The sequence below is a fragment of the Lissotriton vulgaris genome, chromosome 11 (genome assembly GCF_964263255.1).
Source record: "Lissotriton vulgaris chromosome 11, aLisVul1.2, whole genome shotgun sequence".
NCBI lineage: Eukaryota > Metazoa > Chordata > Amphibia > Caudata > Salamandridae > Lissotriton > Lissotriton vulgaris.
The window spans coordinates 385,249,203-385,321,291 of NC_141699.1; positions in this window are offsets into that span (position 1 = coordinate 385,249,203).

Below are 72,089 nucleotides of genomic sequence, written 5' to 3' on the forward strand. Positions count from 1 at the left end.
TATCGAGGTGTACAAAGCCTCTACATCGAACGAGACCAAAAGGTCAGATGTAATGTCAAAGTCCAAGTCGGGTAGTAGACGTAAGACGTCGGTGGTATCTTTAAGGTAGGTAGGCATTTTTAGGACCATTGGGCGTAAAAAGTGGTCAACAAAAGTCGACAGGGGTTCTAGGAGCGACCCAATGCCCGAGATGATCGGTCTACCCGGTGGAGGACGTTTCTCTTTGTGCACCTTGGGTAAGATGTAAAAGTATGGGATTACTGGATGTTCGGTGTTTAGGAATCTGGCCTCTGACTCAGTAACCCATCCTTCATTAAGTGCCTCTTCCGTCATACTACGAATAGTTCTTTGTAGGTCCGCTGTTGGATCCTGATCTAGTAGGCGATAGGATCTTACATCGCTGAGTTGCCTGAGGCATTCGGCTCTATACGTCTCAGTATCCAGGATGACAATGGCCCCGCCTTTATCGGCGGGTTTGATGGTTATGGACTTGTCAGCTGATAAAGATTTGAGAGCCTGGTGCTCTGCTTTCGGGAGATTGTAAAATGGCTTCACATCATGTTTAAACAACTCATCGATGTCCCTTTCAATTGCCTGTTCAAAAGCCAACACATTAGCTGGCATGAGGTGAGTTGGCGGATTAAAGGTCGTTTTTGGTCTGAGTCCCGTGTTAGTCATAGCTTCCTCTTGGTCTGATTTCTCCTTATCAATGAAGAAGAAGTGCAGTCGCACCTTCCTGATGAACTTAGCCAGTTCTAATCGGGTTTCAAAATGTTCATTCCGATAAGTGGGAACAAAACCCAAGCCTCTATTGAGGGCCGTTTGTTCAATCTGAGTGAGAGTACGACTACTCAGATTGATCACGATGCTGTCTCCGTGGGGGTTTGTTCCTTGTTCTTGGCCGTGGTGCTCCGTAGGTTCCGAGTCGAGCTCGTCGTTGGTGGTGAATTGAACTGTACTTGGGGTTGTGCTGGTGTTAGAGCTGGAGTCTGGCCTCTCCTCCTGCCACGTGACCTGCCGTGGCCATGCCCTAAAAAAGGCTGTCCATTGAATTGTGCGGGGAAAGCAGGCGGGAAGTTGGGTAAAAAGGTGCCCATGGGAGGTTGGAACGGATTCTGTTGATTAGGAGGAAAACCGGGACCCCCATATTGCCAGGGGTTGGGTGGCCACCACTGTTGTGGTCCCTGATTATGTTGGTTCCCCCGCCAATACTGATTAAAGTTTCTCCTGCCTCGGCCCCTGTATGGTCTGGACTGATTTTCACTGCTAGAGTCACTACCCGAGGTGTTCCCGTCTGAATCAGAAGTACCATAGTTGGAACTGGTTTTGCGATTATTAGAATTGAAAACGGGCGGAGCATAGGACTCACTGGTGTAGGGATACACCCGTTCAAGTTTGAATTTCTCAAGATCCTTCTTGAATTTCTCCATTTTGGTGAAAAGAATGTGATCTTTATAGTCGCTATTACTTTTGTCAGACTCCTCTTTCTTCTTACGGAAGATCTTGTCAGATAGGGTAGCCTTAATCTTAGATTCAGTGATCTGGATTTCAACCAAAATGGCATCAGCTGCCAATTTGGAAGTCTTAATAATCAGAATTAGCCAATCCCTTGTGCAACGCCAAGTGATCATTGCCCAACTTTTCAGAAACTCTTTGTCTTTTAAAAATAGCCTGGGGGCGTTGGTAACTATAAGCCCAGTAGGGGCGCAGTCATTACGTAGATATTGGGCCATAATGGTCCCATGTAAGGCTGTTCTAGTCATGGATTTTTTAAGGCCCAGGAGCTTGCCCCATTCCTCTTCACTGGTCACAACGGTTACAGGTGTGACATATAATAAGTCTGGGAAGTCGGCTAATGCCAACTGTAAGTCTGCATCATCAAATGATAGGCCATGATTCTCTGCCATTGCTGCTAGAAGAAAAACAGATGTACTCAGAAAAAGACCGTGTGTAAGCACTCTACAAAGCAAAAAGAACCACCCAAATGTGGGTGGATATGGTGTAGTCTATTCAAGATCAGAACACCTAAAAGGGGGTCCGCAGTCCAGCGACTGCTCATATACAACTAAACTACATACAATACGGGGCACCCAAGGGCAATTTTAACGACCAGCTCTGAATACACGCCCAACAGACATATATCACAGAAAAGTATCAGAGGGTCAAGAGTTCAACAGGCAACTATTCAGGACAGAGAGGGTGAGAGTGAAATGCTACCTCTAGCCATATGACTGAAAAGATAGTGAAAGGGCCAGGTCAAGTTACTGTCTGGTCTCTGGCACCCATCAGTCACCACTCGGAACCGCCCTTCATCATTTGGGGCTCCGAGGACCAACACTGTACATGATCTAGTTCTCTAACAGAAAGAGATTGGCCTTCCTGTTAGTCAATGTATGTTGGTTTAAGAGTGTAGATGATGTGGCCAATGGGGTAAAAAACCATGCAGTGCAAGGGAATACCAAGGAAAAGAGTTAATAAAATTGGTTTAGGGAGCAGAAAAATATTTTAATAGGGTTAAACTCCCAGCACCAATGTTAAAAATAGCCAAGACAGGGAAACTTTATACACTGTCTAGTGGTGGAACGTGGTCGACATGTTTCAGCAAATAGGGCCAATAGCCTTGCTTTCTTCAGGACCTATGTATTTCGCTACTGCAAACAGAAAAAACCCCCAAAAAAGTGATAGAAGTGTCATAAATAAGGAGAAAAAGAGTAATGGAACTACATCACTATGTAAATGTCACCTGGATATCCTAGGTGTGCTTGTTCCAAGTCTTCTCACACAGTCTGCAGTGGACTGAAAAATAAAAGCATGGCGTAAGCATATCACTCACCATCCGTCCGTAGAATGCCTTCTGTTACACCTGTTGTAGTTACCAACTTAGGCGAGATCCATATCTAAAGACTATGGATAACCACACTGTTTATACTAGCGTAATAACGTTTTTAGAAATTAAAACCTTACAAGTTTCTTACACTACTTCTTACCTGGTTTTTGAGAAGTAGAAACCTCACCCCACCTGGCTGCGGCTCAGGATATTGGTGAAGCACCGCTCTGTAAGGGTGAATAAATCCAGGTAACTGAATTAATCGCCGCAAAAGTGCTGAGCACAGGTCTATTTTGACTGGATGAGTATAATGTAAAATTAAATGTAACATGGCAAGAGGGGCTGTTTTCAGAATGTTCTAACTACCCCAAATCAGGAGTTCATAACCATAAACCTGCTGTCAAAATGGACCAGCTGTTATCATTCCAATGGTAAGATTAGTATCACAGCACCTATGTAATGCCCCCGTAGTCTCACAAAACCTAGACAAACGCTCTAGAGTCTTTCAGATGCAATCATATTTATAAATGATAGCGGTAAACTAGCAATGTAGTTAAGAGTGTTCAAACCCCTCCATATCAATGGTTCATAGTCATACTTTAGCTGTTTTCAGAGTAGACCAGCTGGCTCTGATGTAAAGAGCGCATATAGGTATCTAGGCACCTAAGTAAAACTAACGTACTCTTACTATGCCTGGATAAACACTGTCAAATGCTCTCGTATTTCAATTTAACTGATGGCGGTAAACTATCAGTGCAGGAGCGCATATTTACATCTCAACATCTAAGCATTGCTCCCATGGTTCTACAAAGCCTGGTTTTACAAAGCCTCGATGAGCGCTCGAGAATATAACAAATGCACTCGTGTTGAAACTCAAATAGTCGCGGTAAACTGCCACTACAGGAGAGACTAACCAAAGCGCTCTACAAAGCCTGGTTTTGCAAAGCCTCGATGAGCGCTCGAGAATATATCAAATGCAATCGTGTTGAAACTCAAATAGTCGCGGTGAAATGACACTGCAGGAGAGACTAACCAACGCGCTCTACGAGAAAGTGGGTATTGAAAACGGGGGGCCTCAGGCGATAAGGACACTCACCTAACCGTCGGTACTCCAGCGCGGTGTCTGTGCCGTCTGGGGAGGTACCGGCGGGTTGTTGTCCCTCTGTTTTATTAACATCCTACCCATTGGGCACAGAAGTCACGTGACGCGCTGAACGTGCGCCACACCCATAGAGTGTGTAAGCGTGGTTTTAATTGGTTAAGCCAACAGCGGGATTAACCAATGGCGCGCTACCTTGATGTTATTGGTGTTGTTAATAAATAAACATTGGCAAAAAGTGCCGATTTCGGCATTTGGCAAAGAGGGAATGTTGTAAATATTACAATGCTCTAAGGTTTCATTTTGCAAGTAGATCTCCAATGGTAAAAGGAAATGAGCTGAATCTGTCTGTTGAGCATGGTTTTTTGTGAAGGAGTTCATAATCACAAATATCTAGGTCAGACAAATATTATAATGATTTCAGAAGGATGACCAGGGTATGTCATCATTTAACCCTGTACGGTCGGTGCCCAGCTTTAAAACCCATTTCTGTTCTTTCTTGTGAAGGAATTCACTCACATTAGTGACATGAGAGGGAATAAATGGTTTTTCTAAAACTGTCCATGTGAATGATGTAGGTGAGTGATTTAGAGTGATGAAGTGGGTGGTGAGTTTGGTGGCCTGCCTTCTACAGTTGATGGTACTTCTGTGTTCAGACAGCCTCACCTTGATCTTACGGGTGGTCATCCCCACATATCCAAGCCCACAGGGACAGGTGATTAGATAAATGAGTTTGTCACTGTTACAGTTAGTGAACTTCACCTGTTTCCAAGGCTTAGACGTCCCGATGTCAATTTCTGTAGTTTTAGTTGTTTGAGCGCATGATTGACATGTGCCACATGGATGGTGGCCGGACACTGGTGGTAAATCCCAAAGAGTACCTATTGCTCTGGGGGTCTCATCGCGCGGTCTGGTGTGTACCATTCTGTCTCGCAGATTGGGTCCTCTCTTGAAGGAGAACAGTGGCTGTTGGATGGAGTGGGATCCTGAATTTAAAATGGGCCACCGTTTCTTCACCGCTTTCTTAATGTTGTGAGACAAAGTACCGAAAGTATGTACAAAAGTCAACCTCTCTAGAGGTGCTTTCGGGATTCTAGGCTCCAGTATTGCTGTTCGGTTATTGTTACTCGCTCGCTTCATGGCTCGATGCACCAAACGAGGAGGATATTTTCTTTTGACCAGCTGGTTTTTGAGTGCAGTGGAATGTGTTTTAAAAGCCATGTCTGTGGAACAATTCCTTTGTACACGTAGAAATTGCCCAAAAGGCAAATTGTCCCGTAGGGACTTCGGATGATAGCTGTCGTATAACAACAGAGAGTTTCTGGACATGGGTTTTCTGTAAAGTTCGGACTGCAATCCCGTAGTGGTTGCTTTAATCATCAAATCAAGAAAAGCCAAACTATTTTCGCCAATCTCTATGGTGAAACGTAGAAAAGGATTCCGGCTGTTCAACCATCCCAGGAAGTCCTGGCAACTTTCTCTGGAGCCCCCCCATACCACCAATATATCATCGATATATCGTTTCCAAGTTCTTATCTGCTCAAAGTATGGATTTGACTCATCCAAGACAAACCGTTGTTCGAAGTAGTGTACATAAAGGTTAGCCAAGCTGGGGGCATAAGCGCTCCCCATGCTGGTTCCAGACACTTGTAGGTATATGTTCTCTTCGAACTTGAAAAAGTTTTTCTTCATGGCCAGAGTGGCACAGGCAATGATGAAATGTACCGGGGTGATGGTATCCCTCTCGGTAGTGTCAAGCAGAGAGTGAATGACTTCCAGGGTCTCGTCCTGGGGTATCGAGGTGTACAAAGCCTCTACATCGAATGAGACCAAAAGGTCAGATGTAATGTCAAAGTCCAAGTCGGGTAGTAGACGTAAGACGTCGGTGGTATCTTTAAGGTAGGTAGGCATTTTTAGGACCATTGGGCGTAAAAAGTGGTCAACAAAAGTCGACAGGGGTTCTAGGAGCGACCCAATGTCCGAGATGATCGGTCTACCCGGTGGAGGACGTTTCTCTTTGTGCACCTTGGGTAAGATGTAAAAGTATGGGATTACTGGATGTTCGGTGTTTAGGAATCTGGCCTCTGACTCAGTAACCCATCCTTCATTAAGTGCCTCTTCCGTCATGCTACGAATAGTTCTTTGTAGGTCCGCTGTTGGATCCTGATCTAGTAGGCGATAGGATCTTACATCGCTGAGTTGCCTGAGGCATTCGGCTCTATACGTCTCAGTATCCAGGATGACAATGGCCCCGCCTTTATCGGCGGGTTTGATGGTTATGGACTTGTCAGCTGATAAAGATTTGAGAGCCTGGTGCTCTGCTTTCGGGAGATTGTAAAATGGCTTCACATCATGTTTAAACAACTCATCGATGTCCCTTTCAATTGCCTGTTCAAAAGCCAACACATTAGCTGGCATGAGGTGAGTTGGCGGATTAAAGGTCGATTTTGGTCTGAGTCCCGTGTTAGTCATAGCTTCCTCTTGGTCTGATTTCTCCTTATCAATGAAGAAGAAGTGCAGTCGCACCTTCCTGATGAACTTAGCCAGTTCTAATCGGGTTTCAAAATGTTCATTCCGATAAGTGGGAACAAAACCCAAGCCTCTATTGAGGGCCGTTTGTTCAATCTGAGTGAGAGTACGACTACTCAGATTGATCACGATGCTGTCTCCGTGGGGGTTTGTTCCTTGTTCTTGGCCGTGGTGCTCCGTAGGTTCCGAGTCGAGCTCGTCATTGGTGGTGAATTGAACTGTACTTGGGGGTGTGCTGGTGTTAGAGCTGAAGTCTGGCCTCTCCTCCTGCCCCGTGACCTGCCGTGGCCATGCCCTAAAAAAGGCTGTCCATTGAATTGTGCGGGGAAAGCAGGCGGGAAGTTGGGTAAAAAGGGGCCCATGGGAGGTTGGAACGGATTCTGTTGATTAGGAGGGAAACCGGGACCCCCATATTGCCAGGGGTTGGGTGGCCACCACTGTTGTGGTACCTGATTATGTTGGTTCCCCCGCCAATACTGATTAAAGTTTCTCCTGCCTCGGCCCCTGTATGGTCTGGACTGATTTTCACTGCTAGAGTCACTACCCGAGGTGTTCCCGTCTGAATCAGAAGTACCATAGTTGGAACTGGTTTTGCGATTATTAGAATTGAAAACTGGCGGAGCATAGGACTCACTGGTGTAGGGATACACCCGTTCAAGTTTGAATTTCTCAAGAGCCTTCTTGAATTTCTCCATTTTGGTGAAAAGAATGTGATCTTTATAGTCGCTATTACTTTTGTCAGACTCCTCTTTCTTCTTACGGAAGATCTTGTCAGATAGGGTAGCCTTAATCTTAGATTCAGTGATCTGGATTTCAACCAAAATGGCATCAGCTGCCAATTTGGAAGTCTTAATAATCAGAATTAGCCAATCCCTTGTGCAACGCCAAGCGATCATTGCCCAACTTTTCAGAAACTCTTTGTCTTTTAAAAATAGCCTGGGGGCGTTGGTAACTATAAGCCCAGTAGGGGCGCTGTCATTGCGTAGATATTGGGCCATAATGGTCCCATGTAAGGCTGTTCTAGTCATGGATTTTTTAAGGCCCAGGAGCTTGCCCCATTCCTCTTCACTGGTCACAACGGTTACAGGTGTGACATCTAATAAGTCTGGGAAGTCGGCTAATGCCAACTGTAAGTCTGCATCATCAAATGATAGGCCATGATTCTCTGCCATTGCTGCTAGAAGAAAAACAGATATACTCAGAAAAAGACCGTGTGTAAGCACTCTACAAAGCAAAAAGAACCACCCAAATGTGGATGGATATGGTGTAGTCTATCCAAGATCAGAACACCTAAAAGGGGGTCCGCAGTCCAGCGACTGCTCATATACAACTAAACTACATACAATACGGGGGACCCAAAGGCAATTTTAACGACCAGCTCTGAATACACGCCCAACAGACATATATCACAGAAAAGTATCAGAGGGTCAAGAGTTCAACAGGCAACTATTCAGGACAGAGAGGGTGAGAGTGAAATGCTACCTCTAGCCATATGACTGAAAAGATAGTGAAAGGGCCAGGTCAAGTTAGTGTCTGGTCTCTGGCACCCATCAGTCACCACTCGGAACCGCCCTTCATCATTTGGGGCTCCGAGGACCAACACTGTACATGATCTAGTTCTCTAACAGAAAGAGATTGGCCTTCCTGTTAGTCAATGTATGTTGGTTTAAGAGTGTAGGTGATGTGACCAATGGGGTAAAAAACCGTGCAGTGCAAGGGAAAACCAAGGAAAAGAGTGAATAAAATTGGTTTAGGGAGCAGAAAAATATTTTAATAGGGTTAAACTCCCAGCACCAATGTTAAAAATAGCCAAGACAGGGAAACTTTATACACTGTCTAGTGGTGGAACGTGGTCGACATGTTGATTGGCGAAAAATGCCTACCTACCTTAAAGATACCACCGACGTCTTACGTCTACTACCCGACTTGGACTTTGACATTACATCTGACCTTTTGGTCTCGTTCGATGTAGAGGCTTTGTACACCTCGATACCCCAGGACGAGACCCTGGAAGTCATCCACTCTCTGCTTGACACTACCGAGAGGGATACCATCACCTCGGTACATTTCATCATGGCCTGTGCCACTCTGGCCATGAAGAAAAACTTTTTCAAGTTCGAAGAGAACATATACCTACAAGTGTCTGGAACCAGCATGGGGAGCGTTTATGCCCCCAGCTTGGCTAACCTTTACGTACACTACTTCGAACAACGGTTTGTCTTGGATGAGTCAAATCCATACTTTGAGCAGATAAGAACTTGGAAACGATATATCGACGATATATTGGTGGTATGGCGGGGCTCCAGAGAAAGTTGCCAGGACTTCCTGGGATGGTTGAACAGCCGGAATCCTTTTCTACGTTTCACCATAGAGATTGGCGAAAATAGTTTGGCTTTTCTTTTTTTTTTTTTCTTTTTTTTTGGAAAACCTTTATTTATAGTAAAAAGTACACCGCTATTCAGCCATACATCCCGGAGGCCAGGCAGCATCGATGCAATCCTCAAAATCGTGCACAAAACCGTTCACAGGACCGGTCAGGTTTAATTTTCAAAAGAAGCTTGAAACAATAAATAAACCAAGTTCCAGAAAAGGTCAAGGAGAGAAAAAGAAGAAGAGAAAACAAAAGAAATGGAGAAAGAACCTAGGCTGAGGACAGGTAAAGTACCCTGGGCTGACATCATGGGGAGAGATCCGGGGTAGCACCCTGTTATACTAGCAATGCAATAAATAGCAGCGTTACAAATGGGGGGTTGTAGTACAGGATAGGAAGCATGGAGCTATGGGAAGGGGGGCACTATGGGGACAGACATGCGTCCGGCGTCACTGCCTCGGGGGGTACACAAATATCACCTCGGTACGAATTCCACGCTCCCCACACAGACCTCCACATTCTAGGCTTGCCTCTGGCCATATACACAGTTTTTTCGCGGAGCATGCACCAGTCCATGTTAGTTTCCCACAAACCAATCGTGGGGGGTGCAGGCGCGCCCCACCTCTGTGCTATGTCCCTCTTAGCGATCATGTTGCCCAGAGTGACCCAGCTGGTCTGAGCGACATTGTAATCATTCGGGCCCCAAATATTGAGAAGGCAGCGCCGGGCTTCCGCAGGCAAGGTAACCCCAGTCACATCTCTCATCACCTCATGCACCCGGTTCCAGAATCGAGCCACCTCAGGACATTCCCAAAGGATGTGCATGAAGGTAGCAAGCACTCCACACCCTCTCCCACACATACCATCCTGCGAAAACCCCATGTGTACAAGCCTGGAGCCCGTGACATAAACCCTGTGCAGAATCTTCAGCTGAACAAGACGAAGCCGTGCCGATATGGCCACCTCCCTGGGGGAGGAGACCGTTGACTGCCACTCCTCGTCATCCACCTCAATTCCATCATTCACCCAAAGTTCTCTCAGTTCCACCAGCAAGTCAGACCTCACATTAACAAGCTTCTTATAAGTCAGGGAGATGGCACTATCTGGCATGTGACTGTCCAAAACTCTATCTTCCAGCGGGGACGATTCAGGCACTACCTCCCCCACCGGTATACAGGACGAGAGAGCGTGACGAAGCTGCGCGTATCGGAAGTATTCCGTCGCGCCCAGTTGAAACTCGGCCTGTAATACATCAAAGGATTTGATCGCCCCACCAGCCATCACGTCTCCCACCTTGGATATCCCAATGACATCCCATCTGTCGAACCCTTTAGTATGCCACAATTTCCCCAACAAGTCGGAGTCGTACAGTGGAGTGGCCATAGAGATCCTGCCCTGCCATCCCAAAGTCTTGGTAACCGCCCTCCACAGCCGTACCACCATCTTAGTGGGACCCGTCAGCTTCCGATCCAGAGACCTCGAATACAACGCCCTGTAGTAGTTTCCATCATTCATAAGCCATCGGTCCATTGCATAGCCGGGGCTAACTGCTGGGCCGTAGAGGCCATGGTTAACGGCAGCCAGTTGGGACGCCCAATAATATCGACGCACATCCGGTAGGGCAATGCCGCCATCATAGCAGGGTATGGTCAATTTCACCAAGGATATCCTTGGCCTACCGTCCCACAGCAAGGTGCGCTGCAAATTCTCAATCTCCCCAAAATACTTGGCGGGCACCGGATCCTGAGTGTTCTGCAACACATAAAGGAACCGCGGCAAGGACATCATTTTAAACAATGCCGCCCTGCCCAGTAAGGAAATCGGCAACTTTTTCCAACCCTCCACATCTCGACGCAGCCTCGCCAAAGGAGGAAGCAAGTTGTGTGTGTATCGTGCCCGGGGATCCTTTGATACATAGATGCCCAGATATTTAAAGCCCTGTTGGGCAATCTGTATTGCACAGCCGCGGGGAAGGCGCGGAGTGTCACCACACAACGTGTAGAGAGAGGACTTGGACCAGTTAATGACCAGGCCAGAGTAGCTACCAAAGGTGCCAAGCAATTCAAACACCACTATAAGGGAGTGGCAAGGGGAGGTGAGGTACAGGAGGATGTCGTCTGCGTAGAGCGATACCCGGTCCTCAAAGCCCGGAGACCACGTTATCCCCGCGACATCGGGATGAACCCGGATCCACGCCGCCAATGGTTCAAGTGCCAATGCGAACAGGAGAGGCGATAACGGGCATCCCTGTCTGGTGTCCCTGCGTAACGCAAAAGAGGCAGACACTCGGCCGTTAACAGTAACATTAGCCAATGGGGCAGAGTACAGGAGCCGGACCCAGCCAATGTAAGCGGGTCCAAACCCCAGTTTGGCAAGCACGGCCCACAAGTAGTTCCACTCCAGCGAATCAAATGCCATGGTGGCGTCGAGCGAAGCGAGAACCGTGGGTTCAGTAAGCAGGTGAGCCCGCGCCATGACCGCGTGGAGCCTGCGAAGGTTGAGGTCCGTGTTGCGATGCGGTATAAATCCAGATTGATCTGGATGAACCAGGTCCGAAATCACCCCAACCAAGCGGTTAGCCAGCAGCTTGGCCAGGATCTTGGGCTCGGCATTTAACAAGGAGATGGGCCTATAAGAGCGACACTGGTCACGTGGCTTCCCCTCCTTGTGTATCACCACTATGGTGGCAAGTCTTTGGTCACGCGGGAGCTCACCAGCCTCGCGGGCCTCAAGGAACATATCCAGTAGAGGCGCAGCCACAGTATCGGCCTTGAGCTTGTACAGTTCAACGGGAATGCCATTGGGCCCCGGCGCTTTGCCGGATCGCAGCGACCGGATCGCCAACGCCACCTCGTCGACCGCTAAGTCACGGTCCATGTCCTCCCGCTCAACGTCCGAGAGGCATGGGAGCTCGATGTCCTCCAGAAAGGAGGCCGAGGACGATTCCGGTAGGGAAGCCGCGGAGGCATAGACCGCCTCAAAATATTCCGCGAACGACCCGACAATGGCGGCCGGGTCCGTCAAGACCAGACCATCCTCGCCCAGTAATTCTGGGACAACACGAGATGCAAGGTCCCTCCTATCCAGCCACGCCAAAAGCTTGCCGGCCTTGTCCCCTGAATCATAAATCCTGCCCTGCTGTTCCCTGCTCAGTGCCTTCGCAGCGTCGGTGGCAGTGTTCCTAAGTTCCGTTTGCTTCAGGGATAGGGCATGGAGCAGGTCCGGAGTCGGCCCCAAGGCCAGCTGGGAATTCAAGTCAGAGATCTCAGACTCCAGCCGTGCCATGTCCTCGTCCCGCCGCCTACGCACCTCCGCAATCAAGGAGTATGCCTCACCGCGGAGCACAGTTTTAAAGGCCTCCCATAGGGAGACAGCCGAGTCAACAGAACCGGAGTTTTCGGAAAAGTACCTCACTATGGATTTAGCCAGGAGGTCACGAGTCCTTGGATTTCGAAAATACCAAGGATTAATGGGGGCCACCCTCGACGTCGCGATAACTTGGAAGTCAAAGGACACCCAAACCGGGGAATGATCCGAGATGCCCCTGGCCATCAGGCGGGCGGTGGACACCGACTGCGCCTGGGCCGCAGGAGTAAGAACATAATCAATACGAGACAAACTACCATGGGCACCCGACAGGAACGTATACTGTCGCAAGGCGGGATGTAGTAGGCGCCAGCAATCCACCAACCCCATGGAACCTAGGAAGTCCGGAAGCCAGGACTGTGATGCGCGTAGGTCTCTGGATGGGAAGCGATCCAAGTCTCCCGATACCACAGAATTAAAGTCCCCCCCCAGAATCAACAGGCCCTCAGGAAGATTCAAAATGGCGCTACCCAGATCTTGAAAGGTGGTCGCTTGCAGCCCCGGGGGGACGTAGACCGAAACCAAAACCAGGGTACGTCCCTCCCATTTACCCACCACCGCCACATATCGGCCCCTCTCGTCAACAAGTGTGGACTCCACCTCCAGTGGAAGAGACATGCGCACCATGATGCCCACGCCCCTGGAGCCCGTAGAGAACCCCGAGTGGGCCACCATCTTGAAACCCTTCCTGTTCAAAGCCCTACACATATTTCCCACAAGATGGGTTTCTTGTAGGAGAACAACATCTGGCGAGCAGCGTTTAAGCAGCTGCAGTACAACACTTCGTTTTATCCGATCCCCCAACCCATTCACGTTCCAATTCAACAAATTCAGAGATTTACACCCCATCGTCTAGGACGCTGCACCCCATCAACCCCACCCGCAATAGTGACCGCAGAACAAATATAACAGACCAATGAGACCCCAGCCTAAACAAAGAAAGGAACAAAAAGGAATACAGAAAAAACACACCCCAACAACCCCCCACCCTGCACCCCTGCATTTGACTAATAGCCACCCCAACTAGCAGTGTGCCTGTCGCCCCTTAACTAAGCTACAAAAAGCCCCTTCAGAGGAGAAAGGAGGCATCCTATCCCCCCGTCACCCTCCATGTGAATATCAGAAGCAATCAAAACTGAAGCAACAATGTCTGCAGTCAATGTCACTCGCAGCTACCCCCCCCAGAAAGTCAGAAATCTCGTCGCTCATTCCTGGGAACCTGCTCCTCCGGTGGCCTGCTCCGCCTGGTCCACCGGGTCAGTCCGCTGTTGGGATAAAGTGTCCAGCCAGTCCCCTGCCGCATCCGGGAAGTCGAAAAACAAAGTTCGATGGTTGTGTTCAATGCGAAGCTTGGCAGGATAGAGCATGGAGTAGCGCAGCCCTAACTCCCTAAGTCTCCTCTTCACCCCAGCAAAGCTCTGGCGGCGTTTCTGTACTGCTTGGGTGAAGTCGGGGAAGAAGTTAACATCTGAGTTCTGGAAACGCAACGGGCCGGCAGTCCTCAATGCCTGTAGAATGGCGTCCCGGTCCCTGTAGTTAAACAGCCTCGCAATGATGGGGCGAGGGGAAGCGCCCGACTTCGGTGTGCCTCCCGGTATCCTGTGCGCCCTCTCCACCGAGAAAAACTTGCTCAGACCCCCGGGGGCCAGATTCTTGACCACAAGGTCCTCAGCGAAAAGTTCAGCTGAGTCCTCCTCGGCTTTCTCCGGTACTCCAGTGATGCGAACGTTCTGGCGTCGCGCCCGGCCTTCGAACTCATCCAGCCGGCGAGCCATCAGTCCGTTAGCCATCTTCAAGTCGCGGACCTCGGTCTGCATATCAGACATGTCGTTGACTAGGCTTGATGTTTTAAGGTCCAGCGATTTCACCCGATCATTAGTTTTCCCAAGATCGGTCCTGATGAGATTGAGGTCGATCTTGAGGGTGTCCACCTTGCCGGACAGCGCCTCATGAAGGGTGTGCATCTCCGTCTTCACCCCAGCAATCGCTCCCATCACGTCCCTGAGTGTGATTTCAGAGTCATCCGGGGACTCGTCCCGTATAGGATCTTTAGTTCGACCCGCCAGTCCCGGCGACCCCTTAGATTGCGAGAACCGCTCCGGAATGGTAGATTGGGACTGGTTTGGTTTTCTACTGACTCTCGGAGGCTTGCCTCTGTCCGGGTCCCCTTTACCCGCCATGTTGGCACACCAGGGTAGGATAGTCCCAGGGGGCGAAGAAGGCGTGAAGCCCACCCACAGTCAGCCCGACAGGGTCTCGATGTCCACAAAAGGAAGTACTCAGCGCAGGGCTTAGAATCCTGGCACCCCAGCCGGGTCAAGGAGGCTGAAACGAGGTGTTCCGTGAAGAGGCGCCGCTCGTACCCCTTGACGTCCGCCAGTGACGCAGGCGGGGCCACCAAAGTATCGACGAGCCAGCTAAGTCCAGGAAAGTCGGATTTTCATTCTGAAAATGGGCGCCGCTTCAGCACCGACTCAGCAATAGTTTCGTGGGACAGGATAGGTGGCAGGATATTTGCGGAGGATCGGGAGGTCTTCGGAGCTCCGAGCTCACGCGGCCATCTTGGTTGCCCGCGAAGCTCCTCCCCAAGTTTGGCTTTTCTTGATTTGATGATTAAAGCAACCACTACGGGATTGCAGTCCGAACTTTACAGAAAACCCATGTCCAGAAACTCTCTGTTGTTATACGACAGCTATCATCCGAAGTCCCTACGTTACAATTTGCCTTTTGGGCAATTTCTACGTGTACAAAGGAATTGTTCCACAGACATGGCTTTTAAAACACATTCCACTGCACTCAAAAACCTGCTGGTCAAAAGAAAATATCCTCCTCGTTTGGTGCATCGAGCCATGAAGCGAGTGAGTAACAATAACCGAACAGCACTACTGGAGCCTAGAATCCCGAAAGCACCTCTAGAGAGGTTGACTTTTGTACATACTTTCGGTACTTTGTCTCACAACATTAAGAAAGCTGTGAAGAAACGGTGGCACATTTTAAATTCAGGATCCCACTCCATCCAACAGCCACTGTTCTCCTTCAAGAGAGGACCCAATCTGCGAGACAGAATGGTACACACCAGACCGCGCGATGAGACCCCCAGAGCAATAGGTACTCTTTGGGATTTACCACCAGTGTCCGGCCACCATCCATGTGGCACATGTCAATCATGCGCTCAAACAACTAAAACTACAGAAATTGACATCGGGACGTCTAAGCCTTGGAAACAGGTGAAGTTCACTAACTGTAACAGTGACAAACTCATTTATCTAATCACCTGTCCCTGTGGGCTTAGATATGTGGGGATGACCACCCGTAAGATCAAGGTGAGGCTGTCTGAACACAGAAGTACCATCAACTGTAGAAGGCAGGCCACCAAACTCACCACCCACTTCATCACTCTAAATCACTCACCTACATCATTCACATGGACAGTTTTAGAAAAACCATTTATTCCCTCTCATGTCACTAATGTGAGTGAATTCCTTCACAAGAAAGAACAGAAATGGGTTTTAAAGCTGGGCACCGACCGTACAGGGTTAAATGATGACATACCCTGGTCATCCTTCTGAAATCATTATAATATTTGTCTGACCTAGATATTTGTGATTATGAACTCCTTCACAAAAAACCATGCTCAACAGACAGATTCAGCTCATTTCCTTTTACCATTGGAGATCTACTTGCAAAATGAAACCTTAGAGCATTGTAATATTTACAACATTCCCTCTTTGCCAAATGCCGAAATCGGCACTTTTTGCCAATATTTATTTATTAACAACACCAATAACATCAAGGTAGCGCGCCATTGGTTAATCCCGCTGTTGGCTTAACCAATTAAAACCACGCTTACACACTCTATGGGTGTGGCGCACGTTCAGCGCGTCACTTGACTTCTGTGCCCAATGGATAGGATGTTAATAAAACAGAGGGACAACAACCCGCCGGTACCTCCCCAGACGGCACAGACGCCGCGCTGGAGTACCGACGGTTAGGTGAGTGTCCTTATCGCCTGAGGCCCCCCGTTTTCAATACCCGCTTTCTCGTAGAGCGCGTTGGTTAGTCTCTCCTGCAGTGTCATTTCACCGCGACTATTTGAGTTTCAACACGATTGCATTTGATATATTCTCTTTCAACACGAGTGCATTTGTTATATTCTCGAGCGCTCATCGAGGCTTTGTAAAACCAGGCTTTGTAGAACCATGGGAGCAATGCTTAGATGTTGAGATACAAATATGCGCTCCTGCACTGATAGTTTACCGCCATCAGTTAAATTGAAATACGAGAGCATTTGACAGTGTTTATCCAGGCATAGTAAGAGTACGTTAGTTTTACTTAGGTGCCTAGATACCTATATGCACTCTTTACATCAGAGCCAGCTGGTCTACTCTGAAAACAGCTAAAGTATGACTATGAACCATTGATATGGAGGGGTTTGAACACTCTTAACTACATTGCTAGTTTACCGCTATCATTTATAAATATGATTGCATCTGAAAGACTCTAGAGCGTTCGTCTAGGTTTTGTGAGACTACGGGGGCATTACATAGGTGCTGTGATACTAATCTTCACATTGGAATGATAACAGCTGGTCCATTTTGACAGCAGGTTTATGGTTATGAACTCCTGATTTGGGGTAGTTAGAACATTCTGAAAACAGCCCCTCTTGCCATGTTACATTTAATTTTACATTATACTCATCCAGTCAAAATAGACCTGTGCTCAGCACTTTTGCGGCGATTAATTCAGTTACCTGGATTTATTCACCCTTACAGAGCGGTGCTTCACCAATATCCTGAGCCGCAGCCAGGTGGGGTGAGGTTTCTACTTCTCAAAAACCAGGTAAGAAGTAGTGTGAGAAAATTGTAAGGTTTCAATTTCTAAAAACGTTATTACGCTAGTATAAACAGTGTGGTTATCCATAGTCTTTAGATATGGATCTCGCCTAAGTTGGTAACTACAACAGGTGTAACAGAAGGCATTCTCCGGACGGATGGTGAGTGATATGCTTACGCCATGCTTTTATTTTTCAGTCCACTGCAGACTGTGTGAGAAGACTTGGAACAAGCACACCTAGGATATCCAGGTGACATTTACATAGTGATGTAGTTCCATTACTCTTTTTCTCCTTATTTATGACACTTCTATCACTTTTTTGGGGGTTTTTCTGTTTGCAGTAGCGAAATACATAGGTCCTGAAGAAAGCAAGGCTATTGGCCCTATTTGCTGAAACATGTCGACCACGTTCCACCACTAGACAGTGTATAAAGTTTCCCTGTCTTGGCTATTTTTAACATTGGTGCTGGGAGTTTAACCCTATTAAAATATTTTTCTGCTCCCTAAACCAATTTTATTCACTCTTTTCCTTGGTTTTCCCTTGCACTGCACGGTTTTTTACCCCATTGGCCACATCACCAACACTCTAATACCAACATACACTGACTAACAGGAAAGCCAATCTCTTTCTGTTAGAGAACTAGATCATGTACAGTGTTGGTCCTTGGAGCCCCAAATGATGAAGGGCGGTTCCGATTGGTGACTGATGGGTGCCAGAGACCAGACACTAACTTGACCTGGCCCTTTCACTATCTTTTCAGTCATATGGCTAGAGGTAGCATTTCACTCTCACCCTCTCTGTCCTGAATAGTTGCCTGTTGAACTCTTGACCCTCTGATACTTTTCTGTGATATATGTCTGTTGGGCGTGTATTCAGAGCTGGTCGCTAAAATTGCCCTCCGGTCCCCCGTATTGTATGTAGTTTAGTTACGAGGTACCTGCCCACCACCAGAGCCCATCATCAGTCATGTCCACTCATCACTGTCAGAATTTAACCAGCACTTCTGACCAGGCGTCTCAAACACACATCACAACGCATGAAAAAGAATCACGTTGCAGCCCCGGATAAATAACTAGGCATGGTAGGTACCGGCCTATGTTCCCCACTCCATTTAGAGGCCTCCCAGCAACAGATTACAATAATATTGATTTGATCTTCAAAGAAAATTACAATCAAGCTTTTTTAAAATTCTTTCCAAAAGATAGAAAAAAATGAATCCCCTCAAAGAAACACAAACTTTACATTAAAGACTGTAGAGAAAATACTGTATTAATATAATTACCCGTTCACAACTTAAAGTACGTAAACCAGAGACATCAAATTCACATAAAGTTGGCTCTTAAATGCTCATCTTCTGCAGCAGTCAGTTAGCAAACTACATATGTGTAATGTACAGAAGTGATTGTTGGTAAAATTAAAAAATTAATAGGAGCTAATTTGTGAGGGGGCCCCTGAAATTTCGACTGCCTAATGGCCCCCACAGGGTTTATTCCGGCGCTGTCATGTTGCACCAAGGCTGTGTGGTCAGTCAAGTATGGTGGACGATGCTGAATCCTTCATGAAGAGCATCATGCTCTCGAGGCTGCAGCCATCTGTACCCCTTCTGTACCCTCTGTCCACTGTTGATTGGTCATAATACATGCAGTGTCTGAACCTTCAGCGAGGGAGGGTTTTCACCCCGTTATCACAGACTACACCAATGCACCGACACGCCCCAACATTACCTTACCTACAGACCTTGACATTGAGACTTATACTCATCCAAAGTTGATTGGCTCTAAACACCTTCATGCTAAGCCTGGCTCGGTAGGGTGTATCCCATGCATTATATTGCATGACAAAACTAGGGCATCCGTTATATCGACCTAAACACTACATCGCAAGGTAAACATTGCAAAGTATAATAGATTATTAGAATAGTTATTAGGATTAGGTGGACGGTGTAGATTAAATATAATAAAATACTTTACATGATGATATAGTGGGAGGAAATGCATTATATATTACAGCATAATGTTTCCAACCTTGAAATAGTGTGGCAAGTCCCACCAACAGATCACCCGGTATATGGTATATCTGTTGTCTTCTCTCTGCCTCTTTCTTTACAGCTTAATCTTTTCAGTACAAGAATCAGTGCATACGTGACGACAATGTATGTGCAACAGTTATCAATTTTCCCTAGTCATCAATAAGCACTTGAGCCTTAATTACCAATGGCCCAAAATAACTCCTTTTATTTCCTTGCCCTGTAATTACCGTGTCTGGGATTTCGGATAAGTGGTGGAAGGAAATAACAGGAATTGCAAGTGTTTCAGGACTAACATGCATTCTGTTCCCCAGCATTCCACTCAGAGGCCTCACCTGCTGGTGGAGTGCAGCTCACCAATGGCGTTCACACACTGCTTATAATTCCAGTATGTGTGTGTGTGTGTGTGTGGAGGGGGCTAACTGCATTTACAGGAAACATCCTGATTAACAAGCCGCTCCCAATGAGGACCTTGAGGGCAAAGTTCTGAAAAGTTTTCTGATGTGTTTTTTTCCTGTTGGCACAATACATGCACAACCTTAAGATTTCTAAGGTCTACTTTTATAATCTGGAAGGGGTCTTCACAGCAAGCAAGGCCTTTCTAAGGCTTATCGCACCCTCAGAACTGCATCACATCTTGGAAACTGGCCATGGTGTGGTTCTCATCACTGTCACAGCCACTAAGCATGATGCCACTCTTCCTTATAGCCTCTGTCCTACAGTCTAACGCTCATCCGTGTACCTCACAATCAGTTATATTACATGCTGAACCGATAAGCACCATTATTCGCACCTCCTTCCCAGGAAACGCATCACACACCCTGGAGGACTCAACTGACCACTGTCAATGTATAGCATCTCATTCATAGACCGGCTACAGAATCATTGACAAACCTCACCCTAGCCTGTGAGAAAGTAAATCAAAAGGAAACTGGAAGGAAGATCGAATATCAAGTTTAATCTTTGATAGGCGACCCATCCACCTGTCAATGGTCCTTCAGATACTGACTGTAATCTGAAGGATCAAAAACACGTTCCAAATTATACCCCAACATTCTACATTCTCAAATCTCCCTTTAGCAGTATAAGTAGTACTTTAGTTGGCCGTGCCAGGGAGATTTGAAGCTGGTACTCGGCCATAGTTTAGGTTGTTCTGAAAAATGTCGTAAAGGTCAATAGTGTAACCCCAGTGAACAAGGCTGAAGTCATGTTTGAGAGAGATGTCCCTGGAGACTTTTATGAGAAATTATTAAGGGTGTTCGCTCAGGAAATCAGATCAGAAAAGGATGCAACCAAAAGTGCGCATGATGAGGAGTAAGTGACTGTTTATATCTGTGACATAAGGTGCTTAGTGTTTCAGCAGCCATCTCACTCAATTCATCTGCAGTGGGAGAAAGTAAATCAAATAATACTGGAAGAAAGGTTCAATTGCACGTTTACTCTGATAGGCACTCCATTTATCTGTGACTTGTCCTTCAGTGACAGATGTCTCTCTGATGGACCACAGACAGAATGTTCCAAATCACATGTCATAATTCTAGATTATCAAACCTTCCGCAAGTACCTAAATTACCACATGTTAGAAGGTGGTTTTGACCATCTGAGCCGCCCGTATTTTTTGCTTTTTGAGCACGCAATTGTTGAGCTTTTACTGTGGGAGAGCCTCATAAGTTGGGGCTCACCCCCAGTGAACTCATGATGAAAGGAACTGCATGTGGATTTTACCGGTGTCTCCTGGTGAGAGTAGGTCGTTGCGCTGCAGCCAGAGTAAGGGGCACCGGGCTGGTTAACTGCAGACATTTGTATACATGCATGTGCACACGTGTAGGGGCTGCGCAGGGGAGATTCCTGTCGTGCCCTGCCCAGGAGCAGCTACGAATTGAATGGTGTGGCAGGACTTATGCAGAGCTGGGTGGTGACATGGAATAGTTTCACTTCCCTCAGGCCTACAAATTCTAGACAAACACTATAGTCCACTGTAACTTAGGTGAGAAGAAGTATTCTGCAGAGTCCAAATTCATATCTATACTTCTTTTGGGTCAGAAATGTCATATTCCTCTGAGTCAGCTCATAACCAGAGCCTGGCTGGGGCTGACCCTGCCAGGCTGGATTAATGTCCTTCCTCACCAAGCTGTAGCATCATAGGCCCAGCCCTTCACGACAAGCATTCTAAGGGTGAAGGCCTCCTCCCCAAGAAGAGAAGTCGGGTGGAGCTACACGGTTATCCATCAGCAGCTGTCACTTGGTCATCATTCAATGTGGGAACGCTCGCTACACGCCACACTTGGAGGACGTGTACCCGGTTTCGGAGAGGGAGAGAGACTGTTCAAGAGTTACTGGCAAATTGATAGATCGACTTTAGCTTTTACAGACTTCCTGATGTGCGATTGAGGTGACCCTGGTACCAGCAACATAACAACAGGGAATACACAGACAAGTTCAGCAATTGAACGCTAACAGCTTCATGGTTGTGAAGTCACAGATTTGCTCTGTTAAGGAAATAAGAAAGTTACGGTCCTGATGAGAACCCGACAAACAGTTGGGTTTGAAACGCGTCGACCTTTTGTTTCCCTTCTTAAACAAACCACGCAATACAATTGTTTTATTGATGCAATGACTTAGGTGGTAGATGTTGAAAATGGTGATTACTTTGTCACAGGGATTCTGCTCTGACACAGAACTGTGCACAGAGACTCAGGAACTCAGTGAATTAGGGTGTGCCAAAAACTAAGCATGGGCGAATTTTGTGAATTCGCGGTTCGCGAATTTGCGTATTCACGCCCTCGCAATCTGCAAAATCCGCGAATTTGTGCGAATTTGTGAATTTGCTGTTTTTGCCAGTTCGCGGCGGTTTTGTACTAGTTCGGGAACGCGAACTTACTTGTGTGGTCGCAACGGTCGCGACCATGTTGTTTCTACGTGTCCAGCCTATTTGCAACCCTGTGGTTCATCGCGGCCACCCTCCAGTTCATCACTGCCACCCTCTGGTTCACCAATGCCACCCTCTGGATCATCACTGTCCCCCTCTGGTTTTTCACAGCACCCTCTGGTTCATCACTGTCCCCCTCTGGTTTATCACAGCACCCTCTGGTTCATCACTGCCACCCTCTGGTTGATCACTGCCATCCTCTGGGTCATCCCTGCCACCCTCTGGATCATCACTGCCACCCCCTGCTTCACCAGTGCCACCCTCTGATTCATCACTGCCACCCTCTGGTTTATCACAGCATCCTCTGGTTCATCACTGCCACCCTCTGGTTTATCACAGCACCCTCTGGTTCATCACTGCGCCCCTCTGGTTTATCACAGAACCCTCTGGTTCATCACTGCCACCCTCTGGTTGATCACTGCCATCCTCTGGTTCATCCCTGCCACCCTCTGGATCATCACTGCCACCCCCTGCTTCACCAGTGCCACCCTCTGGTTCATCACTGCCACCCTCTGGTTTATCTCAGCACCCTCTGGTTCATCACTGCCACCCTCTGGTTCATCACTGCCACCCTCTGGTTCAAGGCTGTGGATTGGGGCAGGGAGGTTGAATGAAACTAGACACTGCCTGGGGAACAAAAAGGTGTCCCATGCAAAGTCCAGTTCAAACCGGTGCTGGGGCTCTCCAGCCCCAGCTCTGGCGTGAAACTGGACAAAGGGAAAGGGGTGTAACCACCCGCTTACTGGGTCCCACCCATAGGAGGGACCTAGCAGGAGATCCAGCCCCTAGATTTGGAATAAAGGTAGGAGCTGTGCCAATGCAAACCAGATCATCCTGACTGAAACTTTGAAATGAAACTCTGGACCCTTCGACATCCCACTCGACGTGGAAGACTGAATAATCTCCTTTGTGGTCAAGGGGTGGCCACCCTGTGCAGGCAGGCACCATCAGCGCATCAAGACTATCTTTGCCATTGCTCCCGCCAGAGCTCGAACAACAGAGATCGACAAGACCCAGACTCCCAGATATCCAACAGCCCGATCCACAGTCCTTGCAAAGCTGAGACCCGTGGAGGCGACGAGAAACGTGGGACCGGCCATCTTGAAGAGTCAACAAAGTGCTTCCTGTGCAGCTCCAGAGGCACACTAGATGCTGTGCTTTGGGGTTTGAGAAGCCCCAGCCCCAAGCAGCCTGTGCTTTAAAGATCACCCCTCCACACTCACTGAGTGCTGCGTGGGGCCCTTTTGCACTTTTCCTGCTTGACATGTTGTCCGGTCACTTGCCCGTTGGCTAGTGGCCTCTGTGACGACAATCCATCAAAACTACACTGCTGGTCTGGTTGCTCCAGACTGGCCCTAGCTCCCCTGAAAAGGAGCCATTGATCTGACCTTCCCGGTCTGATCCAGAGGACATCTTTGAGTCCTGCTTAGGTTGCATTTGCCAAGGTTTGGTGACTCCAATTCGAGAACCGACACCGCCGACAGCAAGAGCCTTTGTGGGACAGCTAGTGTCCACCAGCTGGTCATCTTCAATCCTTCCTGGTCCACGTGGCAGCGGAGACAAACTACTCAACAGCACCTGATCGCAACCCGACACTGCCTGGTTCCGTCCTGGTTCCATCCTGGTCATTGGCTAGTGACCTAGAATCTGTCCCCTCTGCTTTCAGGTACTCTTCATCTTCGATCCACCCTTGGATCCAACCGGACTCTTCTCTCCTGGCCGCCTGCAGCATCTTTACCTCCAGGCTCCATAGAACTCCACGAAGAAACCCGACGCACTTTGGCACCTATGCACCCGCTTCCTGTGGGTGAGTTAACAAGATTACACCGGTGCTCCTATAGTGGTTTACACCTCTAGTGTCCTACTTTTTAGTGGGTAAGTTCTAATCCAGTCGGAAGACTGCTAAACCTATAACTTTCTGATTTTTACGCACCATTGACTTGTATGGTAAATGCGATTGCCTATAGACACTGCACCCGCATCCTGTGGGCCTCCTATGTTCTAACCTTTGTTAGTCCAGTGTAGGCCCAGCGATTCCCTAGGCCCTAGGCCTGTTCATTGTTCGTGACGTGGTACTTATACCACTTTCTTAATATATGGTTTGAGTGGCCACCCTGCCTATCCATAATTGTGCATCTTATTGTATGTTATACTGTGTTCTTTGTTTAACGCTTGTGCTCCTGTGCTCATAAAGAGTCAAGGGGATTATTCTAGAAATAAATAAATATATTTTATAATATATAATTTGTGTGGTGTCCTTTCATTTGGGATTTAAAGGATTGCATATGGTAAAACAGCTGGCTTCACATGCCCTCTTGAGTTTAGCCTAAGACTGCTTTTGCCCATGCTACCACTAGGATAGCTGGTCTATAAGGTTGACTTACAACCAATCACCATAAGGGTCGTTTGGACTGGTGCAAGGTGCTCACTAGAATAGTGATCATCATATACCAGGCCAACTTCTCACACACAGCACCCTCTGGTTCGTCACTGCCACCCTCTGGTTGATCACTGCCACCCTCTGGTTTGCCACTGCCACCCTCTGGATCATCACTGTCACCCTCCGGGTTATCACAGCACCCTCTGGTTCATCACTGCCACCCTCTGGTTGATCACTGCCATCCTCTGGTTCATCCCTGCCACCCTCTGGTTCATCACTGCCACCCTCTCATTTGCCACTGCCACCCTCTGGATCATCACTGTCCCCCTCTGGTTTATCACAGAACCCTCTGGTTCATCACTGCCACCCTCTGTTTGATCACTGCCATCCTCTGGTTCATCCCTGCCACCCTTTGGTTCATCACTGCCACCCTCTGGTTTGCCACTGCCACCTCTGGATTATCACTGTCCCCCTCTGGTTCAAGGCTGCCACCCTCTGGTTCATCACTGCCACCCTCTGGATCCTCACTGTCCCCCTCTGGTTTATCACAGCACCCTCTGGTTCACCACTACCACCCTCTTGTTCACCACTGTAGATTATGGGGGGAAAGCAAAGCACACCTTCCCAGCCTCAACTGAGATTAATTAATTTGGGGCTGGTTAATGTGTCACTGAATGTGTGCTTCAAGTCTGGCACCTGCTTCCTTAGCTGTAAGACCTTCCTGTTGCAGTTATTTTTTTTACAGGAGTATTGTGCCATACTTGTAACTATTCTCTGACCCTGCTTTAAGGGTCAGAGCAGGGTCAGAGAATAGTTGAAAGTAGGCAACTGAACTCTGGAGGGGCCCCTCAGGAAGCACTACAGGGAATGGTTACAAATTAGTTTGAACTTTTGCACCTGCTAAGTGCTTTCAGTTTTCCAAAATGTGTTTTTCTTCCATTTCGCGAGATTTGCGGGACTCGAAATCGAACTTGCCATCCGCAAATTCGTGCGAATTTGCTGATTTCTCTTTTTTTGCATGTTCGGGCGGTTTTTTGCTTATTCGCGGGCCGCTTGCAGCGCACCGACCCTGAGGTTGCCAATGAGGTCATGTACGGGCGCGGCCATCTTGTTTGCATGACGTGTTTCCGTTTCCGGGCGCTCGTTGCAAGTTCGCGTCGTATGCGGCGCGCAATTACGTATTCGTATGCATTTTTGCATGCTCGCGGGGGAAATTTCGCGCAAACTTACCCACGCGGTCCTCTATGGGCGCGGCCATCTTGTTTTTCATTCACTGCTATGGTTTTGGGTATGCTACCTTTCTATCCACCTTACATCTTTGCAATCCTATGTTTTTCTGAACTTTTTGGGGGTTTTCTTTGCCTATTATCTCTCTCTTCAATTTCCTACATCTATATTTTGTGTTTTTTTTTTACTTTTTGTTACTTTATTTCCTACTTTATTTCTTTTGCTCTCTCTCTTATTTTTTTCCACACCTATTCTTCTTTCCTTCTTCTTGTGCCCAGGACCAGGCTAAGGGAGGCGACAAGGGCAAGGGGAAGGGCCCATCCCCACGTACCCGTCTCCTTTGCGGGCGTTGGAGGGGGGAGGAAGTGCAGCCCAGGGAGATCTTTTCTGCGGTGGAGGTGGCCGCCTTGATGGTTTTTCTTCAGGTCCACCTCCCTAAGACCGTGGCAGCAGGTGGGTGGATTGCTTCCGGTTACGGCCTCCGGGAGCGTCGCCAGCTGTGGGAGAAGCTGTGCCGGCGCATGTATAAGGAGTCTGTTGTCCGGCACACCTACTATAAAATGTGACGCACCGGTGGACTGACATCTTGGACCGGGAGCATGACATGCTCGACCTGCTTGGTGTGGAGATCCCTGGGCTTGGTAAGTAGCTATTTAATAACTACTTTTTTCCTTCTGCTCTGTTATATTGCTAATCTATTTTTTTCCTGAAGAGTACGAATGCTGATGATTTGATTACATTGCAGGTAAATTAATGTTTAAATAGCTTCTGTCATTGCAGGTGCTCGCCTGGTTATTGGCGTTGCTACTATGCTTACTTGTTTGCAACTTTTTAGTCATTTGAGAGCATTACTACGTAATGCTAGAGACAGTAGACTCAAGTCTAGTCCTTCTTTGTACTCTTGCTGCTGCCACTTTGAAGAGATAGTGGTGGATTGATACGTTGAGTATACTATTTATTACTTGTTCTAGGACATTTGTTAGTGGTCTGCAATCATGATGACGGACTGTGTCTGTCACGCGACGTCTCGTGCTGCTGAGTGATGGCAGTCGTAGTAGAACCTTTTTGTTGTTGATGTAGTTAGTGAATTACATAACTTTCCTATTAGACGGTCTGCGAATCCTGCAATACTGTACTACTATCCTCTTAGTTGACCAGATCAGAAGCAATTGATGTTAATTTGTTTCCCCGACATAATTTTAGATTGAGTACAAAGAAATCAAATATTTCCCAAAAAACAATCATCCATGTTGTGTTTCTTTATTTCATGATCACCAGCAACTCCCAGGGGCAAGGCGACGGCGGAGACAGAGACTCCGGTGGCAGAAGTTGGACAGGAGCAGTCCCTTCCAGGCTCTTCTGCTGGCCTCAGTAAGTTGTCTTATTGTTATCTTAATACTTATACTTCCCTAACTTTTACAGCTCCTATTTATTATAAACTGGTTCCTAATAATTCTATGTTTTACAAAATAGTCTTGGATCTTCTTCTAATGTAGACTACTTTCTACATTCTTATCCTGCCTCTACCATCACTCTCTGTGCTACTACTATTTACAATTATGAGTCGGTCTGTGTAGGTAGCTAAGCTTGCCCATTCGGCAAACGGTGTGAAACAGAACTCTGATACAGCAATAGCTCTAGGCACTCAGTGTAGTCCTCTGGGTTGCCCTTGCTGTCTATTCCAGTCTTCTTAATGTAAGTGCTTTGACAATTTGCAACAACAAAATGTAATTGTTTACACCAAGTAAAAGGTAGCTGTGTCCTTTTTGATTTGAGAGGAGCACATCCCATACCGCTAGTGTTTCAGGGACTATTCTGCACACAAAGAAGTATGGACAAGATGATAGGTGCAGTTCGTCTTTCGACATACCTCAGTCCGAACAGAAGTTGAATCCCCAATCCCCTGACCGACTATCTAGAATGTCTGACCAATGATTTTTACGACCCAGAAGAACAGAAGAAGACTACCTCAGAGTCCCGTCCTATCTGAGTCACTGAAACATGACTGTCAAGTGCAGTAGTTCAAACCTTTCCGCTCACTCACTCATAAACAAAAACCACACAGTGTTTGTTAGTTTTAAAGTTTTATTTTCAATTAAGAAATGGAAACACTATTTCTTTATTTTTAATAGCGTAGTATTCTGATGGATGAAGATGACGTTAAAGTTGCACTTGCAACAACATTCCCATGAATGAAATTAGTATGACTCAAAATTAATAATAGTTAACAGACACCTGAAATTATTCGAATAACTATGCGGGAGCCCCCACCTTCTTTAAAGTACTTAAAGTACTGCTGGTGATGACTTACTAGTAGTTGGCGAATTGTCTGGCAGAAGGGCAATGGAATCTTCTTTCTGTAATAACAAAAATGGTGCCCGTTAAGCAAGCATTCATCAGTTGTCATAAGGACAAGTGTTGCATTTAATGGAATAAGCATATAAAAGGTTAACACCCTCCCCAAAACCGTTACTTTTTTTCATTCCCAGTAATAAAAAAAATGTGTTATGTAACATTTTCTTCCGTTACGAGACAAAATAGGGGGTTGTGTATGGCATCTGAAAATATGACATGTTTTTCCTAGACGTCACAACATCTGACGCGGCACAGATGACAACCAGTGCCAGGGCCAGCAGTGCGGAGGGATCCACTCAGGATGCGGCGGCGTCAACAGGAGGAGCTGGGGGGGAAGACTCAGCGGCGGCGGACGGTGGTAAGTTATCATACTCTTTACTTATTGAAATTTTTTTGAGTAGCCTCGCAAAGGAGTGTACGATGTACTGTACAGTAGTACACAGTACACTAGGATAAGTACACTGTACTGCCAAGAACATTTACTAATTTAGAACTACTTTTTGGGCTATCACGGAGAAGACAGTCAACTTTGACTTTTAATAGCATTAGCTGCTGTACTTCTCTGGTAACCAATGGCCCCCTCTATTTCACTTCAACTCAGCTGGCAATTTTTAATTGTGATTTGTGAAGCCAAGTCATATCAGATGAAGTTTAGGGATGTGAAGAACGAAAAGTTAAAGAAGGGTGAAACGAAGGACGAGCGAGTCTTAATATTTATGACTGTAAAGAATGGTTTTGTTGAATGCAATTCAACATAAGAAGACAGCGCTTTCCAAAATATAATGAAAGGGGTGTTAGTTGGTTTTTGACAAAAATAAATTTTGGTACATTTGAGACATCAAGAAGAATCATAGACGTACTTTCGAAGCCTGGATGTTATCTTCTTTATCCTCCTCGTTGATAGCAGAGGTGTATGATGTAGTAGAGCAGACGCTGAGTGGAAGAAGTATGTCCAGTGGCAGTGCCACCCCTATAGAAAAGTAAGACATTCAGATCCCCACTTGCATGTACTGCTTAAAGTACTGCGAGTCTGCATCATCATGGCCTGTGTCTGTATTTCTTGGGTGAAAGCAGAGTGAGCTGCCATTATGGCGGTGAGCACAAGTTCACGTACCAGTGATTTCTTGCAACCCAAGAGAAAAAAAAGTAAAAAAAGGCCTTTTTTTAGTACTCTCTGACTATGTATGTAGTAGTGAGTCCACCCATAGTGCTGCTAGTGGAATTCCTGAAACTCCCAGTAATGTCACAGGCTTACAAAGACGGCGGAAAGATACATGCCAACATGTTATACTGTTACAACAGGTATCTGTGCACACCTCGCCTTTTACAGAGTAAATGCTGTAGGTAATCAAACAATACAACCAATAGACAAACAATGTGGAAGTAGTCTTGATAGAAGTTTTTCTTCAATTCAGATTTTATCCACCACGCCCAGCCAACACGTGTTTTGTCAGGGCTAGTAGCCCGCGACTTCATCAGGGCTCCCGCGGGCAGCGGTTCCCAAGCTATTGCCACAATGGCTAGGTGCTCTCAGCCGCTTTCAATTCCGACCCGGCTACCGGGTACTGTGGAGGTTCTCACTGATTCGTCTCAGCTTTACAGAGTCTCCGCGTGTAAACTGGAAATGACTTCCGCATTTACACGCGGAGACGCTAAAAAGCAGTACGGCTTAACCTGCCGCTCACACGGATACTCCTATGGTGTGTCGCATCTTTGGTATTAACCATCACACGGACGGCTGGGACGAATCAGCGAGAACCTCGACAGTACCCGGTAGCCGGGTCGGAATTAGAACCGGCTGAGAGCACCAAGTCATTGTGGAAATAGCTTTATAACCGCTGCCCGCGGGAGCCCTGATGAAGTTGCGGGCTACTAGCCCTGACGAAACACGTGTTGGCTGGGCGTGGTAGATAAATTCTGAATTGAAGAAAAACTTCTATCAAGACTACTTCCACATTGTTTGTCTATTGGTTGTGTTGTTTGATTACCAACAGCTTTTACTCTGTAAAAGGTGACGTGTGCACAGATACCTGCTGTATCAATTATGTTTGGATCTTGGTCCTAATTGGAACGTTTAGGTTCTTCCTCCTATCTGGGGCACCCTCAAAATAGTGGTTAGAAATTATAAATAACGTCACATACGGGAGGCGCCAGTTGTGGATCGACAATCAAAAAAAACCTGGTCCGTTATCTTCAAAATGTTATACTGTGTTTGCTACTTGCTGGTGTTACTGATGCTGGTGTTACTGAGTGTCAACTTTCTGTTGAATTATTTTGACTTTATGTTAAAGACTATTGGCTACAGTATTTTTCTTTCTTTTTTCATAGATGCTACTCCCAAAAAGCTCACCCGTAAGGAGATGGCTGTCCGGGCCAGGGCCCGTAAGCTAGAGGTTATTTGTGTCGAGTATCGACGGTTGTGGGCTCGGGAGCATGAGGAGGAAACTACAACAACCTCCAGAATATCCTCCTCCACTGCCCCCGGGTCCACCAGCCACAAGCCTCCAGCCAAACGGAGCCGTGGCCCGACAGCCTCCCGCCGCCGCCGCACAGCAGCAAAAACAACAGCTGCCCCCCCCAGAGCCTGGATGGTACGCCAGCGCCGCCTCCGAAAGCGAGTGGACTACCTGGAGCAGTTGGCCGAAAAACATCAGCGCCAGCTCCGGGACCTCAGCAAAGAGCTGCGGGACGTGCAGCACCAGCTGTCCAAACGCCACCGGAGGAAGTAGCTGTCCCTTGTCACTTTTTTAAAGACTGTTGGGGGGGGTGGGAATTGGGTTTTTGGGAAAGGGTGCTTTTTGATTTTTGGACATTGGTTTGGTTTGGGAGGGGGGTGAGTTGGGGTAATTCTATTGTTGTGACGACAACAACATCCATAATTTATATTTCTTAATAATTATATTTTTCGTTCAAAAACACAGTATACGCGCTCATATTATTTTGTGTGGGGGTTGGCGGTGGTTAATGGATGTTTGGTTTTTGCAAACTTACCAGCATGACTGAAACATATTGTCCTGAAATGTACCAAAATGCAAGTAACCGAGTTAGTCAATTCAGTAGCCCTACTACTGTACTTTACTAGTAGTACTGTTAGTCTCTGCTCTCCTCCAAACTTAGCCCTAGCCCATTATTCAACTACTTCCCCAATATGCTTATCTTACTTGTGATTTGCGAATCACGGATGGTGAATAAGGTTGGTTGTTGACTTGAATCCTCGATAGATGCAATATCATTGTTGTTCTGGTAGCAGTAGTGGTACACACTGGCAGTATCACCATATGAAAAAAAGAGGAAATTAAACATTGAGTGGCCTGAACGTAGCATTAGAAACAGTACAATAGATAGTACGGTACAGAACAGTGCCCTAGCCTAAGCAGTGCCAACGTAAGGTAAGCATTAATCATTTCATTGTTGTTAACATAGTGTAGGAGGAGGATGTTCTTATCAATCCAATGATGGCGTACATGAACTTCTGGTTGCTTTGACCTTATCCTCCCCAGCAAGTGTGTGGAATTTTTTGTTGTTATCAGTCACACCTCAATGAAATACCACACAGCCTGGGGGAAGAGGGTTAGGGTTTGAAAATTGGATGGGAATGGGGGGTTTTGGGAAAGTTTGGTAGAGAGGAAAAAAAACACAGCATGGACAGTCAAACAACAAATGAAGAGAAACAAATCTTTGGATTAGAAGACATTGATAAATCTTCAAAGGGACATAAAGGAAGTGCACTACTGCATGCCATAAATAATAAATGGATGGTTAGGTTACTGAAAAGTAGTACTACTACTTACTGCGACTTACTAGTAACTACGAAGAAACAAGTTGACAGTACAGGGATGCAGTTATTACGCAATTTTACTTGCCGTTATGCCCTCAGAGAGAAGAAACACTTAGAACATTAAATTAGTGTTAAACATAGCAAAAATGTATCTAATTGCTGGAGGGAGGGATGAATTTGAAGCAGAGATCAAACAAACGCACAGAGTCACACTCGTAGAAGTAAGTTCAAGTTCACAACAATATCATTTAAAGGATAAGGAGAATTTTGGATACTGTTACTGTTTTTTGTAGTTGTCCCGTTGAGTTTGTGAAGTTGATGCATCCAGCCATTCCTCTTATTCGTGGAACTCCTTCATTCCATCGGATGCTCCGTCGATCAATCTTGGTGACCAGACACACTGTCCTCTGCCTGCCTGATGCGGATTTACGGATCGCTAATTGTAAGCCTGAGTATTACATCGATGGCACAGGGTAAAAGCTTGCCTGTAATTGATGATGGAAAAATACAATAGTAAGTGTTAAAGACACCTCGGAGAAAAAAATATGTAAGGCACGCTGTGTAGTGCAAAAATTGTACTGTCACTTTCAGAGATGACAATCCCCAAAATCTAGAACACCCCACATTACCCTCCCAAAAACATGCAGAATACTGCTGCTACCTCACAGAGGCCTAATTTCAAATCGTGTCAAAACGCACTCAGAAAGTATGCCCAAAACCCCCCTTTCCCATCATGGATTATGTTAAAACGACTTGCAATCAAAATTAGACATTACAACAAGTTTTCCAAGACCCCACCCAGTCGTAAAAATCTATAACCCCCGCCCAAACACATGCAATACAATACTGTAGTGCTAACCCTAACGAGCCCTAAGTTAAGAATAGTGGCTAACGCTTTCTTTATCTAGGCCAAATCCCCCCTTTCCCACCATGGATTTTCTTCAAACCACTTGCAACCAAGATTACACATTCCCACGAGTGCTGTAAGACCCCAGAACCCAGTTGCAAAAATCTCGAACCCCCCCAAACACATGGAATACTGCTGCTAGTGCTAATCCTAACGAACCCTAAGTTACAAAAAATGCTTTTCAGCATGGATTTTGTCAAAACCACTTTTATCCGGTATTAGACCTTCCCAGCAATGCCCCAAGACCCGCCAACCCACCCGCAAAAAAGCACAACACCCCCAAACAGCCAGAAAGCAAAAATGGAAAATCTCATACTTACAATATTTTTCGGCCTTCTTTGAATTCTGTCCAAACGCGCTGTGCAGCTAGGCCATAACTCCCGTTTTCCACCATGGATCTCCTGTAAAACAAATGCAATCAAAATTAGACTGTGCCAGCAGTGCTCCCAGACCCCAAAACCCACCCACAAACACCCGGAACGCCCCCAAAGAGCACCTCAACGACAAGCAAGTCAGCAAAAACGCAAAAATAAATTTGCCTCCGATTTTGTCCAAACCAGTTTTATCCGGTATTAGACCTTCCCAGCAATGGCCCCAGAGCCGTCAACCCAGGCGAAAACAAGTAGAAGACTCCCAAACAGCCAAAAAGCAAAACTACAAAAATGGGGACGTGGTCATTTTCAGCCCAAATTTCCAAAATCACTCCGCGCGCGCTCTGCAGCTAGGCCCTAACTCCCCTCTGCCACCTTGGATTTGCTTCAAACCTCTTGCAATCAAAAGTATCCATACCCAGCAGTGCTCCCAGACCCCGAAACCCACCCACAAACACCAGGAAGCCCCCCAAACAGGCCCCCAAAAACGCTAAATTGAGCGAAATGTCAGAAAAAGCAAAAACTTTTTCCTCATGGATTTTGTCCAAACCAGTTTTATCCGGTATTAGACCTTCCCAGCAATGGCCCCAGAGCCCTCAACCCAGGCGAAAACAAGTAGAAGACCCCCAAACAGCCAAAAAGCAAAACTACAACAAGCATTTACAATGCAATTGTTTCGCCTTTTGAAAAGTTAGAGCTATTGGCATTGTAAATAACAAAATTTGTATTTATGTGTTGGTTTTGAAAACAGATAAATAAATGGCAATTTCATTTACATTGCCATTAGCTAAATCTCTCGCAAATGTGAGACCTATTGCATTTGCACCCGCACATACACACAGAACCACACCCACACACACACACACACACACAAAGGCACACACACAGAGCCAGCCACACACACACACACAGCCAGCCACACACACACAGAGCCAGCCGCACACACACACACACAGAGCCAGCCGCACACACACACACACACACACACAGCCAGCCGCACACACACACACACACACAGAGCCAGCCGCACACACACACAGAGCCAGCCGAACACACACACACACACACACACACACAGAGCCAGCCAAGGCTGCAAAGAAGATAAAAAGTAAATGGGTAATATAAAGGAGGTACAGGAATATGAGTAGTAGAGATTGAAAAGGTGTGTGGCACATGAAGAGGTCTGGCAACAGATTATGAGGTAAAAAGGCTGATCAACATTATAACTCACCCACCACACCCCCCCCGCCTTGAGCTCGGGAGTGTGCGCGCGTGTGTCTAGCCTTGCCCCTCCTCAAGCCACAGAAAGGAATGTTGAGGGCTGCAGCCCTGAGATCTCATGCCAACAGCATAGGTCTTCGTACGCAGTGTAAACTGCCTTGGGTCACCAGGTGAGAATAAGCACTAACAAGCAAGGCCATCTATTGTATCTAATAGATAACTGTGCTAATCTGCCACGGTGGCTCAGTCCTCCTCGGGTAGAATACAGACTGAAGCGACACGTCTTACCTCAAGACAGCAGACACTGAGGACACGTCAGTACGTATGTTCTGCGCACACTTGTACATTCAAAATATAATACGAATCAAATACAGCCCATGAAGTCCATGTATTACAGTAAAAACACAGTTGAAGGCAAGCAGACATAGGCTGCAGTCTCCAAGGTTGCTTACCCGTCGAATAAACACAGCTCTACACGGGGTACAATTAGACATTTAGAATAACAATTTAAAAAAATACTCATCGGTATGGTCCAGACGTCAATCAATACAGAGCGAGAAATGCACGATGGTAAGATGTACTGAAGCAGTATAAGGCAGTCAAGACCAAATGCCATGTCAGGGGTTACGATGAAGACTGAAGAAGGTTAGTCTTATAAAACAGGCCCAAAACAAACATGGTGGGTTTTGCACCCCAACCACAGAAAATAATTGCAAATATGAATACTCTTGTAAGCTGTCAGAGAGGCTCTCAGGGTGCGTCTTGGTTGATTACGATAACCCAAGTCTGCAATCGAGGATACTGGGAGAAGAGTCAACAAGATCCTGTCGACGTTAGGAATCAGTGGCATAAAGACATTCAAATGTCTGATGTGAGAGTCAGGATCCTTTACAGTGCCTTGCAAGTTGTAAAACATATCTATACTACATAGAGACAACAACCAGAACCCGGGAATGGCCGCTGGGGTTAAAACGGATACTCATGGTGTCTGTTGAACAGCGTGAATTTTTCCTGGACTTAAAAGTAGGGAGTTAGCCAGACCATTACACTGCCGTTAGGCGAAGCGCTCTGCGCTTCTAAAACCTGGGTGGTGGTGTTTCAAGCTCCCTACTTTGCCTGATGCGGGAAGTAAATATGGTGGTGCCAGGTAGTGTGAGACCCGACTATTATCTTACTGGTGACTTATTAACCACTAGGAGCAAGGGGAGATCACGTAAGCTCCAGCAGAAACATAACTAGGTGCCTGTATAGTGCTCGGAAAGTCGCTAAGCCAGCCTTTTTTTTTTTTTAAAGAGGCGAGGTTTCTTTAGGTGCTCGCTATCTTGAGAGGAATGGGAAAGGCCACCCCGCCAGCTTCTTAGACCTGTCTCCCCGGAGAATCCTACACTCACCTTTATACACGATGAGGATGTGCAGGGTGCAGGGCTGGGCCAGACATGCGAGCGCCTGGCAGGGCAGCCACGGCATCCTTAGCGCGCCCCTGAGCCCGCGGCCACAGCCATCTCGAGCTGGTAGGGGAAGCGGCGGCTCTTGCCGGGCTCCCAGGGGTTCATCTTCTCCCGACGGGCTCTCTAACGGCTTATTGTGTGGCGGGACCGGTCACCCATGGCTCGTGCGCAGGATTGGCATTTACAGCCCCACCGCCTCCACTAGCCTCTGCCGTTGAGATTCTAATATGTCGCTCGCTCTCAGACCAGACTCACCAAACGATCCCGGAGCCACACCAATCAGAAGGAGGGGTGTTCTCATGCTCTGGGATAGGAAAACAAGAAGCCAGGCAGAAGTTCAATCCCCGATGTAATTCAACTAGCTATTCTATCCTGAAACTAGACGATAGACTATTCAGTGTTGTCGTATTCTCTAAAATACAGCACATCACGATCGTTTTTAAAGATAGTAAGACTTATTTTGTATTATAAGCTTATTCACTTATCTCAAAGTATAAATAAGTATAAAAGGTACTTTCCAAGATGGTCGGGCACACGGACAGCAGGAGTCACGACGGGAGGGGGGGTTAACAAAGACACGGACAGCGGGAGGTGGGACGGACAGCGGGATACAACCATGCGGGACCAGGACGATCGAACAAATGTGAAAAACAGCCATGTTAAAAAAAAAGTACACGCCTACAGTGAACACGTCTTCATGATGTTGCGAAAAGCCTAAAAATCACTGTAATGCCCACAAATCTGCTCCGGCTATGACGGACAGATCTCTGTTCCAATGGCTAGCCTCCATTTATGGAGCTAGCCAATGGAACAGAGGGGCGGTGACCAAGCCACATACTGTTGACATAAGATTTCGCCTGCGCCGAAAAGCTGCGCGGTGCGCAGCTTTCGACAGGCGAAACCTAAAAAGTACCTCAGAAAGCGTAGGAAGAGCACACACACTGGTCAAGGAAGCAGTAATTTGGCTATGATCCAGGGGAGGGAGAAATAAATGAAGAGAAAGTAAAACCAGCATGTGCAAGCCAAAGAGAAGCAGGGAAATTAAAGTAACAATGAAGCAAACCAGTGGAAAGCTATTGGGAAGCTCCAAGCTCCTTGTAAGTCCTCTAAAGTGGCTTACCTGTAGGTGCACTCCAGCTTAAACTCACCCCCCACACTTGGCTCGTGATTTATGCCACCATACTGGCCAAATACATCACTACTGTTCGTCAAAATATTAACTGAGCAGTTAAATTCTTGCATGAACAAAATTAAAGGGTTTGGCATCAACAAAATTAAAGGGTGTGTGTCCAGTGCCTCGAGCATGCTGCATCTGTAGAGTAACTGGCTTTGTCAATGTGTTTTAGCTAGGTTGCACACCAGCATAGCTGCCGTGCAGCATGGTTGAATGTTAGGGGCAGTGGTGGAGAGTGAAGGGGCAAAGAGCCAAGTCAAGTCAAAAGATTTATATAGCGCGCTACATACCCGGAGGGTCTCAAGGCGCTTGAAGAAGGGTGGGGAATTACTTGTTGAATATCCAAGTTTTAAGTTGCTTTCTGAATGCTAGGTGGTTCTGAGTGAGACGAAGGTGAGTGGGGAGTGAGTTCCAGGTTTTAGCTGCGAGGTAGGAGAAGGATCTACCTCCCATGGTGGTTTTGTCAGGATCCGACCTGTGCCTACCCAATGATAGCCCAGAAACTACAGATCCCAGAAAGCTTAGCGTGCATCGGTTAGGAATGAGAACATAAAACTCCGCGAGAATAGGAGTGCGGTGCACGTAATTTTGTCTTTTCGGAGATCGGAGATTGGAAGCGGAACCTTCAGTGACTGTCTTCTGGATTACAAGCGTTCGAAATTGTGTTTCCGTAACCCGCGGCTGCGGGGTTACCTTGTCCTTCGGATCGAGTCTACCCGACACGAGAGACGCGAGGATTGCACCCTCTCGTGATTCGGGAACTGTGTTTAGAACTCGTTTTGTGGCATTCGGAGAGAATCGCCGGATTCCACCCTCTCGAGTGCGGCGTTGAATATTGTTTGCGTACTGGTGGTGTGGTCTTGGATTCACGTGAGAGACGCTGGATTTGCACCCTCTCGTGTGACGCATCCGAGTTGATCTGTTTCAGAAAACAGATCGAGTTCTTCCGACGTGAGAGACGCTGGATTTGCCCCCTCTCATGGTCGGTGTGCCATCTCATTGGTGTTGAACAGTAGCGGTCGCACTAGTGTGGTGTGGCGGTGCTGTGTTAAAGAAGTTGGTTTCATGGGAGAATCCGAAACCAAGAAGGAAGAGGTATTTTCGGAATGACATTTAATTCCTTCTTCTTTTCCTGTGACTGGTAAGAGCAGCATAACTGATGGGGTGTTGTTCAATTAGTTACATCCTTGGTAGCTGGTGAAGAAGGTACTTGGTATCAAACCAGAACAGTCATAACTTTTACAGTTCTTGTTTCCTGAAAAAACCCTGTGGCTCTTTGTCTGTAAATATTAAGCCGAAGTAGAACCTTTTAAAATAAGGGACTGGAAAATATCGGGTATGTATTGAAACCCACACCAAGGTCTATAGTCAGTGTTTCGGGAGGGAAGTGAATTAACCCCGTGTGTGTTTTCTTGTATTTTCCAGATAAATATCCGGGTGTTGAGAGAAATTATCTCATATGTAGAAGGGAGAGGTCCTGAGAAGAATCAGGTAGGAAGGAATTCAGAAGAGGGATCTAGTGGGGCACATGAAGAATAGGGTTCTCCTCTTACCGTGTGTCCTTTGTGTCTTTACAGAGACCTTGTCTACAATCGTTTCCAGTCCCGGACCTTTTATCCCTCGCCTGCTTACTATCGTGCTCGGTGGTATTGATTCCCAGAGCACGGAGAAAGCTGGAGGTGGAACCCATATAGCATCTTCCGATCCTGAGGAGCCGTTGGACCGTGACAGGTTTTGTTGATGCGAGGTACGGTAGCAAGGGCTTGGTTGGAGTATCGTAGCTGGCGGGAGGGGGTGTAGAAGGAAAGTCGTGTGTTGAGGCATTCGGGTCCAAGTTCGTAAAGTGCTTTGTGTGCGTGGGTTAGGAGGCGGAAAGTAATCCTCTTATTGACGGGAAGCCAGTGGAGGTTTTTCAGGTGACTAGAGATGTGGTCTTTACGCGGGATGTCTAGTATGAGTCTGGCTGATGCGTTCTGGATGCGTTGGAGTTTTTTCTGGAGTTTTGCGGTGATACCGGCGTATAGGGTGTTTCCGTAGTCCAGGCGGCTTGTAACCAGTGCATGGGTGACCGTTTTTCTGGTTTCGGTGGGGATCCAGCGAAATGTTTTTTTGAGCATGCGAAGAATGTTGAAGCAAGATGATGAAAAGGCGTTGACTTGTCTGTTCATAGAGAGTGAGGAGTCCAGGATGACGCCCAGGTTCCATGCGTGGTCCGTCGGGATGGGTGCTTTTCCAAGGGCCTCTGGCCACCAAGAGTCATCCCAGGCGGAGGGGGAGGTACCTAAGATAAGGACTTCTGTTTTGTCTGAGTTCAGTTTCAGACGGCTGTGCTTCATCCACTCGTCTACTTCTTTCATTCCTTCATGTAGGTTGGTTTTGGCGCTGTTAGGGTCTTTGGTGAGTGAGAGGATCAGTTGAGTGTCGTCGGCGTAGGAGATGATGTTGAGGTTGTGTTGGCGTGCGATGGCCGCGAGGGGGCTCATGTATACGTTGAAGAGGGTGGGGCTGAGTGAGGATCCTTGTGGTACGCCGCAGATGACTTCAGTGGCCTCTGACTTGAATGGTGGGAGGCGGACTCTCTGGGTTCTTCCGGTGAGGAACGAGGTGATCCATTCCAGTGCTTTTCCTTGGATTCCGATGTTTCTGAGGCGCTGTAGAAGGGTGCTATGGCAGACTGTGTCGAAGGCTGCGGAGAGGTCGAGGAGGATGAGGGCGACTGTGTCTCCATTGTCCAGTAGAGTTCGAATGTCGTCTGTTGCTGCGATGAGGGCGGTCTCCGTGCTGTGTTTGGCTCGGAAGCCGGACTGTGAGGAGTCGAGGGATTTGTTGGTTTCGAGGAAGGCGGAGAGCTGGTTGTTGACAGCTTTCTCAATGACTTTGGCCGGGAATGGAAGGAGCGAGATGGGGCGGTAGTTTTTGAGTTCGGTGGGGTCGCTGTGGGTTTTTTCAGAAGGGCGCTAAGTTCTGCGTGTTTCCAGCTTTCCGGGAAGGTGGCGGAGTTGAGGGAGCAGTTGATGACGTCTCGGAGGTGTGGTGCTATGATGGAGTCTGCTTTGTTGAAGATGTGGTGAGGGCAAGGGTCTGTGGGGGATCCTGAGTGGATGGAGTTCATCAGGTGGATGGTGTCCTCAGTGGAGATTGGGTTCCAGTCATTAAGGATGTTCAAGGGGGGTGAAGGTCCTGCAGAAGGTTGGGTGGGTTGGTCTCCGGGTCGGTTGTCAAAGCTGTTGTGGATGTCTGCGATTTTGTTGTGGAAGAACGAAGCTAGGGAGTCGCAGAGGGCTTGAGAGGGGGTGATGTCGTTGGAGTTGGCTGAGGGGTTGGTAAATTCTTTGACGATGTTGAATAATTCCTTGCTGTTGTGGGCGTTGTTATCTAGTCGGTCTTTGAATGCGGCTTTCTTGGCAGACCGGATTAGTTGGTGGTGTATGCGGGTGGCGTTTTTGAAGGCGTCCCTGGTGCTGGTGTTTGGGTCTTTTTTCCAGGCCTTCTCGAGGGAGCGACAGAGTTTCTTCAATTTCTTAAGATCATCGTTGAACCAGGAGGCGTTTTTGCTGCCTAGTTTGATTTGACGTTTTTTCAACGGTGCTAGGATGTCGGCGCTGTTGGATAGCCATTGGGTGAGGTTCATGGCTGCTTGGTCGGGGTTTGAGGAGTGGGCAGGGGGGTTTTGAAGAAGCGATGAGGAGATCTGGTCGATGGTGATTTTGTTCCAGTTTCTTCGCAGAGTAGGTTGAGGATGGTTGTGAGTTGTGGTCTTATTGTAGATAAAGTGTACGCAGCTGTGGTCCGTCCAATGGAGAGTTGTGGTGTGACTGAAGGAGACATGTTTGCTGGAGGTGAAGATAGGGTCGAGTGTGTGACCTGCGATGTGGGTGGGCGTAGTGACAAGTTGTTTGAGTCCGAGGTTGGTGAGATTGTCCAGAAGGGAGGTGGCGTTGCTGTAATTGCTCTTTTCCAGGTGAAAGTTGAGGTCTCCCAGTAGAATGTATTCCTCGGAGGGGAGGGCGTGTGGGGTGATAAAGTCAGTGATATCGTCGCTGAATTGTGCACGGGGTCCTGGAGGTCGGTAGAGGAGGGTGCCTCTGAGTGTGGTCTTGAGGTCGGTTTGGATCTGGAAGTGAAGGTGTTCGGCGCTGGCAAGGTTGACGTCTGAGCTGGTTGAGATGCGGATGGAGTTCTTATGGACGATGGCGATGCCTCCTCCTGTTTGGTCGGTGCGGTCCTTACGGATGATCTTGTATCCTTCCGGGATGGCAATGGTGATGTCTGGGGCTGATGAGGCGTTCATCCATGTTTCTGTTAGGAATGCGACGTCGGGAGAAATGGTGTCTAGTAGGTTCCAGAGGTCGATGGCGTGTCTGTGGACTGAGCGGGTGTTGAGCAGGATGCATTTTAGGTGGTTGGAGTCAGATATCTGTTTTGTGTTCGTGGATGAGGAGTTTTTCTTGGTGCCGTCGAACTTGCAGGAGTAGCATGTGAAGGGTCCATGGGTGTGTCCAGGAGCGGCTTGGGCGCAGTTGGAGAGTCGGCCGCGGTTAAGGGCTAGGAGGGTGGAGGCGTCGTATGTTATGCGGGAGGGGTGGGTGGTACGAGGGCCAGGGGGTCTGGCGCTGGGCGCGGTCCAGGCGCGGACGGGCGTAGACGGGCTTACCTTTGGCGCACCTTCGGCGCGGCCGCAGCGCGTGGACGCTGCGCGTTGGGACATCTGCTTTAAATGGATAGTGGAGGGGGCGGAGCGTGGGAGGGGCAGCTGGGAGGCGTGAGCGAGGTGGAGGGAGGGCTCTGGTCAACAAGGAAAATGGCCGCAACAACAACAAACAAGGAGCAATGGGGCGCTATGAGGGCAAATAAGTTACAGGAACTGTCGCAGTGGGAGCGGGTTCAAGCGCGGAGACAAAGCGCTATGCTAATATTGATACAGTCTCGAGTAATGCACAGCCACAACAATTACATGTAATGCACAGCCAAAATCAATTACAGGTAATATACAGCCAAAAAACAATTACAGGTAATGCACGGCAGGTTATACACACAATCAACGCGCTGTGGAAATGAATAAGCAAAGGTGCGCGCTAGCGGGAATGCAGAGGCAGAGATCGGCGCTACGATACCACCAGTGATGGGTGAAGGAGGGAGCGAGGGGAGCGACCACTCGTGTTGTAGTGCACTGCCATTACAGACAACACATTTTCAACTGAAATTACATTTGCACAAACATAGTTTTACTGCTAAAACTATAAATCGCACAATGTGTAGAAATTGCATCATCTACTGTATTTATTGTTTTGATCGTATAAAAATATTTTTTACCAGCACACTTGAGAATTACAAAACAGTGCTTAGCTTGGGCTTTACTAATGCTAATTGTAAAACATTCTGTAATTTTTGTACAGTTATTTTTCACACATTTAAATTTTGTTGTGTGCTAGATGCAAGCTTTTTTCTTTCACGCCACTGGATTGTCAAAAAAACCCCCACTAACTTTGAAGTCAGAGAAAGAAAAGTAAACACCAAGCTCCCTTGGAAGACACAGCCTGACATTAGACCTCTGTCTTTGAATGCATGGCAAATGTGATAAAATAAGAACACAATGTAAAGGCCTATTTACAGAAAGCCAGCACTTGAGGAAGAATACAGTAAATAGGCTATGCTCCACAGGAAGGACAAAAACATGGTGGACAGCTTAAAACAAATAAAGCCAGTAAACAGAATACAAGCAAACGTGGGTTACAAACCACAAAACCAATGGTAAGCAATGGGTAGAATGCATTCTTAGGTCAGCTTTCAGAATGTCCCAAGATGTCTTTAGAAAACCAGACAGCTGTCCGGTCTGGAAGGCTTCGACCTAAAACTTATCTTAAGAAAGAGGCTGATCTGACAGAGTAATCAATGGCGGGGCTGACCTTTTTTTCCTATCTACATACACAGATTGTAACAGCTAAAACTACTAAAGCGGCCCTTAGCCAGGCCAAAACAAAAAAATACAATATAGCTCTTTGTGGACTCCTCACTTCTGCACCCATGAATTTGCCACATGCTTTAGTGTCAAGAGAAAACATCGCAAGTCTTGAATGGGGGTTTCAACATGGTGGCTGAATAGGATGAATAGTACAATTTTCAATAACTGAGCTTAGTGCTAAAGTTGGCATTGCCAGAGCTTAAAACAAAAACAAAAAAATGACACTCACCTAGAGATTTAGGTTTTCAAAAAACAGTGACTGTGAAAGAAAATTAGAATTTTACTCTGTACTTTCTGTACAAAAGGCTTCCTTAAAGAATAAACCTACAAATTGGAAATACTTCCTATATCCGCAGGTTTGCCCGTAATCTGTAAATGCCTGAAGGTCTGATCTGAGAGGTGTGAGAGTTCAGTGTATGGGCTGTTTTCGGGGTATTTAAGGGGCCTGTTTTATGGTCTAGTGGACCCTTTGTACTGCTGATTTCCCGTAGATTACCCCACACATTTCCCTCAGCAAGCACAAATGCATTCGGTCTGCCATACCTAGCTAAACACTAATTGTCATTACAAGTTTACAACTGCCTTGATGTGCACTTTTACAGCTATCCGATTTGCTAAAGCGGGCTACTTTTAATCGGGTGCACGGGCCTATTTTTTGTCCCAGCATGGCCGCAGCCGCATAAGGGCATTACTTCCAGAGCGCTATACTTCTAGTGTGACAAAGGTATTTTTTATTATTATTATTCAATCTTTATTTCGGCCGTTGGCCATCAAAGATATACAGTAAAACATATATAATCACTATAAAATCGACATACATAATCAGTCAATGCATACTTATACAGTGTAAAACCTTGAAATTGCATACTGCTAAAATTACATTTAAAACTGTTAACCTTAGGATTAAGAGGGAGCCTGCGTCTTCAAAATACGGGTGCGAGTGTGCCAGACATTGGTGAAGAATTTTGCTAGTGCAAACACAGTTAGGCTTGAGACATCGGTTTTTAAAATTCTGTACATTGGGAGGCACTCCCTACAACCCAGGTTTCTGATCAGTGGTAGGAGCCAATATTTCCTCGCTGCCTTGTAAACTGGGCAAAACAGGACCACGTGTAAATCGCTTTCCTCCGCGGCAGCGCAGGCCGGACACTGCTTAGTGGAGGGGGGTGATGACCAGGAGCTGGTAAAAGATCGTAGGGGCAGTGTGCCATATCTCCATTGGAGAAACAGCTTCCTGGCCAGCACAGGGGAGATGGCGTCTAAAACCCTCTCGGGCCTGTACGAGTCCTTACTTTGCGCAAATACAGAAGTTAGTGACCCTTCACCCTGGCTGTCTAGGGCCATGGCTAGTTTTTGTTCGTGGTAAGCGATGGCCAGGGCTCTCTTTGAGATGTTTAATGAGGCATTAGCAGGGTTAGACCAAAGGTCAGGAAACCCCAGTATCGTACAGGATTTTTGGATATATTTTAACCAGGGGATCAGTAGCGCTTTCGGGTGGGTCAATAGCTCCATCAGTTCCGCCCTATAGGCAGAGAGTTCTTCACTACTCCATAGCCTTCGCCAGAAGGCTATGGGTCTCAAACCTAGTTCGTCGGCTATTGGTCGCAGACCCAGATCTAGCCTCAAGGGGAGGAGCGGGGTGCTGGGCGGAAGTGCGGCTATCTGTCTGATGAAATTATTCTCAGTTAAGGACAGACTACGGCAAGATGTATGTCCCCACAATTCCGCCCCATACATAGTAGCACCCCTGGCCTGTGCCTTATAGATCTGGATGAGCGGCCCCAACGGACGGTATGAGGAGCCATTCATCATCCGCGCAATACCCCCTGTAGTCTGTACCAATTTGAGGTTAGCCCTGCTCTGGTGTGATCCCCAAGACATAGTTTCGTTGAGAGTTACACCAAGATATTCAAAGGTGGAGACTCTCTCGAGCCTTGAGGCTCCCAATAGCGGATTCGGCCGCAATTTTTGGCTTGGGTTCAAAACCATAAACTTGGTTTTAGCCGCATTGATTTCTAAGCCCCTATCAGTGCAAAAGGCCACGAATGAATCGAGGATCCTCTGTATCCCCATTGGGGTTTTGGACAGCAGCAGGGTGTCGTCTGCAAACATGATTGCAGGCACCCTGCTGCAGTTCAATTTGGGGGCGTCAGTGTATTCAATGGCGTTTAGGTGGGCGATTACCCCGTTGACAAAGAGGCAGAACAGGGTTGGTGCCAGCACACAACCCTGTCTAACCCCTCGATCAACGGGGAATCTGTCCGTCAATGCCCCGGACCTCCCGCACCTCACTCGAGCATAGTTGTTATGGTGTAATCTCTGCAAGATTATCAGGATATCCTGGGGAACGCCCATCTCAGCCAGAACGCTCCAAAGTTTCCCTCTGGGCACCAGGTCGAAGGCAGCCTGCAGATCCACAAAAATTGTGTATAGGCTGCCGCCCTCGAATATCGCTGCCCTCCAGTAAATAATGTTCAATCGAAAGACCTGGTCCACTGTGGAAACTCCCTTTCTAAATCCCGCCTGGTACGGGCTAAGAACACCCGACTCCTCTGGCCAATCCTGGAGCCGGTTCAACAGTACCCTACCAAACAGCTTCTGTGCCACATCGATTAGACTGATTGGTCTGTAGTTGGCTGGGAGGAGAGGCGAGCCCTTTTTGAATATGAGTACCACCTCCGCCCCCAGCCAAGTACTGGGAAATTCCATGCCGCTGAGAACTCCGTTAAACAGAGCGGCAAGGTAGGGGGCCCAGACGATGGGCTCCTGCTTGAACAGGTCCCCGGGTAGGCCATCCAATCCTGCCGCTTTTCCCGCGGTAAGTCCTGCTATTGCAGCCGTGACCTCGCCCAGTGTTATCGGATTCCCCTCGTAATCAGGCCAACCAACTCCGGTGTCAATAGTAGGTTCTCCCGGCTCGGAGCTATAGAGGGATTGAAAGTGTGCCTGCCACACCCCTGGTGCAATGTTTGGCTCGATTGCCGAATGGAGATTCCCCGACCCCCCACTTACTATTCTCCAGAACATTCAGTGATCTTTTATCGCTAGGGACTTAGTGAGCTCTTCCCATTGGTTCTCCTCCCATTCAGTTTTAGCGTGGGCAGTAAGTTTTTTGTATGCCCGTCTACTTTCTCTTAACTGCTCCCCACCTAGACCCTCCTTGATGGATTTGAGGAGTTCCCCCTTTGCCCTTCTGCAGGCTGTGTTATACCATGAGGATTTGCATGGCTGCCCCCTCCTTGAGTTCTGTACATTACTAAAAAGGTTAGGGGCTGCAGCCTTTATAAGGTCCTCATGGGCCTGGTATAATTTGGCCTGTGAGTCTTTGTTGTCCGCCCCGGTAACTAAATCTCCCACAGTTTCCAAAATGGGGAATATCCCTGCAGAAAGCCTCGGAAGTTTCTCCTCACTTGAGGCCAGTTGTTCCCACCTGATTCTTCTCCTGTTGTTTTCCAGTAGAAGTTCAGGTTTGCTCCCTTCCTTAGACGTTATGCAGGATTGAAGGCCGGGGTGAATGAGGTCAAGTTCAAGAGCATTGTGATCACTGTCTAGCCTTTCCATAACCCTAAAGTCCCGAATAGCTGGCCAGTTCGCTATCTGTACCAGGACATAATCCAAGCGAGATTCTCTTCCCACTCTGTTATAGGTGGTTCTGCTAGGTATGTTAGATCTAATACGCCCATTACAGGCTCTAATTCCAAACTTTAGGGTAAGAGCTGTGATCTGCAATGCTACGGGAGTCCATGCCTTCGGGGGGGGAGCTTCTACCGAAGGCACTGACCACCTGACCTCTTCTTCCATTGGGAAACCCTCTAGAAGGCCTGGCAATGGCTCAAAATGGGAATTTAGATCCCCTCCCACTACATAGGGTAGATCTCTTGGTATTTCGGATAAATAGTCCGAAAGTTCATCTATGGTGGGTGATTCCCTGGCAATTCCAACTGGCCTAGAGTAGATGTTTATTAAGGCGAGTTTTGCTTGATTTGGCCAGGACAATAGAACCACAAGGATATCGTCTGAGGGGGCCGGTAACCGTGTAGCCTCGCAAACTAGGTGGGATGCCACCCAGGTTGTGAGCCCGCCTGAAGGGCGGCCTTTGCCCTCCCACCTGGCCGGGATAAAAAAATGACTGGTAGCCATGGTGCCCATAGTCTTCCCTTACCCAGGTCTCCTGGAACATGCAAACGTCCCCAGTCTCGATGTAATTTTCCCAATCTTGAGCTGCCAGTTTATTAGCTAGTCCGGCCACATTCCACCAAATTAGTCTCAAGTGTTCAGTGGTGGGAGTTACCGGGGTGGAAAAGTGGGGAGAGACAGTTCCGGGTGTTACACCAGTTGTTGCATCGGAAACATTATCAACGGTGAGTCCAGATGGCTCAGGGAGACTACAGGAACCATTGTCCAGGGTCGCAAAATTGTTGGTGGACAGTAAATCAACCCCTTCAAGCCCGCTCAAGCAGTTGAAGCGGTTGTAGTGGAAATAGGGTGTATCAGGTGGCTGGTAATTTGGACGTTGGACATATTCTTTGTGTCTAGTTCTCCGTTCCACCCTTGTCCAGTTTCCTTGTGGCGGGTCATAATACATGCGGATGGGTGGAAAAAAGAAGGAGACTGGCAGGGTCTGTATGGTGGAATCCAATGATCTGTTTTCCCCTGCGCAAATGTGTAAAACAGTACCAGGGTCCCTGAAGGTCACCATTATACAGTCCCCTATTATTGTTTTCCTCGTCTTCCCCAACCAGGGCACCCTTCTGACCATGATGATCTCATTATTAAAGTGTGGTGGTAGGGGTCTGTTCCAATTCAGCCATTTAATGACTTTCTTTTTGAGAGATTGGAAATCTTCGTTTTCTCCCCTTTGTAAAGGGGGGGCACCCGCTAAAACCACCGTAAGGCTGTTGGCTTCCGGTGGCAGATCTGGTCTCTGTGGTCTTTGAGTGGGCTGGCCAGGAGGGGGAGAGGAAATACTAGCAATGGGGGGGAACCCAGGATTTATGCCTGGCTGTAGACTGTGGGGTTGCAGGGTCTATTATCTGAGGGGGCATGATGGTTAAAGTGCTTCGTGGGGTCGGAACAGGAATTGCCATAAGTGGCTGCAGGGGGGGGCAGTGTCGGCGCCCTGTGGAGCTCCTTTATTAACACCCTGTAAATCTCCTGTGTTAGGGGGAGGATTTTGTTTATTAGGGAAGGTTCCTATAGGTGGATTCGATCCCGTAGTTTTAGACTGCTTACTAACCAAGGTGTTCAGGGTAGTTAGAGTTGCCTCTAAGATGGTAAGCCTGATCTCGACTTTTTTCAGGCTTTCACTAATGGGCAGCAAGAGTGAACGGAGTAGGAATTCTATACTCCCTAGGGATGTAAGAGGGGGAGCTGTGTTGGACGGGTTAGCCCCTGGATCACTGTTAGTGACAGCAGTGATAGCACTTGTATCCCTAGGAGAAGTAACAGTGTGCACATTATATCTGACCCTGCCAGGAGTGAGTGCAGGCTTATGTTTTTTGCCAAAGTCTAAGTGGGATATTTTAGTTTTCCCCTGTCCCCCCCTTGTCTTCCTTCTGCACTTGTTGGATGGGGGGCCATGCAGTTCCGCCACAACAGTTTGCTTAGGCTTATTTTTCTTGATTTTGTTTAGTGGGGGAGTTTGGGTGACCAAGTCAACAGCCATATTGGTGGAGGTTGAGGGTGGGATGACCTCCATGCTGTTTTCGGACAGTGTGCCGGGGATGGTAATGCTATCCCGTAACAATAGGGGGACGCCAACTTGGGTTGATAGATCCTGGCTATCATTAAGGGTGCCTTCCTCTTAGGAGATGGGATAGGGAATTATCTCGCTAAGGGGTCTGCTTTTCATGAATTCAATGGAGCGGCGGCGCTCTGCCCTGTGCTTCTCTAAGGAGCTTTCTTTTCCGCCTTCTCCCTTAGCGGATTTGAAATAATTGTCCAGAGTCCCTGTATTGCTACCCCCCACCCTTGATGGAGTTTCACATGGTGCCGGTGAGGGCATGTCCGTAATCTATTCCTTGATGCAGCTAGTATCAAGAAAGTGCGGGCGAAAGAGAGTGGGCCCAGCCCAGCCTCCTTCAGCCCCAGACGGCCACAGACGGTCCCGCCCTTGTCCCGGGCTTCTCCCGTTCGCTCCCGCTCGCTCCCGCGCAGCGGACTGCTCCCAACAATATGTAGAATTATGGGTAAAGGGGAGGGGCAGGCGGGGAGAGCAGCCCAGGTGCTGATGGTCCAGCCGGCGGTGCTTCTGGGACAGGTAGTCCCTGGCCGGCAGTAGCACTCCGCTCGCAGCCCTGCCTTTCCCTCGTTGAGCCCCAGGAGCAGTCAATCAGGAATCCAGGTGAGAGTTGATCCAGCAAAGCGGGACCCGCGCAGCGGGTCCCGCGAGGAGTAAGCAAAAAGGAAGGTGGTGAGCCAAGTGCCTCGCAGCCCTGCGACCTCACAGTGCAGCTAGTGCAGACCGAACCAACGTTTACTGAAGCGCTCCGCTTTTACATCAGATGGGGAGGGGCAGGCGGGGAGAGCAGCCCAGGTGCTGATGGTCCGGCCGGCGGTGCTTCTGGTACAGGTAGTCCCTGGCCGGCAGTAGCACTCCGCTCGCAGCCCTGCCTTTCCCTCGTTGAGCCCCAGGAGCAGTCAATCAGGAATCCAGGTGAGAGTTGATCCAGCGAAGTGGGACCCGCGCAGCGGGTCCCGCGAGGAGTAAGCAGAAAGGAAGGTGGTGATCCAAGTGCCTCGTAGCCCTGCGACCTCACAGTGCAGCTAAAGCAGAGCGAACCAACTTTTACTGAAGCGCTCCGCTTTTACATCAGATGGGGAGGGGCAGGCGGGGAGAGCAGCCCAGGTGCTGATGGTCCGGCCGGCGGTGCTTCTGGGACAGGTAGTCCCTGGCCTGCAGTAGCACTCCGCTCGCAGCCCTGCCTTTCCCTCGTTGAGCCCCAGGAGCAGTCAATCAGGAATCCAGGTGAGAGTTGATCCCGCGAGGAGTAAGCAAAAAGGAAGGTGGTGAGCCAAGTGCCTCGCAGCCCTGCGACCTCACAGTGCAGCTAGTGCAGAGCGAACAAAGGTATTAATTACTTCAAAGCAAATGAAAGGCTCTCTTCTGTTTTTTTCACTTCAGTACATGTGACATTTTGTATTTTACTTGAAATAATGTCGGATCAGTGGGTGGTTGCGTTCAAATGGCGCTTCTGAAAACAACATGCTTCTAATGGTGGGCTGGACCATGATTTTACGGGATGATGATGATGACTTCTTTGACCCAGTTACGCTCGGTGATGATGAACTTTTTCGCATTGGTGTCTCACTCTCTCCCACACTCTTAGTGTGGCTCACAGGGGGCGTGCTGCTGACAGGGGTACTGGGTGTAAGTGAAGTGTTCGACGCTTCTGCCTCCTCGTCATCATCAGATGAAACATCAACGTATACAGTTTGTTGACTTCCAATTCGGGCTTCCTTGATCTCCTTTAGGTGCGCATGCCATTGGACAGTGTGCTGTCTCTCAAGATGACCTCTCTGGCCTCCGGTACCATAGTTGGTACCAAGCTTACCACGACTAACTGCAAGCTTACAAATGCTACAAATGGCTATGTTTTCCCTTTTTGGGCAAACACTAAAGAAGTCCCAAACTGCGGACTTGAAATGTCTGTGGGGGGCGGAGGAGGCGATACTGGTGGTCATGCTGCTAACGCCAGATGAAGTGGAGGATGTGTGTTGCCGAACTTTACTACGTTGTGCACTTGCACCACCACTAATTGAGGTCGAGGTGGATGGAGGTCCCTTCTGGCGAGGAAAAAATATGGAAGCGGTAGGTGGTGGTGTACTAGTTAACTCCAAAGATGGTGTTCCCATTGCCACCTCGTCGACAACATCACGCTCAGCAGCTTTTCGAGCTAGGGTCAAAATGTCTGTTTGCTGCATGCCCGGTGAGGCTGGAGTGGAGTGTATGATGACTGCGTCGTCGTCGTGAGAGTCTTCATCAGCAGGCGTATACACCACTTCTTGTTCAGCGCCATCATCACACTCCATAACTATGAGACTTTCGGGGACCTTCCTTTTACGCTTAGCTACCTTTGTCAGATCATGGTGTGCCTCACTCTCAGACGGCCGTGGTGGTTCCCAATTTTCATCCATATCATCAGAAGGAAGGGGGCTTGAAGAAGATGTAGACACCATCATTGATCTTTTCCTTGCTAGGGATCTGGAAGACAATGAAGGATCAGGAGGAGTGGCTTCCTCAAATGATACCTCGGCTTGAATGTCGATTTCCTGATGTGCCCCTACTTCGGGAGGAACACCTATTGTGGGCACTTGTGCTGCTCCATGCACCTCTGCTTGCGCATCTCCTTGCGCCGCCTCTCCTTCCACATGTACTTGGGCTTGTACTTGCACATGTGGTTGTTGTTGCGGCTGTGGTTGTGTAGCAGGGTTTCCGTTCTCCCACAGAACTGTGCATAGAGATCTAGAACCTCAGTGAGTTAGGATGATCCAAAAACTCATCTCAGTGTCAGAAATCTCGTTACCTAGCTAGCTACAGTGTCTCATGGATCATTATGGAATGATCCATGTATTAGACAAACCAGAACATGATCTTTAGAATACCTCAGGAGTCGTGGAACACATGAACACTCTTTCGTTATATAATCATTTCAAACCAAAACTAAGAGTCAAAGAACACAAGTGCAAGTTTGAAATATTTATTATTCAATGCAAAGTTCTCAAACGCAGTATCTTGTATAATACCAAAATGCAGATTATAAAAACCATAGTCAGCAGCATAGTCACTAATCCATAGTAAGCAAAAGGTGCTAGCATGATATAATGCAAAGCCTATAGAAATCTCTAGCACCTATATTTCGCGCACCCTATCTAGCATATTATTTTATATCTAAGAAGGTCTCATTCGGGCTTTAGCAGGGCGACCCCATACCTCTCAATGTCAGTAGGAGCAGTTCACATCAGCAGCTACCAGCTCTCTTCCTGCGCAGCACCAAGTGTCTACGTTCATTCCGTGTAACTCTATCTTAAACCCGCGTAGAGCCCAGAATGTTGGCATCAACATTATTTGTGTTATGTCTAATGTCTAATGTGGTGCGAGGATCAGACTTCCCAGCAACCTTGTGTTAGGTTAATCTTAGAGTGTGCAGCTCTCAGTGTGCAGACAGTTGTACCAAGTGTACGAGGCAAAGCTGATAGCATAGGAATAACATATTATTCTCAAATAAAACACCTCACCGCTTCTAGGGTGAAAGCTACAACAACAAGTACGTGTCGTGTGCAAAACTGAAGCCGAAGGCAAAGCGGCTGTTTAAACATGTAATACACTCATGCTAACTTAACGCAATATATGTAATGAAGTATCCATATGACACCCCCCCATTGGTCCGAGCACCGCCAATCATAAGGGAAAAGGCAATACTAAATCAGATACAAAAATTGAAAGCAAAATTCAATAATCTTGAGCTAAAATAAGCTAAAAATATGTATGAATGAATATGTATGAATGAATATATATGAATGCCTACAGTGGCCTCAAATTTAAAAAATTAACAAAAGTCTTGAACCAAAAGTCTTCCGCCAGGTCCAAAAATTATGAAATGTATGACCAGGTCGCATCCTTTCAAATGTTTGTAAGAGAAAAACCCAAGGCACTTATCCGATATCCAAAGTCATGTGCCACCTAGACGTTATCTCCAGCGTCATCACGTGAGTGAACTCTCCATCAGCTGAACATAGTTCATCCCTCCAATTCAGCGAGGGGAAAGTTATATTTCACAACAAAGCATTCCTTCTAGGCATCTCACGATTGGAAAGTATATGCAAAGAAAGTTGCAACAGCCTCCAGTATGAAATCACTGCCATCATCCGAAAATAGTTCAGCCATCCAATTTAGCAATGGGAAAGAACATACGTGCTCCTCCAGCATCGGATCCTCCTGCAACGTCAGAGGACAACTCGGTGGGTTCACCAGATCGCTGTGTGTCAGAAAGGCATTCGCCGCTGCAGAGATCTCCCATTGGCCCAGAACTCCATTTATTGCTGCCAAGGCCATAACTCTCTCGCCAGAACAGATCAGCTCGTGAGCCACAACGGGACGCATTAGCTGATCAAAATCGACGTCAGGAGCAGTCCTCAAACATAGGCATAAATCAATGGCCCAATCGAACTCGCAGCTCAGGCAGTGAAACACAGGTTGGACACACGTGAAGTCGGTGAATCGAAATGACAATCTATAGGCCGTGCTTAATGCTGCAAGCGGCAATGTTCCATAGTAATTGAGCATCCGATTACGACACAGGGTCAGGAGGCGTTGAACGGCGTCTTGCGCAGGATGGGCATCCATGTTTTATGAAGAAAAACACCAACAGAAAGCCTGCGGCCACAGCCAGCAAAACAGGTAGTCCACCAAACAAACTCGAAAAAATAGTGTGGAAAAACGTGGGAATGATACCAAAAACTTTTTCAAACGTAGTCACGAGGCCACTGCTTACTAGTTTAAAAAAATGTGCAAGGCCAGTCGTTGAAGAAGCATTAAAAATCTGGTGTACCAGCTCGCAGAAATGAAATGGCAAATCAGTGTTTAAGAGCGCCTGCACCTCTGTGCGGGTGTTGGCTATGTGAAGGACATAAGTTTCCCGGGCCGAACTCAGGGTCACTTGTTTTTGAGACAAAAGGGCCCTTATTCTGCTTAAACCATTGAATTTCGCTTCCAAGGTTGGGATCCGTGGCCAGATGGAGACATCTGAAGAGCCATGCGTGGGTGGGTATAGAACATTCTTGCAGCACACTACACGCTCTGATACAGTAACTATATAAGCCACACCAATTAATAAACCACAACATAATTCGTTGTTTAAAAGCAAATAACTACCATTAACTAATAATGTAAATGTGGGCACTACTGCTGGAACTGGCGTGCCTTTTAAAACACATGCTAAATTTGGGCGGTCCTGATTACAAGAACCGTGTAACTGAATGTGTCTGCATATTAATGAATGGTCAGGTGACTGTGTGCATTCCTCACCATTAAGATTAACCTCTTTTCCATCTTTCAGACATCTGTATGTGTATGGTAATGACCATGCCTCATGTAGGAATGCATTGCCTAGCGGTTCATATCGTCCTATAGCAATATAACGCATACAGTTAGCAAATTTATATAAAGGGAATGGTAATGTAATTAATCCATGAATAAGCCATGTGGCAGTAGTGGTTTCAGCAACAGAGAAAGGCAAGGACTCTAGCTTTTCAATATGTAGCATAGAAAATGAAGCATCACGCATTGAAAGCATGCGCTGTTTCTCAGTAAGATTAAAAGGAGCAAAAAGGGATGAAACGTTCAATGAGGTCCAGGGAACTCGACCAGCCTTAAGAGTCTGTAGCGTCCATGCAAACTGCATCACAGAACGCAATTGATTTTGACCATGGTATAACGTGGACACTTCATCATGCACAATATCAACAACAGAAGAAACAATATTATCCAATGTGTAAATTCTGGAAGAAAGCATGTTAATACTGTTATCGACCACTGCAAGCACTTTTTCCAAATTTGCTTGATCAATAGCTCTCAGGCGTTTTGCTGCCTCAACTTGTGAAAATTTCCAAATCTCATTGTATATAGCATAAAGAAAGCGTTTAGATCTACCCCTAGCTGGGCCTTTTATAAAATCATTTAGGTCTATATTTTCATTCAACTGGGACAGATGCAGTTTAACTGCAGCCAAAGTGGAATGTTGTAACCAGTTCTGACACAATTTTCCTACTGAATAAGTAGTAACAGTGTGATCTGTGTCAAACCTGGGATCTGGCCTGACGTGTGTGAACCCTTCAGACAAACCCAAAAAACGACGTTGGCAAGCATCAGAGCTCCTTTGCCACAAGAGCCACCCCTCCGGGTCGAAATGGGAAACATTAAAGGAGGAGTTCTGCAAAAGTGCTTGTATCTCACTGATGGACAATGTACTGAAATTACTCCAACCTGAATATTCTTCCAAATCAGGGATAGTGGGGATATTTAATTTTTTAGATGTCGCCAATCCAAAACATGTTGTTTGGGAAATAGTTGAATTTAAAAACAACATGTGATTCGGGATGAGACATGCACGATGCAAAGCCTCAGTGCCTTGTACCTGCCAATCTTTGGTACCCCAAACCGATTTAAGGTCAATATTATCCTTCCATAACTCATAGCCATCTACAGATAACCTTTCTAGAAAGGACTTTGAATACAGCAATTTTGTATCAGTCAATCTGACTTTGGGCATGAATTTCTGGTTTACTTTAAAATAAAACGACTCAGGATTTGATTGATTAAAGTCTGTAAAATAAGAGTATTTTCCCAGAAACGTACTTGAGCTCCCCTGTAAAGGAGCAGGGCAATGTTCCCACTGAGTGTAATTCACAGGAACCCTCCTGGAACTTGTCTTGTGTAAGAAATGATTTCCATAATGTTGATAACAAAACAAATCACCATAATTGACAGAATCTAAGTACAAATCCTCAGCATCAAAGGCCGAATAATATTTTAAATCAGAGAACAATGCTTCTACGGCCTGAAGATCCCAGTCATCAGAATGAATATTTTGTTTAACCACATCTCCCATGTTTACTCTAAGCACATTAGGAACATTAATAACTTCTGTGGGGCCATGTATCTGAAACCTAACCGCATCCCACACAATCCCATCAAGGACAGGCCAAGCAGTAATTTCTACTGTTTTCAAGTCTCTCTTTAGTCTGTGTGCTGAATGTGAGGAGGAAAGAGGGGCCAATGTTCCATTAAGGTACCGAATTCCTGTTCTTTCTTTCACATAATGGCCATCAATCAAGCGGAAAAAATAAAACACAAAACCAATTGACATAAAAAGATAAAATGAAAATAGTATCAGCCAAACGTAGGTCCAAGGTGGAATTAAAAAATGTTTTTTAAACAACGTGGCATATTTTGCAATAGTCGATGGTTTCTTTGAAAGTTCCGAATCAGAGTCAAAAGAGAATCTGGACTGGTTAGCCAAACGAGCATTTAGATCAGACATAGATAAATCAGCAGGATCTGCATATGTCCGCTCATCAATGTTAGCAAGAGGAATAGTATTTAATAAAGGATTGGATATAGCAGGCATCTCGAGGGACACCTCCTGATCTGCACCAGATGTAATAGCCAGCACAGAGTTCCTCACCATGGAAGGACAGGAAGCAGCCGGTGCCATACTATGAAGAATCGGCCACCCTGTGTATCTTGACATTGTCAATAGAAATAAATCTGTTTTCTTTACGACCTGGAAGTGGTGGTAAAATGACTGTTCTTGTGCCCTTCACTCCAAGGACTCGAACCGGCGTTCTAAACGAGGGACCAAACTCTTTCTTGTTATCGATCTTCTCTCGAACCAGTTCTCCAACCTGGGGTAGCCAGCCAACTACCGGGATCTGCAACGCATCATCCGACGTGGAGGGCAAGTGTTCCTTTGCAAGACTGTCTCTGGTCTTTTGTAGATCCTGTAAAACATTGCAATGTTCATCTACGTCAAAGGCCGCGGCCTGGGCCTGGCAGTCTGCACCATCAAGGTCAGGGACGTACATCTTGATACCAAAGAGCATTTCGTATGGGGTCCGCCCACCCAGAGACCTTCTAGGGAGATTATTAAGCGCACGCTGCACGCCATAGAGGTGGGTCAGCCAGTTTCTACCAGTGCCTATAACTCGGGCTGTCAAAGATTGCTTTAAGTCGCGGTTCATTCTTTCTACCACAGAATTGCCCTCAGGCCTGTAGGGGCTTGAAAACTTCACCTGTACTCCCAACGAAACCATAGCATCCTTATACGCCTTAGAGGCGAAAGCCGGACCCTGGTCCGAATGGAAAGCACCACAAGCAAAGATTCCCACAAAGACACGCAAATCCTTAATGACAGTCCGTGAATCAGCGCTGCGATGCGGCCATAACCACACAAAGCGTGTGCATGAGTCGACTGCTACTAAGATGTATTTATACGCAGTATCAGAAGAGAAAGGACCGCAGTGATCCAAATAAACACAACCAAGCGGTTTATTAGAGATGTACAATTTTGTCTGAGGCGGACGCGCAGCAGTAGAAGGCTTAATCTGCTGACAAATGTCACACATAAGGACATAATCGCGCGTCTGTTTGTACAGTCCCCGCCACCAGAACCTCTGTTGTAGCTGTGATACAGTGGCTGAGACGCCCGCATGCGCAGACGCCACACCTTCATGAGCCGCTGTAATCAGAGAAGCCCTGCGATCCGAGTTGGGAATCAGACGCTCTCCAACTTCAGGAATTTTCACATAAGGAACCTTATCGGGACTTAAGTGGTATGTGTATTTCGAAGGGAACCCCGCAGGATATTTACCTCCCTTCGCTGTGGCAGCAACAGCCGCCAAGATGTCGTCATCTATTTTGCTCTTGGACCTCGTGACCGCTGCAACTAAGTATTTTGATACCGCAGACTTCGCTGCCTCATCAGCAAGCGAATTGCCAACAGCGTGGACTCCCACGCGCTGGTGGCCGAGAGTATGAATCACAAACACGAGTGGCAGTTTCTCTTTAAGTTCCGCCACTCGGACCCAGATCATTTTATGTTTTATTGTACTACCTTTGGAATCACGAAAATCATTCTGAATCCAAAAGAACAAGTTCTCATTGTAAGACTGGACACAGTAGTAAGAATCACTTACGATTAGAGTCGTCACACTAGGATCTGCGTACTCCAATGCGAGCATAAGAGCACGGAGCTCTGCTAATTGTGCGGTGCAGTCACCAAGCGTCTGCGTGTGCACGACACTGGACTTGAACTCATCGTTCACCATTGCACCGACCACAATGGCGCAAGCGGAAACGTAGGCATGTTTAGAGCCATGCGCAACCTGCGCCGAACCATCCGTGTAAATGATACAATGGAAATCCTCCAACGGCCGCATTGCTAAAGGAGCAGGATGAACAAATTCATACTGTAAATACTCCTGCGACCGTAAAGCGGCGTCAAAAATAAACGTGACATCCTGAGATGTCAAGGATGTAGCCCACTGAATCCACCGAGGGTGCAAAGCTTTAGAATTAGGTACACTGGCTTTCGTGACCGCCTCCAATGCAGGACACGGGGTAACAACCAACATGCGCTTTCCCTGCGACAGGGCACGTTCTTTAAGAATTGCCATCTGCACAGCCGTTAAAACTTTCTCCACAGTGGAAAAACGCAGTTCAGCCGAAGTGTACAAGTGTGACTTGTAAGCAATAGGTACAGTATCCCCCTCATTAAAAGTCAGGTACGTGAAACCCACCGTCCCAGGGATAATTCTTATCACCAGGTTAGTCTGGTTATCACGGGTCTGTAAGTAGTCAGAAGTGAGCAAATCAGCCTGCAAAGATTGCAGAATGGCTGAATGCTCAGGCAGCCAGCATGATTTGGAAAAAGATGGTTGTACCAAGGCATATAAAGGCTTGATACGCTGGGCATATTCCGGAATGTATGTCCTCCCGAAATTTAAAAAACCCAGTAAAGACTGTAATTTTTTCAGCGTTGTCGGAGAGCGCAACTGCGCGCACTTCTCCAGGAAGTGAGGAGCTAATCCCTTTCCCTCATGGTTAAGTTCATAACCTAGAAACAACACTGTGTACTCCGCAATGTGTGACTTTGCAAAGTTAAACTTGTAACCCATGTCTGCAAAGTTACAAATTATGCTGTTTACTCGACACAGATGCACCCAAAGCTCGTCGTCTGTGAGATAAATGTCATCCACATACGAACATGCAACTGGATCGAAACTCTCCAAAAGAGAGACAATGCGGGCGGAAAACACTCCAGGACTATTTTTATATCCCATTGGGAGTCGTTTAAACATTTTTTGTACGCCGCCGCATGTAAAACTGGTCCATTGGGAACTGAGACCATCTAATCTATGTGCATAAAAACCATTGGAAATGTCAAGCGTGGTTTTGAACCGTTTACGCTCAAGACTATTCACTAGGGCAGAGCCGTGAGTATTCTGTACTGCACAGTTACGGCAATGCGAGTTCAAATGCCGGTAATCCAAAACCAGACGATATGAGCCGTCCGGCTTGTTAACAGTAAAAAGGGGATTATTCATTGGTGACACACATGTTTCAATTACACCTTGATATTCCAATTGTTCAAGGATAGCCGCGACCGAAGCTTTAGCTTCACGCCGTATGGGGTACTGGGGTTGTGGCTGAGGCTGTGACCGTAAAGTAATCTCATGGCTAGGGGACAATTTATCCCAGCCACACTGATTTCGGTACACAGCCGGCGCAAGCGCCAGAGCCCACTCTTCTGCAAAATGCAGCGCTTCCACTCTCGGTACAGTGTGCGCGAAACTGGGGAGGATTACCTCCTCCCCTCGCGGAGCTGCGAGAACAAAAGGTGGGGGCCAGTCAGCCTCCGAAAGCAAAATGTCATACGTATCTGAAAGGTTTTCCCAGAATACCCCTTTTACAGTTCGCTGCATGTCACCTTCAATTAACAGGACAATTTCAAAAAGTCTTTCAGGGGGAGCAACATGTGTATCAGCTGTTTCGATTACAACATAAGTGTCAGTCGCTGTCACCTTCAACAGTGGACGGAGGGCCTCTCTCACTATGGTAATCTCCGCCGCGCTGTCCAGCAAGGTCAGAGCCCACGTCAGATTCCGAAGCCGCGTTCTCACTATCTGGGGCATATCGATGCGCCGTTAAGGCTGCGACTTTCTTCTTGGCAAACTGCGGTCTCTTTGGCGTAGAGTCGTCCCGCTGGTCCCCTTCACTTCGCGTGCGGGGCTGGCCACGTCCTTGCTGACCACCCCTGCCCCTGCCGCCCCCTCCACCACCGGTTGACGGAGCCGATGAGTCCTGAAAGGAACGAGGAGAGCGTTGGTCAGATGCCTGATATCTGTCAGGCGATTTAATCGTAGCGCGATCGCGCAATTCATAAACTCGCTCTGACTGCGCAGGTTGTGAAGGCGCCGGACTAGAGACCAGTGTCTGTTGTTGTTGTTGCTTACCCTTATTCTGCTTTTTAGGCCAAGTTTGTTTTTTGGACTTGGGCTGTCCACCTGTTTCCGAAGACTGCCCCTGGGGCTGCTTCTTTTCTTTTTCAAGAAAAACCTTTGCACCCTTAGAATTGCGGCCAACCATTTTATAAGCCGCCACAATAATTCTTGCCAGCTGACGGGGTTTCTCGGCTTCGGGTACTAACGCCAGACCATTGGCCACCTGAAAGTTCACTGCATCCCCTTTTACATTGGCAAGGATAATACCGCAAACTGTCTCAAATGAACCGTTCAGGCGCATACCCAACTCAACTGCCGACTCAGGTCCGTGATCATCCTGAACACGTTTGAGGATCGCAGACAGGTTCGAAACTGAAGGTGTGCCAAAGCACCTCGAGTAAACCGCTGCAAATGTCTTACCCCATGTCTCACAGTCAGCAAGTTCCGGGGCTATTTCCTTCGGTAAACTAAGCGTAAGAATCCGGTGTTTTTCACTCGGAGTCGTATTAGGAAACACAGCCTCTAACTGGTTGAATTTCTCGGCAAGCCAGTAAGGAAATTCATCCGTACTATCTGGCTTTCTGCCCATAACGGAATTCACCAAGACAGGACTGATTTTCAAACCAGCCTGTTCTGCTCGAAGCTGCGCACCTGCGGGGGCTGCGCCTTGAATATTACGACTAATGTAATGAACAAGCGCTCTAATCACTCCAACCGAGACCTCATGAAGACGTCTCAGGTCGGCTACGTTACACGTGGCGCGATTAGGATGAGGAGTAAATCCACCCAAGGCGGGCCAATTTGTGCCCGGAATGGACAAAGGACCTAACCTCGTAGCGTTCAAAGAATGGGGTAGGGCGCCACCAAACCAAACACCGTGCTGCCAAGCGTCTATAGGTACTTCCAGTGCCCTGTACGGAGCATAAGCCGCCGGTACTGCCGAGGCAGTGTATGAATGGAAGACGCCCGAATTAGCGTCCACAGCCGGAAATGTTACCCAGGAATAAAATAATTCGTACGGGTACGCATGTTCCGCACTCACCACTAGAACCACAGCCAAGCCGTCCACAGGGACATTGTATGTCCGCAAGTGGTCGCGAACCGCGATGCGGCTATGCTGCGCAATTTCCACGGCCATGGTAGCAAAGGAAGTGAAAAGAGACAAAGAACAGTGTGTAGCACAACTGGGTAGTAATTCAAAGAAACCGTTTACAAAAGAATTCAAGCTTGAAAAGACCTATCTTAAAAATAGGTAGGTTTACCGACACCACCGTTTACCGGAAACGGGTATGAAGGTGTTAAGGTTTGAATGATATACTACTCGAGTGTCATGAAATACGGCCAACCAATCCGTTGGGCGCCATGTAGCAGGGTTTCCGTTCTCCCACAGAACTGTGCATAGAGATCTAGAACCTCAGTGAGTTAGGATGATCCAAAAACTCATCTCAGTGTCAGAAATCTCGTTACCTAGCTAGCTACAGTGTCTCATGGATCATTATGGAATGATCCATGTATTAGACAAACCAGAACATGATCTTTAGAATACCTCAGGAGTCGTGGAACACATGAACACTCTTTCGTTATATAATCATTTCAAACCAAAACTAAGAGTCAAAGAACACAAGTGCAAGTTTGAAATATTTATTATTCAATGCAAAGTTCTCAAACGCAGTATCTTGTATAATACCAAAATGCAGATTATAAAAACCATAGTCAGCAGCATAGTCACTAATCCATAGTAAGCAAAAGGTGCTAGCATGATATAATGCAAAGCCTATAGAAATCTCTAGCACCTATATTTCGCGCACCCTATCTAGCATATTATTTTATATCTAAGAAGGTCTCATTCGGGCTTTAGCAGGGCGACCCCATACCTCTCAATGTCAGTAGGAGCAGTTCACATCAGCAGCTACCAGCTCTCTTCCTGCGCAGCACCAAGTGTCTACGTTCATTCCGTGTAACTCTATCTTAAACCCGCGTAGAGCCCAGAATGTTGGCATCAACATTATTTGTGTTATGTCTAATGTCTAATGTGGTGCGAGGATCAGACTTCCCAGCAACCTTGTGTTAGGTTAATCTTAGAGTGTGCAGCTCTCAGTGTGCAGACAGTTGTACCAAGTGTACGAGGCAAAGCTGATAGCATAGGAATAACATATTATTCTCAAATAAAACACCTCACCGCTTCTAGGGTGAAAGCTACAACAACAAGTACGTGTTGTGTGCAAAACTGAAGCCGAAGGCAAAGCGGCTGTTTAAACATGTAATACACTCATGCTAACTTAACGCAATATATGTAATGAAGTATCCATATGACAGTTGTTGAACACTCGTCAGATGAGTTACAACAACCTGTGTTGATTGAGGGACATTGCTGCTACTTTTTTCGATGAGCCAACATTACTGGTCAATGGTGATTTAACAACTAGACTAAGTTCCTCTGCAGCACTCCAGGGCTTGGACTTAAGTTGGCGTGGTGGTGGTGGCACTGAGTCCAATGGAGCAGGGGTGCTGCTCCCAGCTTGGTCCCCAGCAGATCCCGCTGCTGCTGCAGGCGTATTTTTTTTTATTCCCAAAAAATGTGGCGGGCGGCACACCAGTCTCCTTGGTAACTTGCTTCTTCTGCTCCTTACTGGCAACTTTCTTGCTAGAGGAGCTACGGGGAACTTTTTTGGGGCCATCTTCTTCAGAGGTCATAACAGCAGGCCGCAGTTGCACGAGTTGCAGAGTTGTCTTGTCTGTGGCCAGATGTGACGTCGCGTGATGTTAATGTGCACACACACCGCTGCAGAACTTCTTCCTGGCACTGGTGGTTCTCTTGTGCACCTAAAAGCAATGGAAGACAGAGGAACATCAGTTATACACCCCAAAAAGTCAAAAAACACATAAAAATCAGCACAATCCCATGCCATCCATGCCCTCAATGATGTTTAAATTCAAGACACCAAGAATACAAGATTGGAGTATTATACGTCAAATTATGCTTTGTTTTCTCTTGTAACTGCACACTTATCACTTTTTCCTCTTGTGCACTTTTTACTACCTCATGTATTTTTGGTTGCTCACAATTTTTACTACCTCATGTATTTTGTTTGCTCACAATTGTCACTATTACCTTATGTAACGTAATGTCTGCTTTTGTAATCTGTTCTTGTGTAATGTTTTTCATCATGTTTCATTTCTGTTCCTATTGTGAAGCGCTCTGACGCCTTCGGGTAAAGTCTGTGCTATATAAAAATGCATAAATAAATAAATAATTAAAGACACCCAACAGAAAGACTAGGCCCATGCACCACTCACTAGCCCTGGGCAAAAGGCCCCAACAGCAGCCCAAAAAATCGAAAAACACACAAAAATCAGCACAATCCCAAGCCATCCATACCCTCAATGATGTTTAAATTCAAGACACCCCATAGAAAGACTAGGCCATGGCACCACTCACTGCCCCTGGGCATAATGGATGAAAGCTTGGTAAAATTGGTGCAGGCCTGAGAACACTGCCTGCATTCAAAATGGCCCCTTGCCCCAGAGGACATGGCCTGCCTGTACCAGCACTCAAAATGGCCCCCACCCACATGGCCAGTCCCAACAACACCCCCAAAAAGTCGAAAAATACATAAAAAAACAGCATAATCCCATGCCATCCATGCCCTCAATGATGTTTACATTAAACAGACCCCACAGAAAGACTCAGTCTATGCACCACTCACTACCCCTGGGCAAAAGGCCCCAACAGCAGCTGAAAAAAATCGAAAAACACACAAAAATCAGCACAATCCCATGCCATCCATGCCCTCAATAATGTTTAAATTCAAAACACCCCACAGAAAGACTAGGCCCATGCACCACTCACTACCCCTGGGCATAATGGATGAAAGCTAGGCAAAATGGGTGCAGGCCTGAGAACACTGCCTGCATTCAAAATGGCCCCTTGCCCCCCAGCACATGGCCTGCCTGTACCAGCACTCGAAATGGCCCCCACCCACATGGCCAGTCCCAACAACTCCCCCAAAAAGTCGAAAAACACATAAAAAATAGCACAATCCCATGTCATCCATGCCCTCAATGATGTTTACATTAAAGAGACCCCACAGAAAGACTCAGTCCATGCACCACTCACTACCCCTGGGCAAAAGGCCCCAACAGCAGCCAAACAAAATCGAAAAACACACAAAAATCAGCACAATCCCATGCCATCCATGCCCTCAATGATGTTTAAATTTAAGACACCCAACAGAAAGACTAGGCCATTGAACCACTCACTAGCCCTGGGCAAAAGGCCCCAACAGCAGCCAAAAAATCGAAAAAAACACAAAAATCAGCACTATCCCAAGCCATCCATGCCATCAATGATGTTTAAATTCAAGACACCCCACAGAAAGACAAGGCCCATGCACCACTCATTACCCCTGGGCATAATAGATGAAAGCTAGGCAAAATAGGTGCAGGCCTGAGAACACTTCCTGCATTCAAAATGGCCCCTTGCCCCCAGCACATGGCCTGCCTGTACCAGCACTCAAAATGGCCCCCACCCACATGGCTAGTCCCCATCAACACCCCAAAAAATCAAAAAACACACAAAAATCAGCAAAATCCCATGCCATCCATGCCCTCCATGATGTTTACATTAAAGAGACCTCACAGAAAGACTCAGTCCATGCACCACTCACTACCCCTGGGCAAAAGGCCCCAGCAGCAGCCAAAAAAAATCGAAAAACACACGAAAATCAGCACAATCCCATGCCATCCATGCCCTCAATGATGTTTAAATTCAAGACACCCAACAGAAAGACTAGGCCCATGCACCACTCACTACCCCTGGGCAAAAGGCCCCAACAGCAGCCAAAAAAATCAGAAAACGCACAAAAATCAGCACAATCCCATGCCATCCATGCCCTCCATGATGTTTACTTTAAAGAGACCCCACAGAAAGACTCAGTCCATGCACCACTCACTACCCCTGGGCAAAAGGCCCAGACAACAGCCCAAAAATCGAAAACTCCAAAATTGTAGTTGCAGCAACTGTAATGTCCCAAACAAACTTACTTGTGAAATTTCTAATCGAAAAGTGATCCAAAGAAAGTCAAAAAGGCCTCAAATCCAAATTCCCAGCAGCATCCACAAAAAGTAATCCTTCCAGGTCAAGATCCGAATGAAAGTGACCTGCACATGAAGAAAGCACTGGGAGGAGCCTGCTGGACAGGAACAGGAAGTTGGAGACTGTTACGGCACTTCCTTCCTCCCCCCCGCCCCTCCCCCCCCCCCCCAAATGGACTACGTGCAAAAAAAAGTGCAGGCAAATGTCAACCTGAGGAGTTATTCTGATAAAAATCATAATTTTCAGAAGGTTTATGCTGCTTGCTGGAGGATTTCTTGTGCAGAATTGCAAATTTTGTAATTTCGCAAGTGCGAGATTGTTGCTGCCCGCCGCATCTACGTGTTTGAAATTTCAAACTCCCGCGATCCGTGATCACGGCGTACTCGCATTGACAAACTCTCGCTGTGCAAGATGGCAAGCCGCGATGACGTAATCGCGGTCGCCAAACTCCCGCGGGATCCCGCAGCAAGATCCAAAATGGCGCAGCACTCGCAAAATATCGAGAAAAACAACTCGGCAAATGCTGAATGACGGTAAGTGAACGCCGCGCGCCGTAATATTGTATCACCAAGCAAAAAAATCCGCTGCGTGCGAATTTGAGGATTTTCGGCAAATTCGCGAGAGTTCGCGGATTGCGAATTTACAGAAAATCCGCAAATTCCGCGAGCGGAACGGATTTTACGCCCATGCTTACCAAAACTCACCTTAGTACCCAAAATCCCCTACCAGACTAGCAATCAGTGTCTCATTAGCTCCTCATCCTATAGCAAGGAAACAAATAATTAGACAACCTAGAACATGTGACTTAGAACCATCTCAGGAATGGTGGGAAGTGAGAACACTCTTTTGGTATTCTCTCAGACCAGTCCACGACAGGAGTAAATAAGAGACACGGTAAGGTTAAAATACTTATTTTAACAACATGATCTCAAGCGCAGTATTTTAGTTAACATAAGCATACATATGATTAACAGTAATATGGCCAGCATGGTTACAATTCCATAAAATACAAACGGAGGAATCCTATTATAATGAACGTGCAAACGGGTGATAAAAACGCCTAGTTTAAACACCCTCCCTAGCTAGTAACTAGACATTATAAAACTATAGAAGGTTCTCGTGAGCTTGTCTTAGGGGGACCTCATTACCTGTCCGCTCAGCAAGTGTAAATTACATCAGGACCGGGTAGTCTCTCTCTGCATGCCTGGATTCTTCCAAGTGTGTGAAAACATGGCAAGTGTGCTATGACAAAGGCACCAGAATCCCGCTCTGCTCGCAGCTGCCAAAATGTTGTGTCTAGAATGTGTTACACGGACATGCCGATAAACAGGCTCACACGTTATGATAACCTTGACGGCTCAGCACTTACTGTACAGACTGTACAGACTGTGGGCACAATATTTGTCTAGAGATGTCGAAAACAAACCTTTTCCCATGTATTTGAAAATTTAAACTTGCAAAATCAGCTAAAAACAGTGTCGTGTACAAAATGAAGCCAAAGGTAAAAATGGTGTTTATACTTCTAATAAGTCATGCTAACATAACATGCACGTTTAAGGAGGCCCTAACTCATACTACACCCTCCCTTGTTCGGGGAACACACAATACTCGGGGCAACCGTCACTGAACGCAGAGTTCAAGTTTGAATGAGACTGAACCAAGTTCAAGAATTTCGCCAAACTTCAAAAGTGGGGTGAGAAGATTAAGAAAAAAATCAGAACCCAAAAACCAAGACCATTGAAAACAACCATGAGGTCAGTACGTGTTCATGAAGTAGCAAAAATATCCGCATCTCCACTCAACAGCGTATATGAGCCATATGGAAGTTCTTGTTTTCATACATGAATGTTTCAGCCATCCAATCCAGTAAAGGGAACGAACATACATGTTCCTCAATTGCCGGAGCCTCTAGCACTATCAGAGGACAACTCGGATTTAATTCAAGATAAATGCCTGCCAGAAAGTCATTGTCCGCAGTCCAAATGTTCCAATTGCCTAGAACCCCATGCGGCGCTGCGCAGGCTAAAATCCCGGCACCAGAACAATCTATTTCAAGAGCAACTAAGGGACTCATTAGTAGATTAAATAAAGGTTAGGAGACACTGTGTTCCAGAGGCACATATCCAGGGCCCATTCAAATCCACAATCCAGAAATGGAAAACAGGCTGCACACAAGTAAAGAAGGAGAACCGGAAGGATAAATCATACGCCACACTCAGAGTCACCAGAGGCAGCCATCCATAGTATATTATCATCCGGTTACGATGTTGGAGCAGCCGGAGCAGGTCGGTGTGGTGCACACACTGTGCATCCATTTTGTCAGCAAACAAACAAGCAGCAATATGCCCGCGACTGTGACCAGGAGCAAAGTAAACGTTGAGACACTCAAAAAATCGAATGAAAAAATGAAGGAATCACACCAAATATAGTCTGAAACGAGGTCACAAGGCCAGAACATACTACTTTAAAAAGATGTGCCAAGCCACTAGTCGATGAGGCATTCAAGATTGTGTGAATCAAAGCCCCAAAATGCAGGGGCAGGCCTGTATTTAATAAGGCATTTACCTCCGTACGAGTATTTGCAACGTGAAGGACGAATGTCTCACGCGCAGATGTAAGGGGGACTTCCTTCTGAGACAAAAGCGCTCCTATGTGACTCATCTTGTTGAACTCTGCTTTCAAGGTCGGGATAGAAGGCCAGATGGAAACATCGAGCCTTCCATGTGGAGGAGGAAACAAGACATTCTTGCAGCAAAACCACACGCTGGGAAACCGTAACAATATAAGGAATACTGGCAACCATACCACAACAATCTTCACTATTTAACAACAAATAACTACTGTTTGCAAGCAACGTGAATGTGGGTGTAATGGCTGGGACTGGAGTACCTTTTAAAACACATGCAAGGTTCGGTGCTGATACATTACAAGAACCGTGCAATTGTAAATTCCTGCATATTAACCAGTGATCTTGTGTGGAGGTGCAGTCTTCCCCATTCAAATAAACTTCTTTACCATCCCGCAAACATCTATATGTGAATGGGAGATTCCAAACTTCATAAAGAAAAGCACCACCCAGGGGCTCAAACCTGCCTATTGCAAAGTGTTCCATACAGGACTCGAATTTGAAAAGCGGAAAAGGGAGAGTTATTAACCCATGGATGAGCCACACTGCCGAATTTGCTTCCGCTACTGAGTAAGGTAAAGGTTCTAACTTTTCAATATGCAAAAGAGAAAACGTGGCATCTTTCATTGACATAAATTGCTGTTTAACAGTCAAATTGAAAGGTAAAAACAGTAATGTCGTGTTCATGTAATCCCATGGAACGCGGCCATTTTTTAACGTTTGCAAAGTCCATGCAAACTGCATAACAGATCTCAATTGATTTCGACCATGATACAACATGGCAACATCATCCTGCACAATATCAACCACAGATGATACAATATTAGCCAGAGTGTATATTCGGGAAGAAAGGGTGTTAATGCTGTTATCCACAACTGCAAGCACTTTTTCTAAATTAGCCTGATCAATAGTAACCCTGGGCGCAAGACTACGCTCCGCCCATGGAGTGTACGTAGTGTTGTCTACTTTGCATTTTGCAAAGTAGGCGTAGTAGGCAACACTACGCATGCTCCGTGGACGGAGCGAAGTTGCCCGCCACCCGCCTCTCTCCTGCCCTCTTCTACATACATAATTTTAAGTAACAAGTACAGTAAAAGTACATAAAAGCACTTACCTGGTCCGCAGCCCCACTACTCATACTACGCCCACCCTTAATCAATAGCCCTCAGCCTAGAAGCAGCTTCAATTTGTTACATTTTACAAATCTCGTTATAAGCAGCATATATACTCATCTCTTTAACCTGCCACCCGCCGGTCCTTTTAAAAAATAATTCAAATCAACATTCTCTGTGAGCTTGGACAAATGTAGCTTAACGGACGCTAAGGATGAATGTCTGAGCCGACCCTGGCACATTTTTCCTACAGAGTAGGTGGTGGCTGTATGTTCAGTCTTGAAACGTGGATCAACTCTACTCTCTGTATAGCCCGGTGTCAGACCTAGAAAACGTTGCTGGCATGAATCTGCACTTTTCAGCCATAACAGCCAGCCTTCAGGATTGATGCTAGCCACACTCAAAATATCAATAGAGGGCGCGCCGTATTAAAAAAATTATTTTCATTGGTTCAACTTTTATTGAAGTTATGATCATATGGCGACACTTATTTCATCATTTTCCAATTCTCCACATCATATCCAATCGTTATGTAACAAAACAGGTACAATTAAACAGCTGACGCGTTTCGTCCGGGAACGGACATCATCAGGGCTGTCAAAACAAATTCAAAGTGTTCCTACAATGATAGTTCAAACCCCCCCTGCCTATTTAACATACTAATCATATTCACATGACATTGTTGCCTGTGCACAAGAAATTAAACCCAATGTATATTACACATCTCATTCCCTACCCGATCACGTTTGACCCTGTTCTAATCATAATGACTCTACAAATCACAGTGGCCTACCTCCAAAAGTATTCCCTATATCCACGTGGTTTCACGAAAATTTTATCTCAGAATTGTTCACCGAATTATCTGGCTTCTTGTATCCAATGGAAAAAACCTGCAATCAATAACAACACCAATTTTGATCTTCCAATTAGACCCTCCATGCTTAAAGAAGTATATAGAACCATCCTGAGAGTCAGGGTTCTTGATATTATTCTCTTAGAAAAAAATTTTGGGGAAAAATTTCACGCACCTCCCCCTAACCCCCAACAACCTGTGCAAATGTTATATACATACACCATTGTGCAATGTTCCCAATATGACTAAATAGGACGTTCTGCCTACCTTGATTCAAACCCAAGATATTCTACCACATGCAGCAGAATCCAGTTCATTATCCAGAAATAACAAATTCATATTTATTCTGCAAAGAAAGTATTAAATAAGCTTCCTGTTAAATGTATTACTCACTATATTTCACTATTCATCTTCCTATTTTATGTAGACATCATAACCCCAAAATCTCTAGCCACACCCTGGGTCCTACAACCCCTCCGATTCACCACAGTGGTATAATCATGACAGTAACACCCTTTAATCCCAACACCTGTAGACCACTACTTCCGATTCCATTCCAATCCACATCCTGATCCTCACCTTAGTTCAGATGTCCTCTAACTCGTTCAGGCCTGGACTCCTAACTTCTTAACTTGACTTATCTACAATCTAAAATATAAAGGAGAACACAATTCTAATATCTCAAAGCATAGTCATCCTGTTCCCTTTGCCCCCAATACGCATATCTGCACCTCTCTCTTACCTTTCTATATATGTGAAAAAATGTGCGGTTAATTCTTATTCTTGATCAGTCAAGCGGTATACTCAAAAGGTTCTATAAATACAAACAAGAAACAAATACTTTTGTCAGTCTCCAGTCTACATGTATAGCTCACTCCTTTGTTCTCTCTCTCCTCCCTTCATTTTATCTAGTACAGCACTCCAAAACAATCCTGTGTTCTCACCTTGCTTTTTCCAACATAACTACCAAAGACGGTCCAGGCCGGCAACATCGGGCGTTTCCGATACCAATGTGCATCGGTCTGCCCTCATACCTGGTCCTTTAAACCCCAAATTAACCAATCACAATCTTCGCACAGTTTCTGCCAGAAAATACCATTTCCTCTCAGGTCCGTTCATTCAATCATACCCCGGTCGGCCGCCCGTGCATCCTGATTCAGTAGCCAATCCTGAGGTCCCCGACAAGTGTTTCCTGTGAACCTCTGGTCCAATCACCTCGCACCAGTTCATGAGAACCTGTTCACTCTCTGGTCCTCTTCCAAAGTCAACCAATCAGGGGACCGGAACACTAAAATATACGAAGCTACGCTCTTTTTCTCTTCTACGCAAAACACTGGGGAAGTCACGAATGCCGATTTCTATCGAACACGACAAGTATCCTATCCGAACTTACTATTCACCTTATGTTTGATCGAAACAAATGTCTGCTGCCGGGATCGGACATTCCACCTTTTTGTCTCCACCTCTATTCTCCATCGATAAAATGATCGCATGATTATGCATTGCACCCAGCACACAAAGTCCCTCATTCAAACCATATCATCTAGCTGGGAAATGAACGCCACACCCTCTCTCTCATGAGCGCCTTACCTATAGACTCTCCGCTGACTTCACCATTTATATGCACTATTACTGAATTCAATTACTCATCGTCAATCATTATCGCATGAAACCAAATTCACCCAAGGCACCACTCCTAACCAAAGTCATTCGACTGAAATTCCTCTTCACCTGAAATGTTGAATATATCCCAAAAAATAATGTCCAGACCTTGCTACTCACAATTCAAATTTCAAGTATATCTTCCAAATAGGACTGCATTCTGCTTACAACTACACTATCTCAATGGTACACAAAAAATCTTCTAATTAGTACGGACACCAATTCACTCAATAAATCCAACATCCTATATAACCATCACACCTCCAACACTGTATTCTATACCAACCATTACTGTATTCACAGTCATCATCATACCTACACAAATTCCAATGCTGCATCTTTCAACCCAGGGAACATATATTCCCCCAGGTACTACATTGTGAACACCTCCACAATACCTCAAAGATCACAGAAAATAATGTAACTCATTATCTGTGTACAAACCTAACTGCACCGTTCTACATCGGCTGACCCATTTTGCCTCTTGTTGCCTCAAAAATAATTCCCTATCTTCCCCTCTTTTACGTGGCTCAATTTTCTGAATCCCGTGAAATTTAATTTTACTTCGCACATTGTGTTGATCTCTTATATGCTGATATATAGGAGATCGTACATCATGATTAATTATCGACCTGTTGTGCTCTTGGATCCTAAGCTTTAGTTTCCTCTTTGCGCTCCTAATGTAGACTTTATTACATTCGCAAATCACTGCATATACTACACCTTCACTATTGCAATTGATAAACTCCTTGAAAAAAACCTTTGGTGGTTTGGGTAGCCAATTCGAATCTACATCCGTAACGGGTTCCAGATAATTGCAAGTAACCATTTGCTTGCTGGTCAGACTTCTCATAAAAACCACTTCAGATCTTTCCCCTAACAAAGGCATCAGGGAAGGAACACTCTTCAGAATGTTCCTGGACGTATCCTTCTGTT